At 41.5% G+C, this 72,089-nt stretch overlaps 1 pseudogene across 1 annotated transcript; it reads right to left on the reverse strand.

Annotated features, from left to right (window-relative positions):
• Positions 1-29,352: 29,352 nt before the first annotated feature.
• On the reverse strand, positions 29,353-47,590 carry LOC307106069 (nudC domain-containing protein 2-like; annotated as a pseudogene). Its single transcript has 2 exons — positions 47,516-47,590; positions 29,353-29,836 (listed from the first exon to the last, which is right to left on the reverse strand). The product of its transcript is annotated as a nudC domain-containing protein 2-like (transcript).
• Positions 47,591-72,089: the final 24,499 nt, after the last annotated feature.

The following is a 72,089-nucleotide window of genomic DNA, read 5'->3' on the forward strand; positions in this document are numbered from 1 at the left end:
AATAGCTAATAATCACACCTCCTAACAAGTCAACCATTCATTCATTATAACTAGTCTCCTAGAAGAATGCATAGTCCTTGCTTTGCTTTGTCATTTAATGGCTTGTGTTATACATACCACAGGTCAACTCATATAGAGGCATCTGCTTGTTTAGTTTTCATTTCAATTTCTTTTCACATCTTTCTTTTTTCTCCTCCAAAATAACCACCAATAGTTTGAGTTAATCTGTCTGCCCTTTTTCATATTTTCAATAGCTTAATGTCTCCGATTGTACAGATTTATCTTTTTATTTTATTAAAAATTGCCCAGGCTTCTCTAGCTAATATTTCGATATTTTAAGTAGTCAAAGATCTTCTTTTGCTCTTGCAGGAGTGTCATCACTGAGAGGTTGCAATCAGGCTCAGACTACATATCAATATTCTGGGTTTTTTTCCAATCTACATTTCACTTAAATTTGAAATGTATGTGCTTTTAATGCACATGTAGTAAGAGGCAAAATAAGCAGCCTTTACTTCTATCCTTTTTTAACCTGCATATTAATTAAGTGTAGAATTCTGGTCACAGAACATTACTACTAATAGTTATAATAAATACTAGAGGCCCAACGCACAAAACTTCATGCAAGAGTAGGCCTTCCTTCCCCCAGCTGCCATCATCGGATTCCCTCTGGCACCCGGGACCGGGCTGGCTTCCCCCAGGCCACCCACAGATACCCGGGACCCGGCTGGCTTCCCTTTGGCCCCGGCTTCGTCAGGAAGGACATCCGAAATGACATCCAGAAGACTTCCGGTCTAATTAGCATATCACCCTTTTATTATTATACACTAGAGGCCCAATGCATGAAGATTCATGCAAGAATGGGCCTTCCTTCCCCTGGCTGCTGGCACCACCTTCGCTCCAGCCAACTTTCTGCCTTCCCACGCTGCCCAGAGGCCCAGAGCGGCTGGTGCCTACATATGCAAATTAACCCGCCATCTTTGTTGGGTTAATTTGCATAGTCACTCCTGATTGGCTGGTGGGCATCATGAAGGTATAGTCCATTTGCATCTTACTCTTTTATTAGTGTAGATTAGTTCAGATCCAGACATTAGGAAATCAGAAATGGCACGAATAAGCATGGTTAGTGTTATACACATAAAATAGGGTTCTCAGTGGATGAGGCTGAAATTACTAGTAAGGATCCTTTGAACCCTAACTGGTTTGGCTCAGTGGATAGAGCATCGGAATGTGGCCTGAAGGGTCTCAGGTTCGATTCCAGTCAAGGGCATGTACCTTGGTTGCAGGTACATCCCCAGTAGGGAGTGTGTAGGAGGCATCTGATCAATGTTTCTCTCTCTTTGATGTTTCTAACTCTCTATCCCTCTCCCTTCCTCTCTGTAAAAAAATCAATAAAATATTGTTTTAAAAAAAGATCCTTTGAGAAAAAGAAGCACACATTTATGCATTTATTATTATTATGCAGTTTGTAAGGGGATGCCATCATTAAAGAAAGACATGGTCTTCATTAGCATATGAACAAAGGGGTAGACCCAATGTTGATAACCCCACCCTTTGCGGGGGGAAATAAATAAAGTAGAATCTGGGTAGTGCTTCCATATTAACCCCTTACCCAGAAAATTGGGAAATAAAGACAAAGGGCTACAGCCATGAGCTTTGTGACATCAGCATAAAAGCTCAGTTTTCTCATCAGAAAAAGGCAGACAATAATAGTACCTACCTCACAGGGCTACTGTGAAAATTTAAAGTGTTAAAGAAATCAGGCTCATGGGAAGATTCACTAAGTATTAGATACAATCATAAATGATTTGCAACAAAAGTTTCCAGTTTGTTCTTCATTCCCTCATTTCACATCCATCTTCCCTTTATGACTGCAGGCCCTGCCTTTAGGGTGCTGACTCAGAAGAAACATGACTGTTTAGCCAGTTCCTACAGTTCTATAAGGTCAAGATAGATGACAGATAGATGGTAGATAGATAGATGGATGGATGGATAGATATATAGATAGATAGATGATAGATAGAATTACTAGTGGTTCTGCTTCTACTCTCCTTAAATCCTAACTTTTTTCATGTCTTTTCAGTTTGTATGTTATTCTCCATTTTATCAAATTCAGCTAAGCTTTTTGTGGGCAGAAGGCTGCATATCCCATTGCTGACACCTATTAGCATAAAGCTTGGCACATAAACTCTGGACCAATGCTTCTTATTGTTAACCTTCAGATGCTTTTTTTTAATACATTTTTATTTACATATGCCAACCCCCAATAAGGTCCTCCTAATCTTCTGCAAAGTTTTACCCTTTAAAACATAGCAGTAGTAGTAGTAGTAGTAGTAGTAATTTGTACTTGTATGGCATTCAATAAATGCTAGACACTTACATGTATTAGCTAATGGAATCTTCACAACAACCAGGCAGGCCATCTTCCAAGTTTGTGTTCCTAACCACTGTGCTATCCTGCCTTCCAATGGCGTGGTCTATTACATATAGATTCTGCACAGTGTAAAATAATACTAACCAAAATTCCCAGTGAATGAAACCTCTATTCATAGGTCTCATCTTTATGAGAAATGTGTGTGTCAGTCACAGTTCCAACAGGAACCAGTGGGCACACTCAAAATAGGATAATTGTTGAAGATATATTTACATAAAGACTATTTACAGAATTGAAAGTATGGGGGGATTATGAGAAATGGTGCTATAACTGGTGCCCTACTAGCAGCTAAGTCATAATCACCCCCTGGATCTGTAGGGACTAGGGAAGGCCAGTTTCTGGAATCAGGAAGGGGGAACAATTGTGAAGTGAGCCACTGTGAGAGGTCAAGTGTCACATCCAGCTCGATGTGAATTTGAGGGAAGGAGCTAGAGGGAGAAATACCATGACTTCTCTTTCCCCTTTCCAATCTCCTCTTGGGGCTTCCATATTGGAAAGTCAGGCAGGTGGCAGGTAGCCATTGATGTGGCTGTAGAATCAGAGAGCAGGGTGGAAAAGGGTAAGGACTAGGGATGTGAGACAATGTTCTGGCACAAGTCCATTTTGAAATATGACCAAATGAAAAACATGTACAGCATACATGCTCATCATTGTCTTCTCTCCTGGGAGATAAAATATTTGCCTTTCAGAGAAAATAAATAAAAACCTATAAATTAGATAACAATATAGATTCTCTCTCTGCCAAGCAATTAAGCTGACTGTATCTAATATATGTAAACTTAATTTTATAATTTTCCTTGATTATAAATGAATTTCTACATGATTTCCAAGTACCTACCACATGCTTATGACTCAATTCTGTTCCAAGTTCATCCTGACAACAGCTGGCTTTTTCTAAGGTTTAACTGTGTCTTTAAAAGCAAATCTCTAGGTAATCATGTCACACAGAATAAAGAAAGCATTTCCTTCTCCCCATCATGCTGCAGCACTTTGCTTTCTGATATTGGACACATGCCATGCATTTTGCATTAGCTCTGTGGCAAATGTCTAGTGCTACAATCCAAGCACCAGTGCTCATTAGCCTTTTCAGGAGCTTGGAGACGAGAGTTGGAAAAGTACAACTTGGAGAAATAATTCTCAGTGAGTAAGTAGCAATTTGCCAAGCAGACAAAAAAACTGAGGAAAAAGGAGGAGGAAAGCCAGAGAAAGATGTCTGAGTTAATGAACCAAAGTCTGAGCCCATGACAGCAAAGGGGAAAAAATAAGGCAAAGAACGCCTGACACAAAACTTGCTACAAAGAATAAAAGGGAAAGGATAGGCAGGGTTCTGTGAGCTGTTTCCTGTAAGTTCACTGCTGCTTAGCACCCATGTTGAAAGAGAAAGGGCCAAGTGGCTGGGGAGTGAACCAGGACCATTCTGACAGATGAATGGAGAGAAGATCATCAGGGGGCCGTGTCATGTGGCAGGAGGGCCAGGCACCCAGTCCAAAAGCCAAAGTCTCCACCCAACCTGGGCAGAAATGACTCCAATTAAAAGGATATGACACAGCTAATGCCGCCCATACCTGCTCTATCCCCACCCTCACCCAACACACATCCATAGATTTATGAATGCCCCCAGGCACAGACACCTGGTCCCCTCTGGCTTTACTTACCCATTCTGTGCTTGCACAGCATTAAAAAAAAAAAAAAAAAGTTATATTTTAGCCCAAGCTGAATACCACAGAACATTGTGTGGATGACTGAACAATCAAACCCACCAGTTTCCCTGTTAATCTAGCATGATAGAGCCTGAGGAAGAGTTAAGGACAGTCTTCCCACTGGCCCACTACAGTTCTGGTCACCAACTTCAACGTGTGGGTGTTTTTTCTTCACACCACCAAGCACTTCTCAGACACCAACTGGGTGTCCTACAATTCAGCTACAGTCTGACACTAGCTACCTGGAGATAGTGTCAGATCCCACATGTTAAAGGCTCGGTTCTACAAAACTGCTTCCTCTCACTTCAGACACAAGTGGTAAGTAGAGGTTGTCACCTGTGTTTTGACCAACCCACTATAGATTTGGAGGTTCCAATGATCCCTATGTTGGGTTTGATTAATTTTCTAAAGTGACTCACAGAACTCAGAGAAACATTTACTTAATAGATTGCCCATTCATTATAAAAAGTGGAACAGCCAGACGGAAGAGATGTATAGGGCAATCTTCTACGCTACTCTCCCCAAAACTCTACAAGTTCCCCAATTTGGAAACTCTCCAAATCCCCTTCTTTTTGTGTATGTGTGTTTGGTTTTTTTATGGAGATTTCATTACATAGGCATGATTAATAAAATCATTTGCTATTGATGATTGAACTCAATATCCACCTCCTCCAGGGGGATGGGACTAAACTTCCAACCTTCTAATCACAAGGTTGGTTCCCCTGGTAACTAGTTTGCATCTTCAGGAGCTTAGTCACCTCATTAACATAACAAAAGACAAACTCCAAAGGTTTTAGGAGCTCTGTGCCAGAAACTGGAATGGAACAAAAGGCAAATATGTATTTCTTGTTATACATCATAATATCACATCCACAAAAGCAAGAAATGGCATCTTAATCATAGAGGGCTGTAGACATACTAGAAACTTGTCTTCTTCATTATTGGAGTTTTTTCTATTGAAAGAATACATAGTTCCAATGTTTGTCCAATCTGTTTAAAGTTGATATAAGCAGTAAACCAAATGAGTCTGTCAGTATGAAAAGCCCTTGTAACAGAGAGGAATTGTAATCCACTCCACCATTCTTTTTGACTTTTTTATGTAAATTCTGACTCTGACTAACATGTAGCTTTTAGATAAACAGCTTGTTTGTATAAGAATCCTGGGAACTAGTCACCTGACCCGGTGGACTTAGGACAGAGAGAGAGCCTTGCTAGCAGCTAACCACTCTCTGTCTTTGCTACTAATTTCATTCCCCATCCGTTGTTCTGTGCCCGCTGCTCCTCTGTGCCCACTGTTCAGCCATGAGCACCACCAGGATGATGTGTGGCAGGTGCTCCGCCGCCCAGCCTGACACAGCTGAGGTCCAGGCCATCGCCGACAAGGTGAAGTTCCCGCTGGAGGAGAAGGAAAACAAGAAGTACCCCACTTTCAAGGCCAGGGAGTTTAAGAGCCAGCTGGTCACAGAGACTACTTCATAAAGGTTCAAGTTGAAATGATGACTTTGTACACATTAGAGTCGCCCACATGAAAACAAGCCTTTGGCCTTGCACGCTTATCAGACCAAGACCAAGCATGATGAGCTGACCTATTTCTAGTTCTGGATTTTGAGCTGAACCTTCGTCCATGTGGTTCTCTGTCACGTGTTTGCATGTGGGGGTCATAAAAGAAGGCATCTCTATACTGGGCCACTTTCGATGGAGGGGCTGTTCTGCACCAATCTGGTGTCTCTGCTTCGGACTTTAATAGCGTGATTTTCCTCCCAATCAATGATCTTAACTAAATTGCTTTCAAAAAGAGGGCTTAGGTGATCGCTAAATACATACATTTTTAAGTCTTTGCAAAAAAAAAAAAAGAAGAATCCTAGGAACTAACTTCAGAAGGTACACACTCTGACCTTTAATCATCCCAGTTCCAGGAGATTTGCTGACCCTCAAATGTAGCACCAGATCAAGATGACAAAGATCAAGATGATGCACATCAGACCATCACTTGACCAGTTTCAAGATCCTTATCAGAATGGACTGTGCTGGTCTGCACCTGGAGAACTTTTAAATCTCCTCCTCTTGATTTATTTGTTCTGCTTTCCCTCTTCTTCCTAATAAAAAAACTCTTTCTGCACTGAGATGTTGAGATGGGCTCTGGACAAGAGTTCCCCCATCTTCTCAAGTGACTGGCACTTGAATAAACCTCTTTATTTTTTCTTACAAGTACCTGTCTTAGGAGTTTGGCTTTTGTGGCAGCAGGCAGTTGAAACTTGGTTCTGATTACATTATGGAAATTGTGTAAAAGAATTGTGGAAGTGGTGCCTTATAGCTCTATCATTAAGAACCTTCATTAAGAATATAGGTTTGTCCTTCCATTCCTCCTCCCAGGGGCAGGAAAAAGAAGTGGGAGAAGCCTCTAGTTCCTTGATAAAGAGAACTTATCAGGCTGCTACCATTATCTCCCCTATTTCCCTCTTATTGGATACCAGGAAGAATGGGGTCAAGATTTAACATGCAAACATTTTGTCAGTCCCAGAGAACACTGGAAAGTACTTGTTTTCATCATCTTGTCCTTGATGCCTGCCATTAGGAACTTCTGTTACATTATTATATCCCTGCCTTATCTAGGACCACACCACATTCTGAAAATTTCTCCAAATTACCAAAAATTTTCTGATCCAACCACCATTCCTAAGAGCTTTTCTTTCTGATAAACAATCTGATAAATAGATTTTGTGGAATGAAGTTGAAATATATACATTTAAACTCAGAATGGCAAAATATCTAAATTTTTTTTCAAAAACAAACTTTATCTTATTCTGAAATGACCATTACTATCTTTGGTGGCTTCAAACTGTGTCCTGTTAGTTAAGTGGGCATTGTGTTTGCCAGTAGACTTTGCCTATGTGGTTCTGGATTGTGGTTGGTCACAAGAGAAATATTCATAAGACTTAGAAGATAGAGGTGACATAGTAGCATGGTTTACACTTAAGACATCAGCTACTCGTGCCATCACTGATCTGTAGCTCACCTTGTTGGTAGGAGACAAGCCAGGCCTCAGCTCTTCCAACTCCTGCCACATAGTCTCCTCTGACTTTTCAAGCCCTAGGCTGGATGTGTGTGTATTTTTATGGTGAAGGTACCAGTGTTACCAAACTAAAGGGGTTTGTTTGCTTGCACATATCAAAGGCCAATAAAACTCGAACAGGAGTTTGCAACAAAGAAAGTAAAGATTTATTTAAGAAAATACCACCAAGCCTGGATACACGGGTAATTTAGCATCTAAGACCTGGCTCCCCCATAGCCTTTAGGGCAGTGGTCGGCAAACCGCAGCTCGCGAGCCACGTGCGGCTCTTTGGCCCCTTGAGTGTGGCTCTTCCACAAAATACCACGGCCTGGGCGAGTCTATTTTGAAGAGGTGGCGTTAGAAGAAGTTTAAGTTTAAAAAATTTGGCTCTCAAAAGAAATTTCAATCATTGTACTGTTGATATTTGGCTCTGTTGACTAATGAGTTTGCCGACCACTGCTCTAGGGGATAGATTATGTAGGGGGGAAATCATTAGTCATGGTGACTGAGGATGCTGGGGTCATGGGCTCCACTAATTAGTTGGGGCCAGGGTAGGGAGTAGTTGATCATTGCATCAGGTCCTAATGTCAACAATGCTTCATTCTGTCCAGTTTCCTGAGGGTAGGGGTCTTCCAATTTTATGGGCATGGAACTAAAACACAACTGTGGTCAACATGGTATCTTCAGTTTGATGGAACCTCTGACCCTTTGATCAACAGATCTGAGGCTTTATTCTTAAGACAGTTTGACACTGACTAGAACCTAAAGTCCTAAGGCCTTAATGATTACGAGAATGGAAGGGCAGTGTGTGCAAAAGTATAAGGATCTGATCAAAAGGAAGCAAATAAATCATGGTGCTATTAAACTGGACAAAACTAACTTGAATTAAGGAAAGTGTCATATTAAAGAAATGAAGTTCCTGTGCATCTGCACCAGATTCTCCTGTCACCACATCGTGAAGACTGGAGGTAGTGATCTTCAGATGTAACATCCACTTTGTCCTCATGGGTTCTAGTTGATTCTTGAAGATGGTAGTTTGTCCTTGCTCTTCCCAACTTCATTTTCTGGTCTCCTTCTCCATTGCCAGCCCAACTGATGCAGAGTTCCTTCATGCCCAACACCTGGCTTAAACTGCTCCCACAATTGCACAGGACTTGATAGGACCCTAACTGATGCACTGAAACACACTTAGAGTTGGCAATTAAAGGTATCTTGTTTCCTTCCAGTTTAAAAATAGACTCTGGGAGAATACTCATTAAAATGTCCCCTTAAAGTGAATCCTGAATGCAAGGATCAGATAATGTACCCACACTGACATCTTGTCGGTATGACCTTCTTTTTATTAGTGGAGAAAAGAATACTTCCACTTCATTATATTCTTCTCCTTCTCCTCTTATATTCTATAACTTCTATGAAAACTCTATTATCTAAGTCAGCCAGATCTGGTTCTTATTAGAAGAAGGATGCTTTTGTAATTTAGAAAACCCTCTTTTCTCTCAGTAAAGCCTTGCTCTGAAGACACTGTCTCTCTGGAACCTATAAAAATGCCAATTTGAAGCTAGAGTTGAACAATGACCTCTTTGTTCTAGGCTTCCCTAAAACAAATAATTACCTCTGAATTGATGTCCTTTAGCTCCTAGAGACAATTTCTAATAAAAATGTATGAATGTAATATCTCAATATTATTTTTGCATTATGCCTTCCAATATTTTAATTGGTATATGCAATCGGTTATAAAAATAATAGGTAGAAGTGAAATAACGAATTCTTATATCCATGGATGCTTAGAATTGAAAAGGACCATAAGGTTGGGTGGTTGACCACACATGTTTCTGACAGGAATTGCATTTGGCTGTTTGTGAGTGAGATTAGAAATGCAAAAGGCTGTAAAAAGTTGAAAGTGTATTTTTTCTTTCAGATTACAAACAAAAGAAAGTCAATGGTCCAGGCTGATAAGGCTATTGGGGACTGAGGCTGTTTCTGCCTTTCTGCTCCACCATACCAAGTATGTTTCTTTCACCCTGAAGGTCATGCCATCACCCTAAATACATCTGAAGCTACAGCCAATACATCTACATTTCAGGCATGAAGCCAGAAGAGGGGAAGGGCAAAAAGACTTCGCCAGAAGTTCCATCCAATGATTGCTCTTTATACCCCATTGCTTCTTATCTGCAAGGGAAGCAGGGAAATATAATTTATCATCTGAAACAGTAATTCCAGATCCCATTAATAAAATGGAAGAGGAGAATAGATACTGGATAAGTCTTGAGCTGCCATTACTATATCATACCTCTACCACATTGTCATCCAGTTTCTGGCTGATCATCTCAGTGACAAGGAAATCTGCCACAACCAAGAGAAAACCAATTCAATAGGAAACTGACTTTTCCTACGACTACCTGAAATCTGCCTTCATGGTACTTCTACTGAATCACTAGCTCTGCCCTATGCCATTGATGAGAACAAACAGTATTTCTCTTCAACACTTGCACTTCAAATTCCTGAAGACAAATGCATTTCCCCCAAACTTCCCCTTGTTGTCCCTGTTATTTTGTTTCATTGTATTTGTTCTATCAGACTTTGTTTGGACTAGTCTGGATCAGTTCTGTTCCGGATTCACCTCCCTTTGCAAATGTTCCTCTTAAGGCAGGGATCTCAAGATTGAACATGATATTCCAGGTATTGTCCCAGATCTAAGAAAGCGATTGAAGTGATCGAAGTGATCACTTTAGTCTTAGTCTGTCAGCACATTGAGTGAATATGTAACTAGTCTTTATGAAAACAGTGGTGTTAATCCAGAGAGTTTATAAGAAATTGTGATATGTTAGTGCTGTCTTTGCATTTTTAACTTAAATTGTGCCACAAGGTCATTTATTCTACCGAAATGCAGAGCGAGTGGTAAATACACAGGCACGTACAAGTGAACAATAGTCCACAGCTACAGCACAGTTATATTACTGGGAACATAAACTCATGGCTTAGAATGAGAATAACATAAATAGGAAGGCAAGAAAAAGACTCTCAGAGTATGTTTACGTCTAACTCTGAGCTGCTATAAGCGTGGACCAGACCCTTTTGTTGTCATACGCTGCCTGAAGTTGGAGCAGTATGCTTGTTTTCATCGACATGGGAAGAGCACTCAAGAGAAACTAAGTGCCTCTGACTTAAATGACTGGATGAGAATTAGGAGAGAAAGGATCCCCAGATGCAGAAGAAAGGCACACATGCAGTTCGGCTGTAATTGCTGGGAGGCTGGGCTTGCTGAGGACTGGAGATGCTGGTAATAGATTCCCACATTAACCAGGGTGCTGAACCTACCAATCTTTAGGTCCCACTGAGGAGGCAAAGTGAGGTAATATCCTTTACCACATGGCTGCCACTGATGGTCACCTTTCCAGAGAAACCTAGCCAATTCAAATTCAAGTCACCAGCAAGAACCGCAACTTCATCCATTTCAGGTGGCCAGGTTAGCATGGCTTGTCGACATTACAGGGAAGGTGAGGTGTTCATCAAACCACTCAGAGGCCAACCAAGCCACAAATCCATGTGTTCAAGGTGTCCATACATTTAGCCCAGGTGCTCTGAAGACATATGAGTATGCCTGTCAAGGAAATCTACCTATTGAAGCTATGAAGCATGGCTTGTCGACATTACAGGGAAGGTGAGGTGTTCATCAAACCACTCAGAGGCCAACCAAGCCACAAATCCATGTGTTCAAGGTGTCCATACATTTAGCCCAGGTGCTCTGAAGACATATGAGTATGCCTGTCAAGGAAATCTACCTATTGAAGCTATGATGCCTAATATGAGTTATCATTGATGTTCCTGATAGATTAATTCACATTATACTCGAGTAATTTATTTCTTGAATTGAACACAAACTATTCATTCAGTGCAAGCAATATGAACAACTTTTGTGTGCTAGAGTCTACACTAACCACTTGAAGTATAAAACTAAATGACATGGTTTCTGTCCTCAAGAAATTTACAATCTAGCAGCAGAAAATAAAATTTAAATATGATCATTTTATTTCAATTTCAAGTCAACAAACCAGTTTAAATAAAAGCAAACAGTGTGTGTTGGGAGGGGGCAGAACTTATTGGCAACAAAGCTAGATGCAGCCAGTTTCTGCCACAGAAAGTTGGATAAAGGAGCTTAAGCAATGTCATCAGGACTGTAGCCGTGTTTTGGATCCCTTTTCCTCTGTTTTGCCTTTATTTTGGGGCATGAAATCTTCTCAAGATGCTAGAATAGTCTCTTCACAGATCCAGGTAATATGGATCTTAGAACCCTCAGCCTTTCAAGGAGAAATGCTTCTTTACAAATGACTCCAACTAATGTCCCAGAAGAGGTTGTCATTAACCAGCTTAGTTCACAGGCTCTGAACACCTTCCACCAGGCATCCTCAAACCACGGCCCGCGGGCCACATGCGGGTGTTTTTGCCGTTTTGTTTTTTACTTCAAAATAAGATATGTGCAGTGTGCATAGAAATTTGTTCATAGTTGTTTTTTTTAAACTATATTCCGGCCCTCCAATGGTCTGAGGGACAGTGAACTGGCCCCCTGTTTAAAAAGTTTGAAGACCCCTGCCACACAAGGGTTTGGGAGAGATTGCTTCATCTGTACTACACGGTCTAAGAGAAGAGTCCCTAAAGGAGAAGAGCTAAACCAGAAGAAGAAATAACAGAGACCAAAGCAAGAGATAATCTTCACACATGCCATCACATGGAGTAAGAGTTATGCTGGATCAAAACACAATATTACAAGGAAAAACTAGAGTACAGAGAATATGATCCCTGGAATCACTGAGGCTGAATTCATGCTAGCAGTGCTCTGACTTTAAGAATGTTACTTCAACTCTAAGCTTCCGTTTTCTCTGCTATAGTATGAAGATAATAATCCTATCTGAATTGCAGAGTGGGTTGACATTTAAATTAGGCATTCTACATAAAATGCTTAGCTCATAGCTTACATAGAATAAGTGGTCAATAAGTTTATATCATCAGTATCATTGTCATTATCATCATCATCATTATGGTTCTTATTTTAATAGAGAGGGAGCGACTGATGGCAGGGGAGGGGGAAGTCAGAAAAAGGGGGAGTAAGGGTATAAGATAGGCTTAATATTTTCTGTTGATTAGAATTGGTGTAAGAATTAATGGATTGAGGCTGGAGTAGACTTGGTATTAGAATTATGGGACACTCTAAATCTCTGCCTGTGTTGTACTTCGATAACTTAGAGAACAGTGAGGCACTCCCAGTACAAAGAGATGCATTAGAAAAGGCTTCATTCAGTTCCTTGCCATGAGGCCAAAGGGCAGGGGCCTGTGGCCTAGTAGCTACTGGTACAAGCTGGTACCCTCACACAGCTGTCCACTTCTCACTCTATAACGTTCATGCTTTGGTTTAGCAGTGAGGAGCTGGGTTCTGCGTGTCATAGTAAACAATCTGCCACTCACCTCTACCTACCTACACACTATCATTGGCACTAAACGTAGTGGTCACTGTTGGATACCCTTTACCTATTCCATGTGTCCCTCACCAGTTTGGTGACTTTTTTCTTCCTACTTCCAATGTCTCTGACTCTTCAGAGCACTGCCCTCGCTACTAAAGCTGTTTTGTCCCCTGCTACCGAGAGCAGGAATCTTCTAGGGCAGCCTTTACACAAGGGGTAAAGACAGCTGTAACCACGGTCCCGAGTCTCCTGCAGGGGTCAGGCTGGAGCCACCCTTCCCAGGTGCCGGAAGCCACACCTTGCTTGACTCCAGTCTCAAAAACTAAATAAAATAATAAGATAATTATAAAAATAAAAAAATAAAAGGTATGTAGCCATTCAAAAATAAGAATTTGAAAAGGCATTGTACTGAAAAGTAAGCAGCTTTAAGCAACACTGCTCTACTCACAGATTATGTTCATGTAAAAATACTGTATATTTTAGTGAAAAACAACCTACTGATGCCCTATTTTTAAAGTGTGAGAAATTTGTTCATGGTATCTTGAAAATGAAACTGAGCATCAGGCAATTGTTATACCTGGTGTGGCAGCCATCATGGTGCTAGAAATATTAAACCTAACAAGCAGCCCGGCTAAAGCTGTACTCTATGACACGTCTGTCCTGTCCACTGCAGTACTGGGCAGGATAAACCTGTTCCTTATAACGTATTGGAAAAAGGACATAGTGCACGCGCGCACACAAACACACACACACACACACACACACACACACACACACACACATACTTGGCCAATTTTATGAGAACTCTAAGATTTTTCTTTAGGCTCTGGTGAACTCTTGGTGGTAAATAACAAAAACAAAAAAAACAAACAAAAAAATCAAACAGGCCTCAGCTAAAAAGAGTTTATTGTTTATAATGAAAAAGTGTTCAAACTAAGTCATATCAAATCTGTTTCTTGCTAACTTTCAGTTCTATCTTTGGCATTAACTTCTTTTTCAGAAAACCTCTCTCCAGGTATTAAGAAAGACTGACACAAGCCAATCAAGGTATATGGTCTACCACCTCAGCAACCCTATCAGAAAAACCACCTATTTCCTTAAGGTTCAAGCTGAAGCCCAGGCCGGCGTTCCCTGGGTGAAGACCCCATGCCCTGGCCCTAACCAATCACAGGCCTATGGTTGGGCAGGCTGGGGTCATGAGTCTGTCCTAGAGAAAGGGGGAAAGCAAAATTAGTCTTGAAAATGTAGGATTTTTTCCAAAATAACCAACATGACTCTGTTAGCAGAGTAAGGAATACAGGACATACCAAATTATCAGATGTGCACTACAACAAGGTAATAGAAGCTAAAATGAAAAATAAAGCCCTCGTTCTTCTAACCCAAAATGCTTAAGATACATCACAGGCCAAAATTCTGCAATTCTTTTAGCCATTGAGAGAGAGAGAGAGAGAGAGAGAGAGAGAGAGAGAGAGAGAGAATGTTTTATCAGTGAAAGTTTGAGAAAGAATGTTCTTTCCTCAACCATTAAGCCTAGATTTAATTCTGTATAAAGAATGAAAAGAAGGGGGTTGCTCATTCCCATCTAAATGTATTCTGGTGAATCATGATGAGTAGGAGTAGAGATATTAAAATTGTCAAATTCAAAATTTTAGATTCAACCCAGTTGTGTCATTCAACCTGTTTCTACTTGATACTTGGCTAAGCTGATGATCTGTGTTTATGCAGTAGCACATAAGCAGTCACAGGTTGGAAATACTGACTAGGTTTAGAATACTGTCAATCAACAAATAGGTTCTTAATGTTTGCTGTGGGGCAGGCACTATGCTGAATGCTCTGAGAGAAGCTATAAATTTCTTAAACATGATTCTTAGCTTTAAGGGCCTTACCATTAAGCTGCATAAATAAAACTACGATACATGAAACCAAACTAGATAATATTTAAGAATGGCAAAACATAAGTCTAAATATATTCCCAATGCTATGGAAACTCAGGGCAGAGTGATAACGTGAGAGTGAAGGACCCACCACTTTCTGCGCATACAAACTTAATCATGAGAAAGTAAATAAATAAGAAAGACTAAATTATTAAATTCTGACCAGGTTTTTCGCACTTTATTTTATAGCTGTTTATAAGAAATGCATAAACAAACATTTCTTTTTATTTTCTAATTGACTTTTAGAACGAGAGGAAGGGAGAGGGAGGGAGAGAGGGAAATATCTATGTGTGAGCATAAGCTAGATTTGTGTGAGCACAAGCTAGATCGGCTGCCTCCTGTATGCCCACTACCAGGGATCGAGCCCAAAACATGGGTATGTGCCCTGATCAGAATCGAACCGGCAACCTTTCAGTGAATGGAACGATGCTCAACCAACTGAGCCATGCCGACCAGGCCAACAAACTTTCCTTTGTTTTTAGACTATTTCTTCTGTGAGACTTGAACCTTTCAAAACACTTACTAATGCAAGATAAAATGACACTCAACGAATCAAGGACAAACAAACAACACAAATAAAACAAAACTCATGGACATAGACAACAGTGCTGTGATCGTCTGGGGTGTGGGGGAGGTAGAAGAGAGTATGAGGGTTTAGATAGAAGGAAAGTTGAGTTGGGGTGCTGAACACACAGTAGAGTGTACAGATGATGTGTTGTGGAATTGTGCACCTGAAACCCGTATAATTTTGTTAACCAGTGTTAAATAAATTCAATAAAAAGGTGAAAAAAGATAAGAGAAAATCTCAAGCAGATTGGAGAGATTATGCACACATCAAAAAAAAATTAGTATCGCTATCAAATCACTAATTTTCACTTTTAAAAAACCCAATCTTCTGCAATACCTGACATAAGAAAAGGTTTATTGCATAGAAACTAAGACAAAGCCTTTCTGTAAGAATTCACAACATTTATTAGAATTTGGTGTGTGTTTCCTATATGGCATCTCATTTCTTGGCTAAAGTATGGGTTTGTTTGAGCTGTTCCCAGGCAGGTGGTGTGTCTGGTCTCTGGAGCTGCAGAGGTCCTAACCTGATACTGATCCGTGTACTACACTGGTGTTCTCTCCTGGGAGTGGTGGGCTGGAAACCCCAGGGGGATGGAAATAATGTGCGATGCTTGGAAAGGTGATTTGCTAACCTAGCAAAGCTACAATGCTGCTTTAAAGATAGCAATTGTGAAAAATCACCATAAGAACTATGTTTTACCCTTAACTAGCTTTCTATCTGATTGCTGAAGGTGGAAAGGACTTTTAGAAGATGCTTGCAAATATATTATAGTTTTAATAAACTTATTCTGTAAAATATTTTTTTATTTTAATGAAACACTTTCAAATGTTTTTACTCTTTCTTTGTTACAGGTTAACCAAAATATGACTCTTAGCATTTAAAAAAATTAACCTTTGTTGAAACTTTTAAAAAGTCTTTTTTTAATTTATTATGTCAATAATAAATAAGGGTTGTTCAAGGTTAAAACAATTTTATGCTGATGGAAATCAGATACTTTCCATTGTTTAATATAGAGCTTAATATTTTACAGTACAATGGCTTGCACTTATTTCTATTTAAAACAACACTAAGTGACTAGTGATATCATATGATTTATATTTTCTTATGAAGAGTAGAAAACCTACAATTTTATATACTTAGGACTTAAGTATGGGTTACAAACTACAAATGTTCTCTGTTGAAAGTCAGATTATAGTAATACAATAAATATTTCTGTCTAATTCTTAGTTTAAAGATGCACATTAGTTTTTAATCCAATCTCTTGCCCAAAGAATTGATATGGTTTCATTTTTATTTAATAAGCAGTTTCTTTAAGAAATCCTATCATTATTTGAGTGCTCTGCTGTACTCTGGTAAACAGATATTTAAGCTTTGAGTATTACTTAGCCTGGCCTGCTGCCTTCCCATATCTTCTATTCATGGTTTCTTTACAAAAATCTGTAAAGAAATGTTCCTGTTGGATTTACAAATGCCAGCACCCAACACTCAGGTAAAAGAATGAAGTTGGCCTTTGTAGAATACTAATAGCTCTAACTTTCCTTTTGTATACTAGTGGTTTTCAAATATTTTTAACGTAATATATTTAAATTGGGCAATAACCAACTGGTCCAATTCCAAACTTATTTTCACAATGCAGTGGCAAAAGACCAATCTGAAAAAGAATTTGAGAAGACAATGTATAAATTATTTACCATTTACTTTTTAAAATAGGGGCCAGAATACTATGGTCTATAGGCCAAATTGGCTCACCAACTGCTTTTGTATAGAAAGTTTTTATTTTAACACAGCCATATTCATTTGTTTACATATTGTCTGTGGTGGCTTTTGTGCTACATCAAAGTTGAAGAATGGCAATAGATACCATATGGCTTGCAAAGCTTAACACATTTACTATCAAGCCCTTTACAAAACAAAAAAAGCCAATTTTTTGTTTTAAAAGAAATATCACAGGATAGACACTGATCTTATGTGAATAGCAATGCTCTATGAACTTAAAAGTAACTGATAAATTCTACAAGATTTATCTTAGTAGCTTGTTGCAAGGTAGTTCACAGCCAGTCCATTGCCAAGGAACTCACATAATAGATGCAAAGTATAGGAACATAGAAATTTGGTTATGTGAGCAGCAGAGCAAATATATCTTTAAATGTTGTCTAGTAAATATATAACATACATGCTGAAAGATTACATGTGAAAAATTGGTGATGATATAATGGTAATTTATACTTACAAAGTAAAATAGCCATTGAAAACCATCACTGAGGCAAGGCAAACTGATGATGTCGCACTAATTCTGAGAGGCCCTCCCACTTTCTGCACATATGAATGTGCCCATAGACTGCAACAATGCTTTGGACAAAGTCCTGGATTATGGGCCGCTGTAAATACTAACAATGCAGTAGCTTTAAATTGGGAGGAATTGTTGGCAGCTCTCACTAACATCTGGGTTGGTTACTGGTAGGTCATCTATGAAAGCAGAAGTCTTAAGAATTATGAGTTGGCTGCCTCTAAAGATCCAAAAGGACTTGTCCAAGGTCCCTAGGTGGTAAGTGGTGTACCAATACTTCAATCAAGGCAGTTTGACTTATTAGCCCTGAGCAGCAATTGACTACGCTCAGCAGTCTATTTGAGGAAGGACTTCATTAGATCATCCTTAGGATGAAGAAGGAAGGGACTGCTACTCCACACTCCTCCTCTGTGATTCCCAGTCAGCTCCTGTCCATTAAGCCAATGACTAAATAGAGCAAATAGTCCAAGACCTGGAATTCATCAAACCAACAATTGCAGTGTATTTTTTTTACATGTTTCTTTGTAGTGTGAACTCAGAAAAGGTAAGATCTCCACAAGCCCATTATGTAAAAGCTGTAAGGATGGTTGATCCCGTCCCAGTATCTTCCAGATGAGTCCTCTACCATGGAAATAAAAAGTGCCCGCCTCAACCACCGCTCTCCTGACTCAAGACTCCCTGCTCTTGCCAGGTCGTTCCGTGAACCAGGAGCCGTACTAGCTCTGAGTTTCAGCCCGGCCATCACACCCTCCCATTCACCATTGTTTTCTTCTCCCCATCTCATTAAATTCAGATTGCTCCAAAAAAATCCAATAAGCCTCAGTTTCTATGGGTCTTGCAGCAACTCAGCTACAATCTTCTCCTTTGATTTGGGACATTGTGGACTTTATATTTTATCTGCCTACTAAATTATACATATTCTTGGATTCATTTTTCTTTCAGCTCTCCGTCTAGAAGAGAATTTCTAAATGGGCATGCTTTTTACTTATTTGGTTTCAGTTCGTCTATGAAATGGATTCTTATTCTTAAATCCTTTGCTTGATGCTCCCATGGCAAAGGGGGTCTTGGTCTTGCACATTCTCTAATGAAGGCTCCCTGGAAGGGGCTGCATGCAGGCACTGTCTTCAAGTGAAGTGCTGCAGATGGAAGGAGGGCACATGGGGAGGACAGAAATGAGAAGCTGGATCACACTGTGTATTTCATTAGTATTTTGTATAAAGATTATGGTTCAGTGGTTGAAAATATTACATACATCTATTTTCCTAAATGGTGAATAAATGCAAAGCCTGTGCTTAAACTAACTTCAATTTTGAGGATATGATTTGAAAGCCTTCAATGCACACATGGCTGCCTGTACTTGCTCTGCCTTGGATTAAATACTAGTACATAAAGCTGTAGCTCGTGTGTGAGAGGCATGAGGTAGGGAACGTAACTCTGGCCTCAAAGGTAGGAAACCAGAGCTATAAACCAGGCCTGCACCCGCTGGCTTAGGGATTCTTGGCAAGCCACTTGTCTCAGCTTGGACTCAGTATCCCCATCTTTAAAATGAGAGCATTGAGCAAAAAGGATCACCACGGACTCTTTCCAGTGATAACATTATATGGATCTGTAAATTATCCAAAGTTTTTCTCCTGAAAAATAAAATTCAACTGGACCAAGACAAAACTACAGAGTGCCTGTTGGTAATATTCCCAGAATTGCTGAAATGACCCCAGAGAGTCTGAGGAGGTAATGAGGTTGGTTTCAGGCTAGTGCAAGTCAATTTAAAGTTACTGAGTAGGTTAGTATGATTGAGCAATCACCTTGGGAGTAGAGGCAGCCAATTAACTGAGAAGTGAAATCACTTTTGCTCAAAGCTTCTATTTCAAAAATCAGAAAATTATTTTAGTAACATGATCACCTGGGTTCCTACTATAATCTTAAGAATCTCGGTGCATTCTTAAGTCTGTGTCTCCATTCTCTCAGTTCCCTACTAGTGGAGGGTTATGAAGCACAGCTGGCATAGATGAGGTGACTGGTCAAACCAGTAAATAGCAAACACTCCATGAATATATGTTGATGGCTGACTAATGCCATCACTTTAGAATTTTTGCTACAATTATTAAAACTTTGATCAGCAGCTTTCAAATTTCATCCTTATTGTTTGGCTATGAGATGTCCCTAAGCTCCCGTGATGTTTTTCTATTATTAAAGAATCAGGTTACTGAAAGTTTACACGTTTACGTATCCATGTGTTCAAAACCATACTGTTTTATTGAAGTGTGTCAGCCTATTGTGTCTGATGAGACAAGCAGGAAAGTCTCTATTGTCCAGCAGGGCACATACATACATCATCAAATGACAGCAATGTTATCAGTGCTATAATAAAGACATACAAGATGCTGAGAAATCACTGAAGAGGATGCATCTGATTCTTCTTGGTGTAGGCAAGGTGGGCTTCACAGAGGAGGTGACACTTGAGTATTAGAGGAGGTCAAATATTCTACACAGAGGGGATAGCACTGACAGAGAGGCAAAGTGGGAGCTACAGTAGGTAATGCACCTAGAGAGCTGGACTGCACTTAGCATCACCAGAGCCCTGGACAGCTGTGAGAGATTAGCCTGGGCAGAACGAGTCCCATTCATGAAGGGGCTTAGAGCCTGTGCTAAAGAATTTGGACAACTTCTATCAGAAGGAAAGAAATATATATAACCCAATATGCAGTTTAGACAGCATGGGGAGGGGAAATGTAGAAAACAGATTGTGAGACAGAAGGCTTGAACGTACTGCAATCACCCCTTATATCCAAAGCTTCCCAATCCATGGATTCAACCAACAGCGGATGGAAATTACTTCTACTTTAGGTTTTTAAATTTATTTTATAGAGAGAGTGGAAAGAAGAGAGAGCGAGAGAGAAACATCAATTTGTTGTTTCACTTATTTATGCATTCATTGGTTGATTCTTGTATGTGCCCTGACCGGGGATCGAACCTGAAACCTTAGTATATTGAGACGATGCTCTAACCAACTGAGCTACCCGACCATGGCTGAAAAATAAAATGTTATGTTGTTGCTGACATGTCCTATGTAATTAGTCCTACAATAGTTGTCTCTTTGCTGAAAAATTACAGACCTTATTTTTTTATCATTATTCCCTAAACAATACAGTATAACATCTATTTACATAGCTTTACATTGTTAGGTATTAAAAGTAATCTATAGATTATTTAAAATATACGACAGAATGTACATAGGTTATATGCAAATACTATACCATTTTATATAAGGAACTTGAGCAGCTGAGAATTTTGTATTCACAGGGGTTCTGGAATCAATTCCCCAATGGACATCGAGGGACAACTATAGTTTATTTTATGCATATTCATATTCATGTTTCCAAATGACTGTCTCTTTCACTCTTTCTGCCTGAATAAAAATTACAGACACAGGATGGATTGAAGCCCACGTTTGTATTGATTGTACTCCTATCAGAATCTTTCCAGCCTCTTCATTGAAAAGGGTGGCCTGGGGGGTTAACGACTGCTGCATTGATCCAAGTCCCAGCTGCAACGAGGGAAGCAAGGGAACATGCTGCATTTTGCCCCTTGGAACTGAGATTCAGAAATAAAGAGAATAAATAAGAATCAACCAGTTAAAAAGGAATAAACTGTAACTGTCTCACACACTCAACCAGCAACAGCTGCTCTTTCCTCCTCCCCCTACTGGCCACATGACATTGGACATGATCCATGTAGTATTTTCTGTCTTCATTATCATAGATACTAGGGGCCTGGTGCACAAAATTTGTGCACTGGGTTGGGGGGGACAGTCCCTCGGCCCAGCCTGCCCCCTCTCACATACTGGGAGCCCTCAGGGGATGTCCTACTGACGGCAGGGAGCGGGCCTAAGCCTCAGTCTGGCCTCCCTTTGTGGGAGGCGACCAGGCTGATCAGGGGAAGGCACCAGCCCCATCACCCCGCTGCTGCAGCCACTGCCAGCCACCGCAGCCACCAAGGCGTTTTCATCAACACTGACTCCGGTCCCTTCACCATGAAAAAATGACAAGTTTCTTTAGGCATTTTCAAGATGTGTCTTTCATAGGATATGACATTTCTTTCTTTCTTCCTTTCTCTTTCTTTCTTTCTTTCTTTCTTTCTTTCTTTCTTTCTTTCTTTCTTTCTTTCTTTCTCCTCACCTGAGGTTGTTTCCATTGATTTTTAGAGTGTGGAAGAGAGAGGGAGAGACAGAGAGAAACATTAATGTGAGAGGGACATTTTAATTGGTTGCCTCATGCATGAGCCCTGACGTGGGCCCTGGCCAGGGAGGAGCCTGCAGCCTAAAGTTAACTGCTAAATTAGATACAGTCTGGCTAATGTCCTACAACCTAGGTAACATGCCCTTGATCAGAATTGAACCCAGACCCTGTGGTCGGCAGGCCTAGGCATTATCCACTGAGCCAAACCGGCTAGGGCAGGATATGACATTTCTTAGCCCTCCAGCAGCGGACCTTCATTTTTTTCTCCAGGAGTGTGGTGGAAAAACCCTAGATCACCTTTTTGGATTCTCATACCTAAGTTACTAAGAATATTACCAGTGGCATACAGGGAGCTTAGCCAATGAGCGGTCAGAAAAGGTGTTTCCTCTGTAGTTCACACCAATTGCCTCTCGCCTCTGATCGCTGGCTCCACCCCTGCCAAGACCTAAAGCCTCGGGGCCTGGGCAGGGGTCCCCCAGCTACCTCTGATCACTGGCTCCGCCCCTGCCAAGGAGCCCCCTGGCTCAGGCCCTTCCCAGGTTGCTCAGGGCCTACACGGGGCCTACCTTGGAGTGACCTGGGTGCTGAGAAAGTTCCCAGAACCCAGGCTGCTGGGTGCCTATGTATGCAAATTAACCACCATCTTTGTTGGGTTAATTTGCATACTCACTCTGATTGGCTGTGGGTGTAGAGGAGGTACAGTCAATTTACATGTTTGTCTATTATTAGGTAAGATACTCTCATGTTTGACTGTAAAAGTAGCTTTTTCTGAATTTAGAGATTTACCTTTGGTCTGTATGGTATAGAGTTCTGAACATAAAAATATGTTCCTTTGTAATGACATTTTTTATTATGGTAAAATATACATAATGTAAAATTTACCATTTTAATTATGTTTAAGAGGACAGATCAGTGGCATTAAGTACATTCATTAATATTACTAGAGGCCCAGTGCACAAAATTTGTGCACAGGGGGGGTCCCCTCAGCCCAGTCTGCACCCTTTCTAATCCGGGACCCCTCGGGGGAATGTCTGACTGCCGGTCTAGACTGGCAGTCAGACATCCCTCTCACAATCCTGGACCTCTGGCTCCTAATCACTCACCTGCCTGCCTGCCTGGTAGCCCCTAACTGCCCCCCACACACACACCTGATAGCTCCTCACTGCCTTTGTGTGCCAGCCTGATCACCCCTAACAGCCCCTCCCCCCTCAGCCGGCCTAGTCATCCCTAACTTGCCCCCCCTTCCGCCGGCCTGATCGCTCCACTGCCCCCCCTGCCAGCCTAATTGCCCCCAACTGACCCCCCTGCCAGCCTGGTTGCCGCCAACTGCATCCCCTGCCAGCCTGGTCACCCCTCACGGCCCCCTCGCCAGCCTGGTCGCCCCACACAGCCTGCTTGCTCAGTCCTTTGGTCATCCCTCAGGCCGACCCTGAGCAGCTGGGCAGCCGACATCTGAGGCTTGCCTGCACCCTGGGCAGCTAGGGGGCTGAGGGACTGAGGGACTTTGGAGGCAGGTGTGCCGATGGGACTGAGGGGACTGGGCACCACCATCTTGTGGCTGTGGGCACCGCCATCTTTGATGGTGTAGCAGTCAATTAGCATAATCCCTCCTTATTGGCTGTGGGCACCACCATCTTTGTAAGGGTGTGCCAGTCAATTAGCATAGTCCCTCTTTATTAGATAGGATTGTGCAACCATCATCACATCCCATCTCCAGAACTTTTTCATCTTCCTAAACTGTTACTCTCCTCTCCTTCAGCCCTGGCAACCACCATTCTATCATCTGTCTCTGTGAATTTAACTGCTCTAGGTGTCTTATACAAGTGAGAACATATAGTTTTTTTCCTTTTTGTACCTAGCTTATTTCACTCAGAATAATGTGTTCAAGGTTCATCCATGATGTACTTATGTGTTAGAATTTCATTCCTTTTAAGACTGAATATTTTTCTATTATTTGTGCTCCCAAGATAGCCACATTTGGTTATCCATTCATTAGTTGATGGACACTTGGGTTGTTTACACCTTTTAGCTACTGTGAATATTGGTGTAAATTACTATCCAAGTCTCTGCTTTCTTTTATTTTTAATTCAATAAATCTTTATTGTTCAGATTATTACAATAGTTTCTCCTCCCCCCCCTCCATAGCTCCCCTCCACCCAGTTCCCACCCCACCCTCTGCCCTTACCTCCCCCACACTGTCCTCATCCATAGGTATACAATTTTTGTCCAGTCTCTTCCTGCACCCCCCATACCCCTTTCCCCCTGAGAATTATCAGTCCACTCCCTTTCTATGCCCCTGATTCTATTATATTCACCAGTTTATTCTGTTCATCAGATTTTTAATTCACTTGATTTTTGGATTCACTTGTTGATAGATACGTATTTGTTGTTCATAATTTTTATCTTTATTTTTTTCTTCTTCCTCTTCTTAAAGAATACCTTTCAGCATTTCATATAATATTGGTTTGGTGGTGATGAACTCCTTTAGCTTTTTCTTATCTGTGAAGCTCTTTATCTGATCTTCCATTCTGAATGATAACTTTGCTGGGTAGAGCAATCTTGGTTGTAGATTCTTGCTATTCATCACTTTGAATATTTCTTGCCACTCCAGTCTGGCCTGCATAGTTTCTGTTGAGAAATCAGCTGACAATCATATGGGTGCTCCCTTGTAGGTAACTGTTTTTCTCTTGCTGCTTTTAATATTCTCTCTTTGTCTTTTGCTCTTGGCATTTTAATTATGATGTGTCTTGGTGTGGTCCTCTTTGGATTCCTTTTGTTTGGGGTTCTGTGTGCTTCCTGGACTTGTAAGTCTATTTCTTTGACCAGGTGGGGGAAGTTTTCAGTCATTATTTCTTCAAATAGGTTTTCAGTGTCTTGTTCTCTCTCTTCTTCTGGCACCCCCATAATTCTGCTGTTGGTATGCTTGAAGTTGTCCCAGAGGGTCCTTACACTATCTTCATATTTTTGAATTGTTTTTCCTTTTTTTTTTCTGGTTGAGTGTTTTTTGCTTCTTTGTATTTCAAATCTTTGACTTGATTTTTGTGTTCCTCTAGTCTGCTGTTGGGTCTCTGTATAATATTTTTTATTTCAGTCAGTGTATGTTTAATTTCTAGTTGGTCCTTTTTCATATCCTCAAGGGTCTGGCTAAATGTATCGGCCTTTTCTAGGAAATTCTTGAAAAACCTTATAACCGTGGTTTTGAATTCTATATCTAGTCGTTTATTTTCCTCCATTTCTTTCATTTGTGATCTGTTACTTTGTCTCCACATTTTCACTGCTTCCCTGAGTTGGTAGGGTAGCTTTGTGTGCTAGGTTTCCTATATGGCCCAGTGGGTCAGCCTCCCCAGTCACCTGAGATGGACACTCTTGGTGCACCCCTTTGTGGTCTGTGTGTACAGCCTTGTTGTAGTTAAGTCTTGATTATTGTTGGTATCACTGGGAGGAATTGACCTCCAGGCCAATTGGCTATGTGTATCAGCTGTGTCTATGCTGGGAGAACTGTGCTGGAGACAGCCTTATAGGACCAGACTTGCAAAATTGCAAAATCCTCTGTGCTCAGCTTGGATGGGGCAGAGTCTCAGGGCTGAGCAGACAGTCTTGGCTTCCCGTCAGCCCTGCCCTTGCGCTCTTGCCTCCAGACCTCTGCCTTCCGCAGCTCCTCTGAGTTTCCGCCTGACAGTCCAGATTCCCCCAGGCTCACCCAGAACTGGGGTTCAGTGCAGTCAGAACTGGGGTTCAGTGCAGTCAGGAACTTCCGACTCCTTTCCGCTAGGGAGAGCTAACGGCAACCTCAGCAGTCAGTCTTCTCTGCACGCACTCGCACGTGCGCGTCTCCAGACCCCTGCCCACCGTGGCTTCCCCGAGTCTCCGAGTCTCCATTTGCCTTTCTCTCACCATCTGACAGTCCAGATTTCCCCCGTATGAGCCTGGGTCCATGGCATTTCGCCCGGAACTGGGGTTCAGTGCAGTCAGAACTGGGGTTCAGTGCAGTCGGGGGCTTCCTTCCCTCTCACGCCAGAGAATGCCAGCCAGGCACTCAGTTGCCCTTCCTCGCTGCGCGCGTGTCTCCGTACCTCAGTCCTTTGCAGCTCCTCTGATTCTCCATATGCTTTCCTCTTTCCTTCTAGTTGTAGAATTTCCACTCAGCCAGCTTTCCTGTGGTTCTGGATGATGTTCGTTCTGTCTTTTAGTTGTAGTTTTGAAATTGTTGTGTGAGGCAGCAGTTTAGGTGTTTGCCTATGCTGCCATCTTGGTTTCTCCGAGTCTCTGCTTTCTATTCTTCAATGCTTACTAATTTGCTGAAATGGAATTTCTGGGTCATGTGGTAATTCAATGTTTAATTCTTTAAGGAATCATCTTATTATTTTTCATGGTGGATATACAAGTTGACATTCTAAGATTTGAAAATCTTAGATGGCATGTACTTTTAAATGACACCTAAGTTGAGGAAAATATGAGTAGAACAACAATATTGCTTTTGCTTAATTTATATACCCTCAGGAATGCAGAATACTATTGCTAGAAAGGGTAAAAGAGAGGATGGAATAATGAGAAGAATACTACTTGAAAATGTTGTTTGTCAAAAGATGTAATGTGCTCCAATGGAAAGAGGGATAAAGTTCATATCAGAAGAACAATGTTGTTGCCTCACACAGCTGCACCTCGTTCTATTAATTATCAGTTTTTCCACTGGCAATGATTATTTTCTTGTGTCTCATTTTCCTGATCTCTAAAATGGGGTTGTTTATTATTCCATAGGATCAAATAGAGGTGTTTGTTACTAGATATTCTGAAAAAATACACCACCCCCCATTGATATTATCATTGTTGTTGATTCATTGGAGGTTTATATGACTTATGTTATTTCTTTCATTATGCTTGTTGCCTTATTTATAAGTCAAAGACCATAATGGTACTCTCTAAGTACTATGTGCAAGGTAACTGCCTCTTAAACAAATACCAAAATACCTCTTTCATATGTGACTTGAAGAATATCTACTCTCACTCAATTTCAACTGCACTAACATTAACTGAAAATCTACACTAAATACATTACCTGGAAGAGGTTCAAAGTTGAAAAAGACAAAATATCACATGCAGTACAATCTCTAAGAATAAAAAACTGTTATTGCCTTATTTATTATAGAAATAAATACCTTCAATATCTTCAAGTTTTGTAAAGGAAATAATTATGTATATTCATAATTAATGCATTTATAATTTATTTCAAACTTTTGTACAGTTTGTTCATTTGGATATTTTTATGTTCATAGCTTTTAAAAAAAGGATATCTGCAAATAAAAACTAGCTGTTTGTTCCTTTTTTCTGATAAAACATAAGGTAAAGTGATTCCTCTATTTTATATTAGAAATATGTGAATGTATTCTGTAAACTTACATGATTTTTTAAAGTTTGAATTAATTACAATGAAAGCTTATTTTCACTTACCTATACAGAATTGGCTTTTCTTTAAAATAGACCATGGGAGGGAAGATTTTTTTCCTGGGGTTTACTCTGAAATCAGTCAACAGGGGTAGAAAATTTAATGCTCTAACCGGAGAACAGCATGACTACTGCCAGCTGAACTGTATTTATCCAAATAATACAGAGTCGATAGTGTCTGTCTCTTGAAACTTGGAAAATTGGTCTTGAACCTGGAAATTCTCTCTAAATATCTATGACTAGCACCGATTGTTCTAGCAGCCTAGGAATGGACATGAACACATGGTATTGTTTATTACTTGTAATATCCTCCACCCATCTGACTGCCTTCTCTAGTCCAGGTTCTGTTCTTGAGAAGTCTTCCTTTACCTACAATAACAGCCTTCACCTGAAGGCCAACTATTTAATCTTTCTATACTTCTTTCACATTTATGCATTCTTATACCTTTGCTTTCATTTCTTTATGTCCTTTTCCCCTGTTAGACCAGAATCTTGTAGTTATTTTTTGTAGCCCCTGGCACAAAGTAGGCACTTGATTTGCCCCCCAATGGTCCTTTCATTCCAGGAGGCACCAAATGAGATACAAGGAGGAAAGGTAATGCAAAGAGTAGCAACACAGTATGCAGATATAAGCATAGGTTCATTCAAGTGATGTTGATTTTTTCTTTCTATTTTTTTGTTTTTGTTTTTGTTTTTTAGTCATACCTGTTCAAGACATTTGAAATATGTCAGGGAGTGCTGGCTGGTATGGCTCAGTCATCCCATACACTGAGAGGTCACTTGTTCGATTCCTGGTCAGGGAACATGCTCAGGTTTCGCACTCGATCCCCAGTAGGGTCGTGCAGGAGACAGCCAATCAATGTTTCTCTCTCATCGATGTTTCTCTCTCTCTCTTCCCCTACCTCTCATTCTAAAATCAATGACATATTTTTAAAAAAAGAAAGAAAGAAATACGTCAGGAAACAAAAATAACAAAATTTCAGCTCCCATGAGTTTACATTTTAGTGGAAAGAGATAGACTACAAAACATACATATATTATGTACGTGCACAGACACTTTTCAAGTGCAGGTAAGTACTAGAAAGAGATCTATAGTGAGGAAATCTTGTCATGGGTTATTTTTATACGGAAGACTACGTAGGAGACACTGCCTCATGAGGCTATCATCCAATAGGATGGATTAGACTAGAGCACTGGAGGTGGTGAGAAATGGTCATATTATGCATTCACTATGAAGTTAACCTCAACAGATTTGTTTATTGGATGTAAGAATATAAGAATAAAAGAAAAGTCAGGCTTGACCCTAAAATTTTTGGGGTGAGCAAATAAAAGGATGGAATTCTACTAATTAAGATAGTGAAGCTTAGGAAAGGAGCTAGTGTGGGGAAGAAAGAGGAAGAATTCTGGAGTTATAGATAAAAATCATATATTGAAACCCTAATTCCTCATACCTCTTAGAATGTAACTGTATTTGGAGACAGGTACTGGTTTTTTTCTCCTACTTAGAAAAGTTTATTGAAAGAAAAAACTAAATTTTCCCTGAAGTCACCCTGTCATTTCATCATGATCTATATTAAAATTTAAATTAATACCCTATATTAAAAATGAAATTATCAAAATGCACCACATAAAACTTCATGCTGAGCAAAACCAAGTCCAAAAAAAGTAACCATGTATTAATAGTTCACACTGTATTTAAGAGGTGTTCTATGTAAATCATATTTGAATGCAATTTTTAGAACCATATTTAAAGACTTTGCAATTTGTTAACTGCATCCACATTTTTCTTTCCCCACATTGTTAGAATGAACTACCCTTAATCTCCTCTGCTTGGACATGTTTTCTGAAATATATATTGTTCAAGCCCTTTCCCAGGGCTCAGAACAGACGCTGGCTCCTGCAGAAGCAAGGTAAGATGAATCCCCTTCGCTTGACTGACCTCCACACTCTCCTACCTTGATTCCTTGACCCACTCATGCCTCCCCTCCGCTTGACCAATTCTTGCACCCACACCCTGACCCTATATTGCATACTTCCACCTTATATAAGAGGATCTAACCATGCCCTTAGCGCTGTCACCAACACACTGGCCTCAGCTGTTGTGAGAGAATGGAATAGAATTTCTTAAAACTCACAAAGTCTCTTGGTCTGGCTCCTTTGGGGGCGGACCTAACACACATAATCTGTTCCTTTGATCAAGTTGGCAACATTTGCTGGGGTCCGCAGAATTCAGCCAAAAAATAGCAGTTATTTCTCCAGATTTGAGAAATCTGGTCCACCTTTAGTATTGTTTCCTGATATTTCTGCTCCACTGAAGTCAGAACAAGGATTTTCTTTCTGGAATCTTTCTAATGTAATTTTTCTCTGGATTTGGTCTTGCACCCAAGTATCAGCTGCATATTCAGATTCTAGAAGTTCAATAATTTACTGCATCTCTCTTTGTCTTTGTAAGAAAAATACAAACCATTGTTCTATTCTCCAAAGTTTATGTTCCCTCATCAGCTATTGTAAAATCAAAGAGTGTGCCCTTGAAAATTTCATGGCCACCCACCACCAGCACCACATGCCAGCTCTGCAGGTCTCACTGAATATCCTGGGTGTAAATGCCTGGCAGCACCTGAACTTCAATTAACACCTCCTCCAAGATCTGGTATCACTGGCTCCACAGAGTGCCACACAGAACCCCACTGCGCCCCTCAAATGGGCCCAGTGCCTCCTGGCTGCAGCTGCACTGTGGAGACAGGTACTTTTAAGAAGCAATTGAAGTTTAATGGAGTCATAGAATGGGGCCCTAATCTAATTTGACTGGTGTCCTTATAAGAAGAGGAAGAGACACCAGAGCTGAACATGCACAAAGTAAAGGCCATGTGAAGACACAACAAGAAGATGGCTATCTACAAGTCAAGAAGAGAGGCCTGGGGAAAAACAAAACCTGCCAAGACCTTGATCTTCAACTTTCAGCCTTCAGAACTGTGAGAAAATAAAATTCTATTGTGCAAGTCACCCAGTCCATGGAATTTTGTTTTGGCGGGCCTAGAAGACTAAGGCATCTCAATATATTAACTCTAGTAACTATTTACAGTCAATTAGAGGCTGAATGAATTTTGATGTTTCCCTATTTGTTCACATGTGCTTGCCACCACACCCAGGACATCCTGAGGAGAGGGTGCACAGATACAAAAGCTTCATCTTCTCAAGGTGTCTTTCTCATTAGATAACTCGTATTTTCTCTCTTCCTTTTGAATGATATGGCTTTGATTTCTTTTTTAAGGTTTTATTAAATTGATTAAGTTGATATTGGTAAGCCTTGATTTCTTGATCCTCAAATTGGTAATCACTTGGCTTTATCTTCACCAGGTATAGTTTTACAAGAGCATACATTTTTCCCCTAGCATTCTTTCATTTAGATTTCAGATAAAGTCTTAACACCGAATTCCGGGCATTAATACAAACACTTGGTAAACTCATATATCCCTGATTAAATGAAGGCTATTGTTGCTGGCCAGAATGTCTCAGTTGGTTGAGCATCATCCCATGCACCAAAAGGTTGCTGGTTCAATTCCCAGTCAGGGCACATACATAGGTTTCAAGTCCCATCCATGGTCAGGCACATACAGAAGGCAACCAATCAATGTCTTTCTCTCTCTCTCTCTTTCTCTCTCTTCTTTCTCTAAGCATGTCCTCAGGTGAGGATTAAAAAAAACACACACACAAAAAAAACACAGGCTATTGCTTGCCTATTGCATTCTTCAGTTATCTTCTGATAAACACACACAGACACATACACACACGTGTTTCCTTTCTTCTCTGACTCTCTCAGGCCACAATTTGAACTGACATTGGCATCAATATTTCTGGCCCTGCAGGAGTGTAGCTTTTCTCAGAAGTTGAATGATCAATATAGACAAAGGAGGCAGGAGAGTGTGGACAGTGTTAATTTTCCACCAAAATAATTCAATTCGCCACCCCACTTAGCTGGTATAGACCTGGCTTGAAGAGTGGACCTGGATTTTAGCAGCCCTGTCAAGGCCATTTCTAGATATTAGAGCATTTGCTAACCAAGAAGTAATGGCTTCATCCCATGAGCCTCTTTTCAGTATTGCATTTCAGAGGATGCATAATTGCTTTGGTGAAATATTACAAAATGATTTCATACTGCGATTAAAATATTTTCACAACTGTCATCAAGGGAACAGTGGAAATAGATTTTTTAGTGTGATCAACTAGATAACCCTGAAGCTTAATGATGTGTTCCTCCTGGCTTAGAGCAGGTTAGCATGAAATTTAATTTGTGGTAATCTGCCTCAGACCATTGGAGGACAAACTCACCTCTAGCTGGAATTTACCCAGCTTTCAGCGCGCAATAACTCACGGTGGCACGTCTCTAGAATGATGCCTCCCTGGGCAAGGAGGCAGGAAAGGTTATGTCTCCCCATAAGAAATCACTCACCACATCCTGTCAATTCCTTCTTTGTTATAACTCTCCCATTCACAACTGTCCTTTCCCAGTCCCATCACCCTACCTTTGTCACTTTAATTTGGATGAGGAAGTAGAGTGCCTATTGGTTTATCTACCTCACTCCTCAATTGCACCTAGATTTCCTATTATTACCAGATGAATCTCCCTAAAGCATGTATTTTATCATGAGATATTCTACTAAAAAACATTCAGAGGCATCTTTAACCATGCATTGGAAAACAACTACCTTTCTAGATTAAGCCTCAATGAGTCATGTTTATAACTCTTTTACTCTATCCTAAGTGTTTTACTCATTGTCTACCCAAAGCACAAGGATTTTAACTGCTTTTATGGCCTTTCTCCTGGTCTCACACTTGCCTTCAATTTCCTTTTCTTATTACCCAGTCTTGGACAGTTAAAATTATGCCTTAAAGCCTTTCTTATCCCAGCCTTGCCCTAAAGTAAATTTGTCCTGGCCTTACTGTGTAAATCCATTTTGTAAGTATTCAGGTCATAAAGTGGCATTTCTTCTAGCTGCAACTTTAGAAAATACAAATATTTTAAGAGATTGGTCTTTATAAACTTTGCAGAATACCAGTCATTTGTTATCTGGAGTGGGTAAAATAGGTGATGAATATAAAGGTTGCTGTGTTGAAGCCAGAGGTTCAGTTAATGTTATTTAAATAAAATTTGAAACACTCTGGTGGGAAATGCCAAGGGCCACACTGCCATACTTTGTCTCCGGGACAATTATTTAATTGACCTGCCCAGAAGAATAAAATCTAGAGATTTCTGATTTGAAGATTCTCCATTGAAAGATGTTGGTTAAGAGAGAACCAAGATGGCAGCACAGGTAAACGCCAATACTCGCCGCCTCCACATCAAAAGTACAACTAAAATACAGAACAACCATCATTCAGAACCACCTGAAATCTGGCTGAATGGAAGTCCTGCAACTAGAGAAGTAAAGACGAAAGTACATCAAGACTAGTAGGAGGGGTGGAGGCACAGAACTGGCTAGTTATTTTTATAATTGGGAGGAGTATCTCCATTGCAGGAGCCTCCCATAAGAAGCAAAGGGTCCCAGCCCACACCAGACCCTCAGCCCAGGGTTCCAGAGCTGGGAAGAGAAGTCCCCGTAACTTTGGGCCGTAAAAAGCAGCAGGGAGCCCTGGCCAGTTTGGCTCAATGGATAGAGTGACTGAAGGATCCCAGGTTCGATTCTAGTCAAGGGCATGAACCTTGGTTGTTGGCACATCCCCAGTGGGGAGTGTGCAGGAGGCAGCTGATCGATGTTTCTCTCTCATTGATGTTTTTAACTCTCTATTCCTCTCCCTTCTTCTCTGTAAAAAAATCAATAAAATATATTTAAAAGAAAAAAATAGCAGCAGGGGTTATGGCTAAGTGACAGGGAGGCTGCTGGAGACCCAGGAATTTCCTCTTAATGGGCCAACACATGAAATTATTGGACTCACTCCCTCTGGGCTCTAGCACTGGAGCAGCTTTGTTGTGGGGGGGAGGGGTGTTGAGGGACATATGAGGAGGAACTGGATTATCTGGCATCAGAGCAAGAGCTTGGGGGAAACTTTCTCCCAGACAGGGATGCTCATAGGGGGCATTGTTCCTATGCTGAGACCTCCCTTGTTTGGAGCTAATAGGCAACCATATCTGAGTTTTCATCAGCCTGGCTCACACTGTTTGCTCTGTCCTGGTGACTCCTTGAGTCCCCACCCCATCCAATTTTGCAGCCCCACCCACCCAAGCTGTGTGCAGGGGCTTTTCCATATAAATGACCTGTCCTGGCTCAGGCTTCACACTTTGCTAAAATCTCTTAAATAAGCAGTAGCTGGTACCAGTGTGCTCCAAACCTATCAAGAAAAGGCCCAAGACCCAGCACTAATGCCAGCCTGCCTTGCTTCACAGCTGAGCCTTGTCTGGGCACATCACAAGCCCAATAAAAGTAGCAGCCATCTGCAGATCACTCTATAGCTCTTGCCAGGTGGCCCCAGGCAGTGACTGATTTTGCACCTCCCAGGAGGCCCCAGAGCCAGTGTACCCAGTGGACAGCTTCAGGCCATACCAGATTACAACTCTATAAATCCATGATCAACACACTCAAGGGGCAGACTTAGTGAACACCAAAGCCCCAATGAAGCAAGTTCTGCTCCATAGGGTTGTCTCCTGTACAGCAGCTCTTCCATTGTAGTCATGGAAATAAGCAAACTACTAGATAGAGTTTAAAACATAAGGTTATTCAAGGATCTTAATGAGAGCTTCAAGGGACTTAGTGAAACTTTCAAGAACCTTGCCGAGAACATCAAAGACATAAAAAAGGACCTGTCAGAAATTAAGCATATACTAACTGAAATAAATAATAATTTACAGGGAATCAACAGTAAAGTAGAGGATTCCAAGAATCAAATCAATGATTTGGAATATGAGGAAGCAAAACAACAACAACAACAAAAAAAAAACACACACACCCAATCAGAAGAGCAAAAAGAAAAACAAATCTAAAAATATGAAAATAGTGTAAGGACCTTCTGGGACAACTTTTAACATACCAACATTTGCATTATGGGGGTGCCAGAATGAGAAGAGAGACAGAATATATTGAATAAACCTATTTGAATAAATGATAGAAAACTTTCCCTACTTGATGAAAGAAATAGACTTACATGTCAAGGAAGTCCAGAGAGTCCCAAATAAGTGAAACCCAAAGAGGCCCATACCAAGACACATCATAATTAAAATGCCATGGGTTAAATACAAAGAGAGTATCTTAAAAGCAGCAAGAGAAAATCAATTGGTTACCTACAAGGGAGCTCCCATACAAATGTCAGCTGATTTCTCAACAGAAACTTTGCAAGCCAGAAGAGTGTGGCAATAAATATGATGAATAGCAAGGACCTACAACCAAGATGACTCTACCCAACAAAGCTATCATTTAGAATATTCAGTGGGATATTTGCATTTTTGTTTGATTCTTGATATTTTACCTACCAAACCAGCAAAAATTAAAAAATATATATTCAAAATTAAAGTGAGTTATGAAGGCTATATTTCTATATTTTATAGTTTAGAATATATCAACAATACAGCAATGTAACTATGATATAAAGAATATATTGGATAAAGAAGATGCGGTACATATATATTGTAGAATATTACTCAGCCATAAGAAGGGATGAAATAGTGGCATTTGTAACAATGTGGATGGTCTTCAGGCAAAGGCTATTATTATGGGCCAAGGAAGACTTCTCAAAAATAGAACCTAGACTGGAAAAGGAAGTCAGATGGGTGGAGGATATTACAAGTAATAAAAAATGCCATTTGCCACAACATGGATGGACCTTGAGAATATTATGCTAAGCCAAATGTCAGTCAGAAAAAGCTAAGAACCATATTATTTCATTCACATGTGGGATATAAAACTGAAACTCACAGACACAGACAACAGTATGGTGGCTACCAGAGAGAAGGGGTGGGGGATAGTAAAGGGTAAAGGGGACCAAATATATGGTGGCAGAAGGTTATTTGACTTTGGGTGGTGGACACACAATGTAATATACAGATCATGTATCATTGAAACTTATATGACCCTACTAACCAATGTCACCCCAATGTTCTTGTCACAATAACTTCCATTTTGGGAAAGCTATCCTTAGCTAGTTACTTGACATGTACAGAGAACAAAACTAAAAGAAAAGTATATTATTGCATAATTATTTATACTGGCAATATTTTGGAATAACTTAAGAGTCCTACAATATAAATATAGATGATAACCTTGGTACACCAACCTAATGAATATTATGTAGTGATATAAAATATATTTATAGATAATTTCTAATATGGAAATATTTTTGCTTCAATGACAAATAAAAAACAGGATACAAATCATATAGAGAAATCACAATTACAATTATGTGATACAAATGAAAATCTATGCCAGGGAAACTAAGACTAGAAACAAAACCACCAAAATATCAACAATGTTTAGATAGCTAGATGATTGAACTACCAGCAAATAATTTTCTTTTTCTGACTTTTCTTTATTTCCAAATTTATATGATAATTGTCATTTCTGTTCATTAAAGAATGAGTACAGCCTTTCTCACCTTACCTTGATTATCATATAATCAAGCAGACATCACCTTGGCAAATGAAAAGAGATCATTTTATCTAATCACTTCACTGGGGGAAAGGGGGGGAGAGAATCCAAATAAAGATATTTGGACACTTAACCTAATGGGAAGTAGAGTGTCTTTCTCTAAATTGGGCCTAAACTAAAAAGTGGCCTTTTAATGCTGAACTATAAAGTAATTGAACAAAACTCCAGGCATTTGTTAAAAGTTCAGAGACTCAGGAATAGGAGACAGATGGGCTCTAAATCATCACAACACTATTTCATAGGTTGAGAGCAAGTCGTAAATAATTCTGGAGTGTGAACATTTTGCTGCTTTATAGACCTTAGCTGTAATTTCAGTAGAACTTAGATATGTTTCTCCTGAAAGTTCAGACTCTAAAATGTTTATGAATATTTTTCAATTCAATTCAAGAAGCATTTATTAGATAGCGTTAAGACTTTTTGTAAACTTGATGTGCTAGACATAAGTGAGAAATATATTATAAACTCTGCACTGTGCGCATAGCTGTGCCCAAGCAACCAAGGCAGGCAAGAGAGACAGGAGTATCCCCAGTAGCACTGTGTCCCCATAACTCAGTTCTGCCAAAAGATGACAATGGGGTGTTTTCACCCCTCTGAGGAAAGGGAGAAGAAATAGTATAAGGTTAATGTGTTATACATTTAGTTGTGAAAACCAATGTATTTGGCCATATCCCAAAAGAAAGTGGTATTTCCTGCTTAAAGAAGAGAAACAGAGATGTAGTCCCATGATTGGATAACAAGGATTAAAACTTTACTTGTTTGCTTTGGCACCTTAAAATGAAGTAAAGCTAGGCATTCTGCAATTTCCCATCTCATTTTTCAAAATGTTTTTATTTATTTCAGAGAGAAAGGGAGAGGGAGAGAGAGATAGAAACATCAATGATAAGAGAGAACCATTGATCGACTATCTCCAGCACGCTCCAAACCGGGAATCAAGTCCGCAACCCAGGCATGTGCCCTGATGGGGAATCGAACAGGTGACCTACTGGTTCATAGGTTGACACTCAACCACCAAGCCAAGCTGGTCGGGCCCCATCTCATTTTTGTGATGAAAAATTATTAGTTAAATGATCACACATGGCCTCTTGGTAGGAGATGTTCCAGATCTTGGAGTAGGCATTTAATTGCTGTACTTGTCAATGTTGGAGTGTGTTTGGGGGGTATTTATGGCCATTGTCCAAAGGGACAGAGTCTCATTCATTCCCACAGAGCAGAGTTGATGTTATACATATTGCACCTAAGACTCTATAATTTGTGAGCGGCAGTAGACAATGAAAATGTGGGGCCATTTCCTCGTTCAAAAAAAACATTAGGAATTTCAAGATGGTGAGAAGAGCATTAATCCAAGCATGGGGCCCTTCTGAGTCAGGGTTCTATGCAGACTTCTTAAGAAGTTGGCCCTGATACACTTACCCTTCCAGGCTCGCATCCCATATTCCTTCTTGGTTGAATCCTCCAGTGAGACTCTCAGTCTATACCCATACCTTAGGCAGGTCCACAGTACATTTATAACCAGTGTCTTCTGAGTCCAGCTCTCTTCTCCCCCTTGAACTCCTTCCCACAACTCCCAGAAGCTGGTTATTCTCTGCTATTACCTGATTGTTTGGAATCTTCCTTCCTTTGTGATATCCCTCACAGGCCAGAATCTCCAGAGAAGATCCCTACTTAATATAACTTTTTCTTTAAAACTTGGCCAGATTGTACTCCATTTGTTCACATTGGGGGGGGCGGGGGGAGTTGATAATGCCAATGAGGATGTCTCCCAGAATAAATGAATTTACCCAAGATCATAGAAAGTAAGATGGCAGAATTGCCACTTCTCCCAAAGTTCAACTGGGAGGATTCTTTATGGATAATAAAGAACATTATAAACTTGAACAAAAAGATAGATACAGAGACAGTAAAGCATCAAACAGACTGTCAAATTACAGGGGGAAGGTTAGGGAGAGGTGGGGGAGATAAGAGATCAATCAGAGGACTTGTATGCATGCATATAAGCATAACCAATGGATGCAAAACTCTGGGGGGTGAGGGCATATATGGGAGTGGGGTGGGGGGGTGCAATGGTAAGATATGTACACATATAATACCTTAATAAAAAAATTGAAGAAAAAAAAAAAGAAACAAAAGGTTGGATTACACCAAATTGCGCCCCCTGTCTATAGCCATGAATAACCACATTTAACCATGCCACTATGGTCTTTTATCTTAAATGATCTGCTAAAAGCACAAATGGAGATTAGCAAAGAGAATACTTGAGTGACATCCAGCAACAAAATAATGGGCCTTTTTGTTGTAAAGCGGATTTATTCCAAGAGAACTGAATAGTCAACACATATTCGTTGCATACCTATTTTTCACACTAAAATATGCACAGGATTAGATTCAGCCCAAATATTATGTAGACATGGCCGGCCATACTATTTGTCTCAGGTCAGGTTCCTTGAGAAAGTAGACTGGTGGGTTGAATTAAACAGGCAGGTTATGCACTAGGAAGGCCATTGAGTTCATGCTTATGGAATAAAGGGGAAGGAAGCAGGATTGAGCAGAGGGAATAACAAAGGGAGCTGCAATCCAGGCCAAATGACAATGTTATCTAATCCCATTGGATCTCTGGAACTAGAATGACCACCCACCATGATCCCAATAGGAGTGAAAAGGCCAGACTTTTTTTTTTCTTTTTTCTTTTTTTTAAATATATATATTTATTGATTTTAGAGAGGAAGGGAGAGGTAGAGAGAAATAGAAACATCCATGATGAGAGAGAATCATGGATCGGCTGCCCCCTGCAGTCCCCCACTGGGGATCAAGCCCGCTACCTGGGCATGTGCCCTCCCTGGGAATTGAACCATGTGACCTTCCGGTTCATAGGTCAATAGGTCCCTAAGTCCATGTTCAACCAATAAGCCACACTGGCCAGGCGAAAAGGCCAGACATTTAAACATCAGCATCCATCAGTCATTGAGAACAGAGAATTCCAGAAAGTCTTGGTTCTTTTCTACTGAGACTAGCCCTGAAGAGGCTAACAGAGCATCTACCACACCAGTTGTTCAAATATAGAAATGTTCTTACTTTGTCTAGTATAGCTAGGCACTGCCCTGCTGCCTGGATCTCCCCAGCATTTGGGACCTCCAAAAATTATCTAATCTTATGACTAGATTTCTGGTTCATCAATGCCCATGCTATTCCAATTGTTAAGTACTTTAATATCACTCTGGACCACTAAGAATATCAGTCAAGATGGAAAGGTAGGGCCATGTTAAGGGAAGCTAAGATTCATATTTAGGGCCAGTTGACAAATCTTAAGAGCTTCAATTTGGTCTGATTGTTTATAAGGAGTTGAAAGGAATCCTATGAAAGAATGCCACTAACTAAAGGTAAGGTTTATTAGAAATTGGTATTCTGGATAAATTAGAGAAGAGAATCTGAGAGACAAATTAGAAATATAAAATAAGCAGGGAGGCGAGTAGACCTGGAAATAAAGAAGGTCTGAATCCAAATACAGTAAATTCAAATTGTGGGGATCCAAGTTTACCAGTTCAATTTAAAATGATGAGCTTTAAACTTAATTGTCCCTTTTCCGTTCCAATTCATTGATTTCCTGAAGTGTGCTTTATTTATTTGTCTTAATTAGAAAGGACACTTAATTTAATTTGTGCCTGCTGACCAAAAGATTTCTGATGGGTGTTTAAACTCAAAATGCATAGTGACAACCAGGTTATGGGGATATTCTCTAGAGCATTACAGGATGACTTCATTAAAGAACATTCAAAACATTTCATTAAGCAAGAATTTCTGAATCACAACTAATTTTAAAATTTACATAACATATCTCAGAAGACTTACAAGCTCAAGTATACATTTCATAATTAACTCTAGAGCTGAAGTTAGAAACCAGATATTACTATGGGGTTGCTATAATCCCATGAAAGAACATTTAGGAAGAAGAGCAGGCTTGAGACAAGCCCAGACAAAAAGCTGTAAACGCTTTACTGTTTCATTGACTGATCCCATCACCTCCAACTTCGTTCATTCTCATGTTCAACACAGAAGCCCTCCTTAATAATGAAGAAATATGGAGCCTGGTGCTTCACTGAACTCTAGGAATTATGGGAGATGCTAAGGGTAGTTACAGGGGAGCAACCTGTGAGAAAGGGGGAGGGCTCCAGGCCCCTCCTTCAAGGAGGTCTTTACTTCAAGTAGACCTTTATTTATTTTTGTACAGAGTCCTTTTACAAATTATTTACATAAAATTAAATTAAATAATCCCATGATTTAAAAAAAAAAGTTTGCAGACTATGGTAGCTCAAATAAGACCTAAATGTAGGTAAGACCTAACTATAAGTAAGACCTAAATATAGGTAAGTTGGATGAATTGAGAAATCATAAATTAATAATTTATAATAATTTAGACCTAAGTCATGAGCACATTGACCTTTTCACTGTGTATGGGTGGGGAGCTGGGCGCAAATAGGTAAGCAAGAAAAAGAACTTAGTTGTCAAGAGGCAGGTTTAAGACAGTGACCCAATTTCAAGCTAACTGCCTACAGTTTGATATTCATAAGTGATTCTGATTAAATCAAGTGAAAAGAGCCCTTATTTATTATTAGTAAGCATATTTAGTTGGCTTATATAAAATTATACAATATGTCAATATGCTTAATACAGGATGTTTTTTAATTACTGAAAGTAACTTTATTTCAATTAGGTCTGAATTAATTATACCTAAGTATGGGCTAAATTAGATAATAGGAAAAAAAATAGCTAACTATAATATAATCATATAGACATAATCAGAACTGCCTGATATTAGTGACCATAATAAGAAGCCTGAAACTGAGGGATGGAAAAAAAATGACCATAATCATGTTTGTTTTATTTGGAAAATATATGTTGACTATGAAACAGAATATTAAATCTAACAGCAAAGTTGAACTGCATGGACCTAAAATTTCAAACTGAGAATTGAGGTGCTTACCCTTTCCTTCAAAGTATTTTTCTTTAACATTGAGTTAAGAAGGTGTTATTGGCAAAGACATTTTTACATAAGAAAAAAAGGTTAAATTTATTCTTATAGAATGATTTTAATTCCTTAAACCCAAAAATCATTCCACTCCAACCTAAATCAGATCAGGCCTTCAGTTCTCACAATCAGCTTGCAGGATAAACAACCCACAGAGAAATATGACACCACAGAGATGCGGAGATACAGGTAGCAAAATGCAGGATGTGGGAAATGCTGTTGAACCTGGATTTTTCTGAAAATTAACTGCAAGGAAAAACAAAGAGGAAGAGGACTGTGTAGATTAAAAGGGATTTAAGAAACACAGTTATGAATTACAATGTGTATTTCTTATACTAAACCTTGCTTGAAAAACCTGTACAAAATTTAGACTTTGGAGAAATCTAAATTCAGACTGGGTAAAGAGCCTTAAATTTTAGAAATACATACTAAACTATTTATGAAAAATGAAAAGAGTTTATAAATTTGCTTCAAAATTATCTTGGGGAAAAATGTGTATTGCTGCTGAAATAAGAAACAAGATAGGCCATGGGTCATGAATTAACAATAGTTGATACTGAGTGATGGGCACATGGGTTTCATCTTCCCTCATTTGTGTTTGTTTGAAATTTTTCATAGAATCTTAAAAAGTTAAAAATAGCCTAGCTGATGTGGCTCAGTGGTAGAGTGTCGACCTATGAACCAGGGGCTCATGGCTTGATTCCCAATTGGGGCACATGCCTGGGCAGCGTGCTCCATCCCCAGTGTGGGGCCCTCAAGAGGCAGCCGATCAATGATTTTCTCCCATCACTGATGTTTCTATCTCTCTCTCCCTCTCCTTTCCTCTCTCTGAAACCAATAAAAGTATATATTTTTAAAAGTTAAAAATAAAATAAGAAGTCAAGTATTATTCGCCTATGTAAACATAAAGTTACTGAAATTTGTATGTAGTAGAAAAGATTTTACCTGTCTTATAAGCAGGAGAACCAGGTTTACCTGCCTTGATTTCCACTGGTCAGCTGTCCATCAGCTTCAAATCCTATGACTTGTCTTACTAAAGCTGACAAGTGAGTTGGAATGGGAAATTGCCATCAGACCTGGATCTCCCCATGAATGAAGTAAGCAGTTGAAGGCATGTTACAGACAGACACACAATGTTTCCTGAGAGTTCTCTGAATTGGCCTGCCCAGGGGCCCCACTGCTTACACTGGAATTCCCAAATCATTTCATGATTCGTTTCACTTTTTTTCTTGTCTCAGCTCTGTTACCGCTCATCCTATCCCCAATTACCCAAATTTCCTGTGGAGAAGTGTCTAGCCCAACATTATCAAAATACCTTTAAAAACTGCAATATCAGGTATAGAAAAAAAAATGCCTCCCCAACATCCATTTCCCTTTCTTCTTTCCAAGCAGAACTTCAATATGCTTAATTTAAAATCCTCACCTTTCCAGACTCTCTCATGCCGCAGGGTTGTCCATACAACATAGTCCTGGCCAATGAAATGTAAGTGAAAGGTTTTGAAAAAGGATACCAGCAGTACTTTTTCAAAGAACCAACTCATTTTGGTCTTTCCTTTCTCCTTTTCCTGTATGTTCTGCTGCATGATACCTAGTGCTGTAACTACCATGTTGCAACCATGGGGACAAAAGCCACAAGCTACAGATGACAGAGCAGGAAAAGAAAAGGAGCCTCATTCCTTAAATAGCTGACAAGCTGTGAACTGCCTACGCCCCAGTCCTATCACGTGAGAAAAATGGGTCCCTATTTTAATAAGCTATTGTGATGAGATTTTTGCTGTATAGAGCTAAAAGCAATCCCTGATATATCAGCCTATTTAATGCCCAAAATAAGAAAAAATGTGACCCTTATTATTAAATTCCTAGGAAAAAATATTATAGCCCTCCAATTAAATCTACATTGTTTTCTAAGTATGAATCCAAGATAGTAAAGTAAAAATGTTATCCTAAAAATTTCTCTTGGTTTGATCTCAGGAGAGTGAGATCACTTTGAAGGTCCTCAACCAGATGCCTAGGCATCACAAATGTCTGCTCTACCATTAATAGTCTATGTGCCTATTAATATTATTGAATCACTGCAATAATATTTTATTGAGAACATAGTATATGCCCAACTTTTACTGGTGCTGGAAGAAAGATGTGTAACATAAACTTCTAATATGACAAGCTTACACTTTTATTGGAAAAATAAACATGCAAACATATAGGATGGGGCAAAAGTCAGTTAACAGTTGTTCACTTAGAAAATAATACAGTAATCTACACTAATAAAAGAGAAAGATGCAAACTGACCGTACCTCCATGATGCCCACCAGCCAATCAGAAGTGGGTATGCAAATTATCGCAACAAAGATGGTGGGTTTATTTGAATACACAGGTGCCAAGCGGCCTGGGTCTCGGGGATGAGTGCCAAGCCCGCAGCCTCCCGGAACCATTGCCGCCCCCGGGAGGCGAGGGCGGTGGCGCCAAGCCACACCCACAGGCTCCAGGGACCATCGCCAACCCCAGGAGTCCAGGGCAGCCCCGCCAAAGCAGCCTTCCCAGGACCATCGCCGGCCTCACCAAAGCAGCCTTCCCGGGACCATCACCGGCCCCTGGAGGCCAGGGTGGCCCTGCCAAGCAGCCTGGGAGCACAGGCCATGGCCCAGCACAGGCCCGGAGTAAAACGTTGACAGCAAGTCTTTTCAGTATAATTGGGTGTTTAAAGGCCCACAGAATGATCATTTCCTTTTCTATGGAACACATAACTCTGACACACTATTTACAATTAAATAAGTTCCATATATTTTGACATTTTACAGCCCTGGAAAGTTACATATAATGATCAGCAAAGTGAGAAGATGAAAATAATTTTCAGGCTTTTAAAGATGTAACTAATTTCTGTCTAGAAGACACACCAATTCAAAAAGTGATGGTTTTATTGTCCTATAGGACATTAGCCAGATTGTATCTAATTTAGCAGTTTTACTTTAGGCTGCAGGCTCCTCCTTGGCCAGGGCCCAGGTCAGGGCTCCTGCAGGAGGCAACCAATCAAAGTGTCCCTCTCACATTGATGTTTCTATCTTTCCCTCTCTCTTCCACGCTCTCTAAAAATCAATGGAAAATATCCTCAGGTGAGGATAAAAAAAAAAGAAAGAAATGTCATATCCTATGAAAGAGACATCTTGAAAATGCCTAAAGAAGGTTGTCATTTTTTTTGTGGTGAAGGGACTGGAGTCTGTATTGATGAAAACACCTTGGCGGCTGCGGTGGCCAGCAGTGGCAGCAGCGGCATGATGGGGCAGCACCTTCCCTGATCAGCCAGATTGCCTCCAGCAGAGAGAGGCCTACTGACAGCTTAGGTCCGCTGAGAGTGGGCCTACGCCGTCACTAGGACATCCTCTGAGGGCTCCCGAACTGTGAGAGGGGGCAGGGTGGGCTGAGGAACCCCTGCCAGTGCATGAATTTTGCTTCTAGTTAATAATAATAATACAAGAATAACCTTTTTCCATACTCACAACTATAAACATATTTTGCTGCACCTCTATTAATTTAAAATAAGCAATGTATTATAACATCCCAAAATCCACACTATCCTATCTAATAAAGAGGGAATATGCAAATTGACCATCACACCATAACAAAAATGGCTGTGCCCACAGCAGAGGCAGGGATTCCGTAACACAAGATGGCTACACCCCCGGCAGAGGCGGGGATCCCATAACAGAAGATGGCTGCGTCCACAGCAGAGGCCGAGTTCCCGTAATGAGCCTTAACGAGCAAACAGCAGGGACCTGAGGCTGTGTGGCACTAGGCCGGGGCAGGGCACCTGAGGCTGTGCCCCCCGCCTAGTGGGGCTTGACAGGGGACCTGAGGCCATGCCCGCCACCCTGGTGCCAGGCCGGGGGATCTGAGGCCATGCCCCCACCACGCGGGGCTTGACAGGGGACCTCAGGCCACACCTCCTATCCACAGGGCTTGACGGGGGACCTCAAGGCATGGCTCCTGCCCCAGCCCAGGCCGGGGGACCTCAGGCCATGCCCCCCACCTGGCGGGGCTTGACAGGGACCTCAAGGCATGGCCCCTGCCCTGGCCCAGGCCGGGGGACTTCAGCACCGGGCTGGGGGACCTGAGGCTGGGCCCCCTGCCTTGCGGGGCTTGATGGGGAAACTCAGGCCATGCCCCCTGCCTGGCGGGGCTTGACAGGGACCTCAAGGCATGGCCCCTGCCCTGGCCCAGGCCGGGGGACTTCAGCACCGGGCTGGGGGACCTGAGGCTGGGCCCCCTGCCTTGCGGGGCTTGATGGGGAAACTCAGGCCATGCCCCCTGCCTGGCAGGGTTTGACAGGGACTTCAAGGTGTGCCCCCCGCCCCAGCGCCGAGCCCGGCAACCTGAGGCCACGCCCACCACCCTGGTGCCATGCCCCCTGCCCACAGGCCTTGACGGGGGACCTCAAGGCATGGCACCTGCCCCAGCCCAGGTCAGGGGACTTCAGGCCATGCACCCCACCCCAGCACCAGGCTGGGGGACCTGAGGCTGCGCCCCCTGCCTCGCGGGGCTTGATGGGGGAACTCAGGCCACGCCCCTCACCCAGGCACTGGGCCAGGGGACCTGAGGGCACGCCCACTGCCCAGTGGGACTTGACGGTGGACCTCAGGCCACGCCCCCTGCCCCAGTGCCAGGACAGGGGAGCTCAGGCCATGCCCCCTGCCCGGCGGGGCTTGACAGGGACCTCAAGGTGCACCCCCGCCCCAGCACCAGGCCAGGCGACCTGTGGCCGTGCCCCCACCTGGCAGGGCTTGACGGGGTGGGGCCAGCCGGGTCTGGATCTAGCCCAATGGGTGTGGGGCCGGCCAGGTCTGGATCTAGCCCAATGGGTGTGGGGCCGGCCAGGTCTGGATCTAGCCCAATGGGTGTGGGGCCGGCCAGGTCTGGGTCTCACATGATTTTGAGGTGTCCATGGGTGGGCGGGGATTGACTCTGGGTCCCGCAGCATGCCCCTGACTCTGACAGGAGGAAGATTTTCATATAAATTTTACTAATTTTCTTTCATCTCTGACACTTCTATTATAGAGAAAGGGCAAATAGCAATATTAAAATATTTCCTCTAATTAATTCCCTTTTAATGTGCATGAATTTCATGCACCAGGTCACTAGTAAGTACTATAAAACACAGAATAAGGCAGCCCCATTGATAACCGATATTCTGTCTTTTCGCAATTAGAAAAGTGTGCCTTATCCACAAAACATCTTATTGTTATCTTCCACCGAACGTTTACTGCTGTTTATATATACATAAAATAATAATATAAATAAAATATATATAAAGACCACAATGCAGAGTATCATCTACAAACACACATGATGTAACTAGCATCCCTAGAGGCCTGCAATACACAGCCTGCACCAGGTCTTCCCTGTCTGGAATAAGGAGACATCTTCAGCTGTGGGCTGAAGAAGTCAGAGATGTCACACATGGGAACAGTTTTGAGTTGATACTTCAATATACTCCTTAGGCAAACCAGAGGAAGAATAAAATTGTGTGCCTTATGGATTTTAGCTTAGTTTTCATTATTTTAAGAAGAGTATCTATCCCCAGAAAACAGTAAACCTTGCCTCCAGTTACTGATCACCATCTCCTGCCGGCTTCACAAAGGTAAAGAGCTTTTTAATCTTGCTATTACAAACCCACCGATGCCCACTCTCCCATGCCATAAAGAAACTCCCTCGCAGAGTGGCAGTAAACTCGATTTCAGAAGAGCTTTTTATGGCCTCGAGAATCACACATTTGCAGGGGAATGAACATATGCAGGGAAGCAGAGGAGCGATTTCCCGGCCCACGATGCCTGCGTGCAGCTGTGAATGTCTGCATGCCACGTGTGAGTCTGCAGCTCTCCTGGCTGAGACACCCAAGCCAGGGATTTTATTGGGGTGGGGGGGGCGGGGAATCTTGCCTTTAACCCCTCCTGAACCAGACTATAACAAAGCAGAAAGATTTAATGTGATGCCACTTTCTAGTAAAATGTTCAGTCAGTGCTCTGAAAATTATCCTCTGAAGATATTTATGGTTCCTTTCAGATTAAAAATGGAAGGATCTTATCCTTGGTTGGGATCAGGTGAAAACTAATTTTTAGGTAGTTAAAATCAAGAGTACTTAACCTGATAGGACGTCAGTCACCTGAGAAGTTTTCAAAATAGAGGAATTCTCAGCCTACCTCCAACCTTTCATCCCAGTATGGTAGCAAAAGTCTGTCATTTTTTGTTTAAATATGTTTTTATTGATTTCAGAGAGAGGAAGGGAGAGGGAGAGAGAGATGGAAACACCAATGATGAGAGAGAACCACTGATCGGCTGCCTCCTGCACAACCCACACTGGGGATTGAGCTGCAACCCAGGCATGTGCCCCGACCGAGAATCGAACTGTGACCTCTTGGTTCATAGGTCGATGCTCAACCACTGAGCCAAGCCCAGTCTGGCAAGTCTCTCTTTTTTAATAAGTTACCCAAATGATTCAGATATCAGCCAGTGCGGCACTGGGCTGACAGACGGACTTTTTAAAAAATATGTTTTTATTGATTTTTAGAGAGAGAGGAAGGAAAAGAGAGAGAGAGAGAGAGATAGAAACACCAATGATGAGAGAGAACCATTGATCGGCTGCCTCCTGCACACCCCCCACTGGGGATTGAGCCTGCATATGCCCTGACCCAAAATCAAACAGGCCACCTCTTGGTTCCTGGGTCAATGTTCAACCACTGAGCCACACCAGCTGGGTCAGACTGACCTCTTTAAAAAGTAATGATCCCAGGTCACATTTATTTTTCCATAGGATGGTATTTCCCAGTTCTTCTTGGACCATGTCGCCCACTGAAAATAATCATATTTATAAAGCACATTGAGTAATTGGATGAGGTTGATCACAGCAAAAGGTAAGAGATCTGGGGATCTTGCCACTGTCATCTCTGACCAGCCCCCCAACGGCCGAGAGAACTTTAGGAGCCTGGATCACCTATAATGCATTCAAGGAAAAGGAGGAAATCTCGTGACAGGTATTTGCAATTCAGAAGAAGAAAGAAGCCAAACATGGAAATTAAATCAGTTTTTATTTCCGCCTCAATCCCCAAAATGCCTTTAGTCCTTCTTAAGCAGTAAGGGGGGTGGGGGGGCAGGGGGAGGGAGAAGTGTGACTGATGTTCCTTCCTACACTATGATGTCTAGAAAATATTCAAGTTCCATTCCCTCTGGCTTGGTTTTTAGTATATAAGCTCCAGCTCCCCTCAAAACTTGGCTACTGAAAATCAAAATCATTAATTGTAGACTATTATCTGCCTATGAATGTTAAAACTTTAAAAACTCTACTGTGAAACGCAAAGACTAAGGAGACTGCTTTGTTCTGTGTAGAATCCATCTTCCACGTCCGTGGACCATACATTTCAGCTCGAAGGCAAATGGGTTAACAGAAAGAATACAGTGGGGAAATTTATTACTTATTTTATTATTTACTCATTTATTAGGTATAGAAGTGATATTTCAATGAGATAGAAATACACAAATACAATGAACCTTGAGACAAATCAGACTTTACATGTACTTTAGAAAATGAATATGCAAAGAGTTCTTGGAGGTCTTTAATTGAAGTGATTATTCTAAGAGAAAAGACAAGAAATATCTGTGAAGATATTAACCTATTTACGTGAAAATATTCCTTTAAGCACATTATTTTTTACTTCAGCAATTGGTTCTGTCCACACAAGATACAGTAATGCTTTATTAATTTAATCATTGTCACTGAACAAGAGTTCTGGCACATGAATATTCAAGATAACTGTGGCCTACTTCCTTCCTAAAGACCTGCTTCTAATTTTCTTCTTTTTTATTTAACTTAGAATTTTTTTTTTAACAAATATAAAAGCAAGGCATTCTCACTGTGAGAAAAAAAGTTAAATCATAAACAAAATGTAAAAGAAAAAAATCATAAAATCTCATTACCTAAGTATTAATAACACTTTAAACATATACAGACATTTTTACACACATGGATATTTTTATTTTAACCATCATGTAATGGACATTGAAAAATTATTTTTTAAAGTTGCCCTGTTATTTAAACAATTGTATTGATTATAGATTAATTTTTAGTTTTTCATATAATTAATTATCTGGCTATGAATATGTGTGTACATAGGCTTCAGCACATGCCTCAGGTCCTATAGAATTCAGATTTCTACAAGTGGGATCTCCGGAGCAAATTGTGTGTAGTATATTTAATAATTTGATACATGTCACCTAAGTGACTCCCAGACAGGTTCTGTCACCATGTGAATGAAATGACAATACCCCAACACAGCCACTAATCCAACTCTTCCTATTTTGCCAGTCTATAAAAGGTTATTTGATTACCAGTGGATTTAAATATTCTTTTATGCTAATCAAAGTACCTCGATTTCTTCTTTTAAAAAATTTCCAGTTGATATGTATATATTCTTTTTGTTCATTAGAATTTTACAGATTACTGATAATAACTCTTTGTTATCTGTGTGGTAAACTTTGTTTCTGACTCATAAAGTTATTATATAGTAACACCTATAAAGATTCTTCTTGTTTTAATATCAGTGTCATGCTTAGAAGGTTCTTCCTAACCCCAAGGTTATAAAAAAAATTACATAATGTATAATAAAAATGAAAAACTCATATAGCTTTCAAAAAATTTTTAAACCATTTTGTTTTATGTACGGAAAACTGTGAGACAGAGAAACAATTTTTTTCCAAATGCTTTGTCAGTTGTGCCAATTCCATTGAATGGCAAACTCAATCTGTCTCCACTGATTTGAAAGGCCTCTTTTATCATATACTAACCTCCTCCACATATTTCTGCAGCACTGTTCCATATCTTATCTAATAATAGACAAATATGCAAATTGACCATACCTCCGATACACCCAGAAGCCATGCCCACAAGCCACGCCCACCATCCAATCAGAGCGAGTATGTAAATTAACCCAAACCAAGATGGCTACAGCCACAGAGATCAAGGTTTCCTAGGTAACAGAGGAAGCCAAGCTTTCTGCCAGTCTTTGCAGGCCTAAGCCTCCACTCAAGCTACAAAGTTTCAATTATAGAAGGTAAACAAATTCAAACAAATGGCGGCAGAATGGAGCTTGAGAGAGCAGGCCAGGGTTGCCGCTGGCAACAGGGGAAGCAAAGCTTTCCGCACACCCTGGCCGGGCCCACCCGCTTAAGGCAACAAAGTTTCAATTATAACCCCAACACAAATGGCTGCCGGCCACGGAGGGAGCCCCAGGCTTGGCTCCACTCCAGGCTACAAAGTTTCAATTGTAGAAGGAAAATAAATTCCAGATACCAGGGCCTCCACTTGGGTTGCCAGGGGGCATGGCCGGCCTGCAAACCACCACAGGCCTCTCGCTCAGGCTGCCCCACACCCCAAGGGAACCCCCACCTGATCCGGGACGCCCTTCAGGGCAAACCAGCTGGCCCCCACCCCTGTACCAGGCCTCTATCCTATCTAATAAAAGAGTACTATGCAGATTGATCATCACTGCAACACACAATATAGCTGCCCCCATGTGGTCAAAGATCCTGCCCCCATGTGGACACAAGATGGCCACCACAAGATGGCCAGCAGGAGAGGGCAGTTGGGAGGCACCCGGCCTGCAAGGGAGGGCAGTTGGAGGTGATCAACCCTGCAGGAGAGGGCAGTTAGGGGTGACCAGGCCAGCAGAGGAGGGAAGTTGGGGGCAAACAGGCTGGCAGCAGAGTGGTTAGGGGGCGATCAGGCTGGCAGGCAGAAGCGGTTAGGGGCAATCAGGAAGGCAGGCAGGCAAGCAATTGGGAGCCAGCAGTCCTGGATTGTGAGAGGGATGTCCCACTGCCCGTTTAGGCCCTATCCCAGGGATCGGGCCTAAACGGGCAGTCAGACATCCCTTGAGGGGTTCCAGATTGGAGAGGGTACAGGCTGGGCTGAGGGACAACCCCCCTCCGTGCACGAATTTCGTGCACCAGGCCTCTAGTATTTATATAAATGTTAACACACATAATATGCATATATGTATGTATATATGTAGACATATTTAGTTTATATATGTATATTTATATATTTAACTTATATTTAGATATAGCCGTCTTTTCCTGAATTAAAATTGGAATTTTGATTAAGGTTATATGGGATATTGATTCATTTGTAGAAAATTAATATTTACGTTCTTTATTTTTTCCACCCAAACACATAAAATGTATGATGTTAAGTAGTTTTCATATATAGTTCTTACAAATATCATATTAACTATATTAATATACATGTAATATATTATTTTCTAAAAATCAAGAAAGCTCTTGATTTTAGGACAGTTAGCTTGGAGAAAATCACTTTACTGGAGTCTCATATTATGTACAATGGTTTCAGCAGATTCTCCTGCTTTTTTAGGTCAAGGATCACACCACTTTAATGATAATTTTGTCTCCAACTTTATAAAAATTTTGCTTCATTAATTTTTTCTATTGTTGAAATTACTCAACTGTGAAAGAGTTTTCTTAAGATTGAGTATAAATTAACCTTTGGGGGAGGAATGACAATACCTTTTAAATGTGTCCCATTTTTAGAGGGTCACATTAATGAATAAATGAGAATACATGTGGGGTTTGTGCTAAATTTGATAATCTGATTTTGAGTTTTCTAATTATCTATTTTGCTAAATTCAATCTGCTGTCCAACAGCTTTTACTTTTGGTTACTGTATTTTTTCATTTATAGAAGTTCTCTTTGTTTTTTGTGGGTGCTTTTTTCCCCAAAAAAATTTCTAAGTTGCCTTAAAAATATTGTTAATTCTCATCAACTTTTCCTTAGGCATCTACGTATGATAATTCCAACATTTGGATTATGCTTCAGACTTTTTCTAAAACCTATTGTTTTTGCTGGCTCTTTTTCCTTTTTCTAGCTTTACTGAGATATAATTGACATATAGCATTGTGTAAAGTTAAGGTGTACAATGTAGTGATTTGACACACATGTATATTGCAATACGTTTACCACAATTAGGTTAATTAACACATCCTTCCACTCACATGATTACCATTTTGTTCTTATTGTTATGGTGAGAATATTAAACTCCACTGCCCTAGCAACTTTCAAGTGTACAATACAATGTTGTTAACTACAGTCACAATGATGGGCATCAGATTTTCGGAAGCTATTGATCATGTAACTGAAAGTTTGTACTCGTTTACCAAGAACTCCTCACTGCCCCTATCAATCAGCCCCTGGCAATCACTATTCCACTCTCTGTTTCTATTAGTTCAAAGTTTTTAGATTCCACATATAAGTAAGATCATAGAATCCTTGTCTTGTCCATACTTATCCTGATGGTCCCCCCTTGGGCGGGCCTCAAGCCTTGACTTTTCTCCCTTGTGCCCAGCAGGCTGCATAGAGAGCCTAAGCACACAGCACAGACAAAGGACTCAAGAAAAAAGGCTTTGGTGATGGGTATTCCACTTACAAACTGATTCCGCTTGTCTTCCTATACTACTCTGGCAGCCAGCCACTGCCTTTTTACCTTATCAACTTTTAACTTGTTTTTTAATCCTCACCTGATGATAGATTTTTATTGATTTTTAGAGAGAGAAAGAGAGAGAGAGAGAGAGAGAGAGAGAGAGAGAGAGAGAGAGAGACATCAATTGATGGAGAAACATCAATAGGTTGCCTCATGTTCTGGCCTGACCTGGGTTCAAACCCACGACCTTTTGGTGTAAGGTAAGATGCTCCAACCAACTGAGCCACCTGGCTAGTACTAACTTAACAATTTTTTTTTAAAAAATGGGTGTTGTTTTGTTGGTAAAATGGTAGTGGCTTTAACCAGCGTGTTGTTACTGTTTAAGCAGGAAGATTGACCTGAGTAACCTAGTCTGATTGCCCTGGAAGTGGTGGGGACCATTTTCAGTCACTGTGGACTGAAGAGGGTGTCCTCTAAGCAATGTGCTTATTAAGGGTGTGAACGGGGAGCCACTCTGCAATCGGCACATCCTTACCTGCAGGTATTTTCTCATGCTTTAGGTGCTAGTAAACTGAGCATGTAAAACTGGAGCTTTCATCCCAGCCAGAATAAATTACTCCTTCCTCAGGACTCTCAAAGCTATTTGTACTCTAACATGGCACTAAACCTTCTCTCAGATTATAAATTTGTGTATACATACACGTCTGCCTTTCTTTTTTATTCAAAGCTTCTTGACAGCATGGTTTTGTGTTCTCACCTTCTGAGTCCAAACAGCCCTTGGTAAGGTAATGGCTGATATGCTTTCGGCACTCAAAATATGTGCTAAATTATAGAGAATGAAAGGAAACTGGTAAAGATTGTATTCAAAGCCAAAAGTACTATACTTTTTAACATTTTTAAAAAAAAAAATAGAGAGAGATGCATATAGACAAAGCCAGGTTAAATGCAGTATCCTATATAATAAAAGGCTAGCATGCAAATTGACCAAACGGTGGAATGACAGGTTGCTATCATGTGCACTGACCACCAGGGGGCAGACACTCAACTCAGGAGCTGCCCCCTGGTGGTCAGTGTGCTCCCACAGTGGGAACGCCACTCAGCCAGAAGTCAGGCTCATGGCTGGCTAGCGCAGCAGCGGTGGCAGGAGCCTCTCCAGCCTCCTAAGGATGTCCAACTGCTGGGGAGTGAGCCTAAGTCAGCAGTCGGACATCCCCCGAGGGCTGCCAGAATGCGAGAAGGCGCAGGCCGGGCTGAGAGACCCCCCGCCCCCGCCGCAAGAGTATGTGTGTGGCCAGATTATTATGATCTCTGAATGCATAATAATCTGGCCACACAGTGTATATCCTATATAATAAAAGGCTAATTGTCCCCTTGACCAGGAGTTCAACCAGCAGGCAGGCCGGCCAACCACCCATGTCCCCTCCCCCTGGCCAGGCTGACCGGCCCCCACCCACGCATGAATTCATGCACTGGGCCTCTTGCATGCACCTTGGGCTGTGAGGCTGTGGTGGGCACAGGGGTGGGTCTTGGCCCATCCTCCATACCCCTGCCCAGCCCCTCCCGCCACAGCCCCCTGTCCCCTCTCTACCAGCAGCCCTGCTCCTGCTGCCTCGGCTCCCATACACTGACGGCACCAGCCCTGCTTGCACCCACTGACAGCACAGAGTGATTGGGGCCAATGCCAGCAGCAGGTGTAAGCGGGGCTGGCGCTGTCAGTGGGTGCAAGTGGCAGCTGCTGCCCCAATCACCCCTCAGGAGCAGGGGGAGGTAGAGAAGCCCTCAAGGGCTATTGGGGCCGGCAGTCTCCACTTATACCTGCTAACAGCACCAAGCAATTGGGGCTGGCGCTGAGCACTGGCAGTGGGTATGAGCAGTGGCTCTGGTGCCGGCAGCAGGTGTGAGCGGCGGCTCCAGTGCTGGCAGCAGGTGCGAGCACCAGGCGGGACCATGGCACATGGGAGCAAAGAATTTTCAGTAACCACCAGAGGCTCACCCTGATGACAGCAACCAGTGCCCTGCCTTGGTCTGGCACCCCTGCTCACCTGCTCCACCATCCTGCCATGGCTGATGCCCACCATGTTAAGCACGTGACCCTGGTGGTCAGCACATGTCATAGCAACTGGTTGTTTGGTTGTTCAGTTGTTCCCCTGTTTGGTCTATTTACATATTAAGGATATATATATATATATATATGTATATATATATATATATATATATATATATATATATACACATACATATATATATATACACATACTGAGTGGCCAGATGATTATGATCTCTGAACGCATAATAATCTGGTCACTCAGTGTATATCCTATATAATAAAAGGCTAATATGCAAATTGTCCCCTTGACCAGGAGTTCGACCAGCAGGCAGGCTGGCCAACTGCCCATGTCCTCTCCCCCTGGCCAGGTTGGCCGGACCCCACCCATGCACGAATTCATGCACCGAGCCTCTAATATATATATACTGAGTGGCCAGATTATTATGCGTTCAGAGATCATAATAATCTGGCCACTCAGTGTATATATATGAAGGGGAGCCGAGCTGTTATATGCTATTAACACTTCATTTTTCATTTTGAATCAATTTGTCAGTACCCTGAAGGAATGACACACAGAGCAGATATACGTTAATAAGGACAGAGTAACGGGTGATTTTTGGAGCCTAGGGACCACATAAGCTGCTGGAGAGCCACGGTGTGGGACCTTAGGAAGCCCAGCACTGCAAAAGAGGGATGGGCTAGGAAGCAAGAGGAAGCAACATACATGGGTGTATAGAATCAGAAAGAGGAACTTGAGAGAAAATAACGTTTCTATTTTCAGTTGCATCTACATTGTGTAACCATCCTCCATCCGACTTTATAACACTGGCTGGGTAAGAACAGGTGTGGGAGTGGTGATAAGGGCTGGGGTCCCAGGAGCTAGATCCGAACCTTCTTCAGCTTATCTCCTCATGATTAGGAATTTGGGTCCTGAGGAGCTATTTGCTCATTCATCTGTAAATCCCCCTGTGCTAACAGCAGTCTCTCTCCCCTTTCTGTATCCCTGCCTTGAGGAGGGCAATGTGAATGGAAGCTCCTGCTTTAGGGCCTCAGAGACATATAGAGCAACAAAGTGAAAGAGGATTAGTGCCATTAATGGGCATTACGAGCAGTGCCCAGAGCAGAGCAAACAATCATGATCTGATTTGTCATCTTGCACCCGGCAGGGGAGGCAGGGTGGCACCACATGAGCCCAGATAGAAGAGAGCAGGTTGTGTTGGCTGAAGGGTTTCATTTTGGGAAAATGTATGAACACACAGTCCTGTGGCTGTTGTGTGTTTGGCCAGTGTTTGAAGTACTGTCAGGTGACAGGTGTACTCCTTGCCTTAGAAGGTGTGATGATTAACTTTAAGTGTCACCTTGACTAGGCTACAGGGAACCCAGATGTTTGGTCAAATATTATTCTGGGTGTTTCTGTCAGAACATTTTTGGATGAGATCACCATTTAAATCAGTGGAATTTGAGGAAAACCAATTGCCTGCCATAATAGGTGGCCTTATTAAAACAAAAAGACCACCTCCTGGAGCAAGAGAGAACTCTCCAGCAGATGGCCTTCAGACTTTATCTGTAGCATCAGCCCTTCCTGCTCTGTCTCAGACTGCCTCCAGCTGAAACCAGAATGTCACGTTCCTGGGTCTCTAGTTTGCCAGCCCACCCTGCAGATTTTGGACTTGTCAGCTTCCATAATTGAATATAAATTACTAGCCAACATCATATTGGTTCTGTTTCTCTGGAGACTCCTGACTAATAGAAAGGGAATGCTTACAGAGAAGATACCTGATCAGCAAAACATAAAACTGGCTCCACCCTGGACCCAAGAGAAAAACATGTAATATTATAAAATAATTGTCCAATTTCTCCATTTCCTACTGGCCGTGACTCCTAAATTTTATCATAACTTCTATTTTTAAAGAATTTATTGACAAGCACAATATTGGTGAGTTCATTAGACACATAAGGTCCATTTCAAAGGAATCCAGTCTCTTGTCAAGATTGACTCAAAGAGAATTTCAAGTTTTACCACCAGAGAAGGCAAACAGTTCCAAAAACATACTACTCTTTGACTACTCCATCAGACTTATAGTCTTACTAGTAAACTAAAAATTGTTTTCAGAAAATCTGTTCAGGTTGCGGGGGAGGCGGGGAAGGACCCCACCCTCCTTACTGGCCACATCTGTAAGGAACAGGAAGTGTTGGAGAGATGTGAGCATGATGGAGGTGTGTTAGCACACCCTTTAATAAGACCTTGTAGTTCATGTCCCACCTCAAAAATCCCTAATTTTAAAAGTCATATATCAGAGAGGGAAACAGTCTTTTCTCACTTATCTTACTATACTCAAGTTTACAGAGGGCTGTACCTGAACCCCAGATCTCTACAGAAGTTAATCATCTAAACATGGAGAGGACAAAAGAAAGTCATGAGACAGACACAAGTCCATGCAAAGGTATTGCCTAGAAGGCCATTGGAAGTGACAGAGGCGGGAGGATACCCTATAAGTACTATTTCATGTCTAGCTCAGGACTTAGGAAATGCTCAGTAAATGCTATTCATTATTAGAATTATTATTATTCAGAGGAAGTTTATGTAAATCAACAGTCTCTGAACAAAAGCTTAGATAGACAATAAGCTACAGAAATAAGAGTCCTGTATGAAGTAGCTGTGAGTTGAGAAGACTTGCTTAGCATTCCTTTATCTCCATCCCCCTACATCTTCACAAAAAACACACACATCTTTTGTAAACTTTTATACTTGATACTACTAGTATAAGGAGCCTGGTCTATCTGTGAACAGCTGCAGGCTTTGCTTCAAAATGTGGAGAAACATTAGGGGTCATTCAAACCCTGAGTTCTACTGACTTCAACTTCAAAAAAGTCAGGTAAATAAACTTCTGACCAAATAGGAGCAAGCTCTGGCTGGAAATATTCTATAAATTGATTTATCAAAGCTGGTCTGAGGCATTGCTTCATAGCTTCTTTATTGAGTTTTTCACAACTATAGAAAACTTTTCTTATTGAGATAATTCACAAATGCATTAGTATTTTAGTTGGTATAAATGGATCATTACTTACCCATGGGCTAGTGTAAATAGCAAAAATTGTATGAAGTGGGCTTGATTTTTACCACATCTGAAAGAATTGAGTTATCACAGCAGCTTTATTCATAATATCTCCAAACTGGATACAACCCAAATGTCTATCAGCAGGTAAATGGATAAACAAATTGTGGCACATCTATATGTCCTGCTGACATACTATTCAGCAATAAGAACCACATACTGAAAATACATGCAACATGAATAATTCTTCGATTGCTATGTAGTGTGAAAGAAACCAGGCTCAAAAGAGTATATAGTGTTACATTTATTTGAAACTCTCAAAAAGGCAAATCTAATCTATAATGGTTGCTTTGGAGCTGAGATGTGAAGGGAGTTGACTGGGAAAGGTCAAAGACATCCTTTGTGGTAATCAAGATGTTCTGTATTTTTATTGTATTGGTGTTATAGGTTATACTAGAGGCCCGGTGCACGAAATTCGTGCACGGGGGCAGCGGGGAGTGTGTCCCTCAGCCTGGCCTGCACCCTTTCCAATCTGGGACCCCTCATGGGATAACCAGCAGTTGGACATCCCTCTCACAATTCAGAACTGCTGGCTCCTAACCGCTCACCTGCCTGCCTGATTGCCCCTAACTGCTTCTGCCTACCAGCCTGATTGTCCCTAACTGCTCCCCTGCTGGCTTGATTGCCCCTAACTACCTCTGCCTCGGCCCACACCTGGTACCCAGGATTCCCTCCTCCAGCTGACCACAGGCACCCAGGATCCGGGCTTCCCTCCCTCTGGTCAGCCATAGGCGCCCAGGCTGGTTGCAGCCTTAGGGGATGGTGGACAGGGGGCTTCGCCTGTGCTGCAGCTGCAAGTGCTGGAGCCCAGGACTGCAGGGTGGGCGGCTTCTCTGTCTCCCAGGCCACAGCCAGCCACAGGTGCTGGTGCCCAGGACTGCAGGGTGGGCGGATTCTCCATCTACCATGCTGTAGCCAGCTGCAGGTGCTGGCATCTGGACCACAGGGTGAGCGGCTTCTCTGTCTCCCAGGCCACAGCCAGCCACAGTTACTGGTGCCCAGGTCCGCAGGGTGGGTGGCTTCTCTGTCTCCCAGGCCACAGCCAGCCACAGGTACTGGTGCCCAGGACCGCAGGGTGGGCGGCTTCTCCATCTCCCGGGCTGCAGCCAGCTGCAGGTACTGGGGCCCGGTTTCTCCATCTCCCCCAGGACGTGGGGCGGGTGGACATGGGGTGGGCAGCTTCTCCAGCTGGCTGTAGCCTGGGATCATAGGGCAAGTGGCTTCTTCGTCTCCCAGATCGCATCCACCCTCAGGTGCTGGCACCCGGTTTCTTGTCTCCCCCAGGACGTGGGGAGGGCGGCTTCTCCAGCTGGCTGCGGCTTGGGATCATGGGGCAGGCGGCTTCTTCATCTCCCAGGTCGCAGCCAGCCTCAGGCGCTGAGGCCCGTTTTCTAATTCTCCCCCAGGAGGTGGGGCAGGCGGACCTGAGGTTTCTGCTGCTGGCTGAAGCCTGGGTTCACAGGGCAGGCGGCTTCTTCATCTCCTGGGCTGCAGCACCTGGTTTCTTGTCTCCCCCAGGAGGTGGGGTGAACCACTTCTCCAGCTGGCTGAGGCCTGAGATCACGGGGCAGGCAGCTTCTTGGTCTCCGTGGCTGCAGCCAGCCTCAGGTGCTGGGGCCCGGTTTCTCCATCTCCCCAGGACGTGGGGCGGGCGGACCTGAGGCTTCTGAGGCTGGCGGCAGCCTGGGATCATGGGGCAGGGGGCTTCTTGGTCTCTGTGGCTGCAGCCAGCCTCAGGCGCTGGCGCCTGACTTCTCCAACTCCCAGAGACCTGGAGAGGCTGGGGGGCGGGGCTGCCGCCATGTTTTCAGTTTAATTAGATACTCACTCAGATTGGATGGTGGGTGTGGCTGGGGCGTGGCTGGTGGGCGTGGCTTGTGAGTGTAGCAGAGTGATGATTTGCATACTACTCTATTATTAGATAGATACCTTTTTCAAAGATCATTAAACTAAAGTTGACCCTTGAAAAACACTGGTTTGAACTGGGTCCACTTATACATGGATTTTTTTTAAGACAGTAAATGTATTTTCCATTCCTTATAATTTTTTTAAAATATTTTATTGATTTCAGAGATGAAGGGAAAGGGAGAAATAGAGACATCAATGATGAGAGAGAATTATTGATTGGCTGTCTCCTGCATACCCCCCACTGGGGACCAAGTGCTATGACCGGTCTGATCGGGGAAGGCAACACTCCCCTCACACAGCTGCTGCTGCCACTGCCAGCCGCCTGAGCCTCTGCCTGGCCCTTGCAGCAGCCGCTGTGGCTTTGTCCAGAAGGATGTCTGGAAGACGTTCAGTCTAATTAGCATATTACCCTTTTATTAGTATAGATGACTTTGGTATGAGTGACTGTATGAATGTTCTTTCTCTCCCTCCTTTCTACCTGCCTTCCTGCCTCACTTCTTTCTTCTTCCTCTCTGTTCCTCTCTCTCTCTCTCTCTCTCTCTCTCTCTCTCTCTCTCTCTCTCTCTCCCTCTCTAGTTCTCTTTCTCTCTTTATTCCTTTATCTTTTGAATATTCAAAGCACACATAAGTATGAATTCATTTGCATTTGTAGAATATTTCTGTTTATTTTCCACTTATTTATATGTTTCTTTTTATTGTTTCTCTGCCATTTTGCTTGCCATGTGTTTGTTTTTTTTCTTTGACCTCTTATAAGTACTTGGAGAACAGAACTGACAAATTCTTTTTGTCAATCTTTTCCCTTTTCCACCTGTGTCACAGTTCAATTAACAAATATATGTAAAATTTTGTAAAAGATTCTGCTCAAGATTGGTTCTCAATAAATTCTTTCTTTTTTTAATTTTTTAATTTTTTTTCATTTCTCAATTAATTCTTATTCCCTACATGAGGGATATTAAATAAACCAAATAGAATTACACTTATATCAAATTATTAAATGTATTAAAATAGTTGCATTAAAAAGAAACAACTATTTTTCAAATGGAAGTGAATTGTCTAGACATAGATTTTCATGTATCTTTTTTTTTTAAAGTTCACTTTGCATGGAGAGTTTTTTCTAATTCTGTAAAATAACTGAATGTTCACAGGATTAATTTAGTGGATTCAGTGCATTGCATTAACAGTGAAATGACATTCACTTGATGTTGCACGTCCCTCATGAATCATATTAAAATCCTTAGTCTAAAATTGTGTTTCATGTAATTTTGAGAAATTCAGAAATATCTATTTATTCTATATTTGCAGCTTTCAAGGCTTGAGAAGATCAAAGAGATTTGTTCAACTGTGAAAACCTTCTTAAGAGCTTTCTAAGACTCTACACATCATTCATATTCCACATATAAGACAAGATTTAGAATTTAGGCCACAGTGGTATAAATGTCAGATTCATTTGCTTACAACATAAATACTGCAAACATTCTTCTGTATCAGTAATGATCATATTCTCCCTTTTGATGTTATACAGAAACAAATGGACCACTCAGGGTGATTAAAACTAAATAAGTATTTTAATATCACTAACTTAGAAAAAGAAGGAAGGAAGGAAGGAAGGAAGGAAGGAAGGAAGGAAGGAAGGAAGGAAGGAAGGAAGGAAGGAAGGAAGGAAAGTGAGAAGCTGAGAGGGAGGAAAAAACACAGAGAGATTCCATTAAATAGTACTTATAATTAGAGTAGCTGATGATGATCTGTCCCAACCAAATTAATTTGTCAGTAGGGAAACTGAGGCCAAGAGTTTGCTATTTTACTTATATTTCTACTGACTATTAGACTACTACCTGTCTCATTAAATATACATACTACCATATCCTCAAAACCAATAAATCTATCATCTTCTAGAAGAAAGAGAAAACTCTTTTCATTTTACTAAAATTGCAAGTTAAGCCGAAACCGGTTTGGCTCAGTGGATAGAGGTTCGGCCTGCGGACTCAAGGGTCCCAGGTTCGATTCCGGTCAAGGGCATGTACCTTGGTTGCAGGCACATCCCAAGTAGCGGGTGTGCAAGAGGCAGCTGATCGATGTTTCTCTCTCATCGATGTTTCTAACTCTCTATCCCTCTCTCTTCCTCTCTGTAAGCAAGTTAAAATAATTTTATTCTCAATAAAACTAAAAACAAAACTAGGCATACTTAATAAATAAGGTAAAATGATGAGCCTAAATGAACCTCTATATCTCTAATTAACATAAAAGTATTAAACAAGTATATTTAACTAAATATATTAAATGGAAACCATGGATACATACTGAATACTTCCTTAGGCAGGAATTCAAAGAGACAGGATAAATAAATGGAAAATAAATAAAATGAAATTTTTAAAAATAATGATAATAATAATTTGAATTCCTCATCATTTAATCCCTGATGCTTATGTGTATTGGAGCAAAAAACCTAACAAACTTCCTTGGTTTCTCTCATCCTTAAAATGACTGTAATAATGTCTGTGTTATGTAATTGTAGTGCAGATTTTTGGAAATACATTAAAAAGACAGTACAGCCCTTGCCAGTTTGGCTCAGTGGATAGAGCATTGGCCTGAGTACTGAAGGGTCCCAGGTTCGATTCTGGTCAAGGGCACATGCTCGGGTTGTGGGCTCAATCCCCAGTAGGGAGTGTGCAGGAGGCAGCTAATCAATGATTCTCATCATTGATATTTCTATCTCTCTCTCCCTCTCTCTTCCACTCTGAATCAATTATATACATAACACATACAATATATATATACTATATAATTATATATATACTATATATATATATACACAATATATATATATCTGAATCAATAATATATATATGTATATATACATATACTCCACTGGTGCATGATTCGGGCCAGGGAGGGCTCCAGGGCATGTCCAGCCCATCTCGCCCAGTCCTGATTGGCTGGACCCCAGCAGCAAGCTAACCTACTGGTGGGAGCATCTTCCCACTGGTGGTCAGTGCACGTCATAGCTACTGGTGGATCAGTCTCCAGTCGAATGGTCAAATGGTCGAATGGTCGCTTAGGCTTTTATATATAGAGATTTTGGATATCAGTGTTAATCACAATATTATTGGTCCACCTTTGGAAAATCACCTAGTTCTCAGCCTGATCCTCATCTTTGGAGAAAGTTCTAAAATGTAGCTGTTTCACACTATCCAAACTAACAAGTGATAGGTTTAAATATTAGAATGTTAACCTTTTAAATAAAATAGAAATTGGCTATATAAAGAGGACAACAATGTGCTTAGACAAAAATTATATATCAATGCATGTTTAAATGTCATTAAAAATTAGTTTAAAGTTAGTAATAACAGCAAATATCAATTGGATGATTGCTATGTATGAAGGTGTTTTCTCATGTATCATTTGATCTTATATAAAGCCTGTAAATTAGGCATTACACTACCCTTATCTCCATTTCACAAATAAGATAATTTGAGGCTCAGAGAGATTTAGTACTTTGCTGAACTTTAGAGATCAAACAAGTGATAGAGCTGAAATTGATTATGTCTTTTCTACCTCATTAATCTTTATACAATTCTACCTTCCTAGGCCCTAGTATCTATTTTCAGTAAGATCAGATACACTCATGAAAAATTATCTGCATGTATTAGTTTGAATATTTACTATAACAGAGAGCAGAGAAATTCAAAATCATGGTGGTTCTTCAAAGTTATTTGACTCCTCAGTTATGCAAAAGTCCAGGGAGGTGGTCTAGGGCTGAAATGGCAGCCCATATGCATCAGGAATGCAGGCCCCTTCTCTCTTGTTGCTATAGCACCTTTTTTTGTGTAAAAATCCATACACCTTTCTCTCTATATACACCTTTTATGTAATAATACAAGATGGCTGTTCCAACTCCCACCATCACGCCTGCATTTCTGCTCTTGGGAAGAGGGGAATAATACAAGAGTTAGATGGGTCACCCTGCTTTTAAATGTTTGTCCCAGAATTTTCCCACACTTCTGTCCTGTCCCATTGCCCAACACTTGGACACATAGCACAACTAGCTGCAAAGATGCTTAAAAAATATATATTTTGGTGCAGATGGCATGTACTAAGCCAGCGATTTTCAACCGGTGTGCCGAGACACACTCGTTTGTCACAAGAATTTTTAAAATATGCAATACCTATTCAGTCAGGGGCACTGACCTCTTTCTCTTAGATTATCAAATAAAATAAAAATGGCAATAGCCAACATAACAATAGCCATCCAGTGTAAATGAATCAAAAGTATACCTATTTTTGCCCTGGCCAGTTTGGCTCAGTGGAGAGCATTGGCCTGTGGACTGTAGGGTCCCCGGTTCGATTCCAGTCAAGGACATCTGGCTCAATTGTAAGCACAATCCCTGGCCCTGTCTCTCCCACTCTCTTCCATTATCACTAAAAATCAATGGAAAAATATCCTTGGGTGAGTATTAACAAAGAAAAAGAATAAAAAGAAGAAGGAGGAGGAGGAGGAGGAAGAAGAGGAAGAAAGAAAAAGAGGAAGAAAGAAGAAGAAGAAAGAGAAGAAATGTGCTGGAACTCACCAAGAGAAATAAGAAAAATATATAACTGAGAGCACAAAATTTAAAAAAAAAAGAAATAAAAAATTATTTTTAAAAAGTATACCTATTTTTGTCAGATTGGCAAAAAAAAATACATTTTTGGCGTGCCACAGGATTTTAGTAATTAGTTTATGTATTCTAAAGAAAAAAAAAAAGGTTGAAAATCACTGTGGTGATCTAACCTTATAATAATATGAAGGAAAGGGAAAGTCACCAGTCTATTAGACATCATCCTATTCCTGTCTAATCCAGGATCTAGATTTAGAATATCCTCTCCCTTGGACATCATTATAAATACACTGACAAGCTGCATAGTTTGCACTTGCAGACAACCCACCACAAGTGAGTTTGCATTTTTATTAATATTTTTCCTCCCAGTGATTTGTTATAATATCCATGATTATAAATCATTTTGCATTATCATAATTTAAAGCGAGCCTTTCTTTCATCTAATGTGGGATATGCTTTTATCTCATGTGAAGAGCATTGTCCTTTTTAGGCCCAAGTGTCTCCCACCTAATTTCCCTGGATCAAAGATGATCTCCTTGTGTTCTTCACAAGATATTTGCTAGTCTTGGGCAGATCAGACTTGAATAGAAACAGAAATCACCAGTATGAGAGTTTCCAAGAACAAAAACTTCAAAAATTGCTTATAAAAATCCCGTTGCTTATATAGGCTAGGGATAGGTGATCTGGCTCTCTTTTGGTAGCTATCTTTGGTTCTCCACTGGCCAGCAACTACTTGATGAGGGACTTATAGAGTTAGCTAGATGGATAGATAGACAGACAGATATTAGATAGACAGATAGAAATTGGTCCCATGGCTATGGAGACTGGCAAGCTGTAGGCCCAGGAGAGCTGATGTATAGTTCTAGTCCAAGTCCAAAGGCCCAGATCCAGGACAGCCAATGGTATACGTTCTAGTCTGAGTGCAGGAGAAGATCAATGTCCCAGCTCAAAAATAGGCAGGGAGATAAAATTCTTCCTTATTCTACCTTTTGTTCTATTCAGCCTTCCAAGGGATTAGGTGAGGCCCACCCACATTGGAGAGGGCAATCTGCTTTACTCAGTCCACTGATTCAAATGTTAGTCTCATCCAGGAATCCTATCACAGTTATAGGCAGAATAATGTTTAACTGAATATCTGGAAAGCTCGTGTCCCAGTTAAGTTGACACATAAAGTTAAACATGACAGGACTGGAGGTAGTACAGGAAAAAATATAGAGTCCTGATGAGGGAAAAGCTAGCTTTCGCTAAGCTGGTATGTGACCAAACACCAATCACCTAAACTGCATTGGAGGAGCAACTATCCAGTGAACTGAGTCTTAATAGATAACCACCTTTTAACATTTAGGACAAATGGGGTTATTCCCTTAAAAAAAAAAATAAGTGAATAAACAAAAACACTATAAAACACTATTTTGCTCTGCTTGCATCATTCTTTTTTTATTATTATTCTCTTAGGCAATGTCTTCACAAATGGATAAAGTCATGGCCTAACCTCCTCTTGACCTTAGACTTTGTGGACAAGCTACCTGGTGTACTTTAAGTTCTGGAAACTCAGGTAATATAGCACCACATCAACAGGGTCAAGTATGTTCCTTCAAGGGACTTCAAATGTCAAAACATGATGGCTGTTCAAGTAGCAAAATTTATTTAGACAGTAACTCCACTTTATTTTTCCTCTCTGAGTCAGAAAACACCCCAACCAACTCACGTCAATAAATATCTAAAATTCAAATAGCAAACAGACTAATATTAGAATGAGCTTTGGAATTAAGTGGAAGGGTTTCTGGGCCTCACTGTTCCCCAAGTTTCAAATGTCCCTGTCATGCTCTTCAAGAGCAGAAGTAAACGTTGCTCTGAAACTCTCAATGTACATTCAGTTCCCAGTGGCAGTGCACACAGAAGCTGAACGAGAAGTGACACTCAGACAGACTCAGCTTGATCAGAAACCTTAAAACACACACCTGGGCCATGACCCCAGTGGATGGCCCTGCTGCCCTGAGTACCAAGACACAAATCTTCCAGAAGGATAAAGCTTATCTTTTGGCAGCTTACCACACTGACTCTGATTAAGATAGCTGATTGCACTGGTTAAATATAACACATGGAGCTGTGTTTTTTTGGTGTACTGTAGATTTTCAAAGGTCCGAATGCTGTCTCAAATGACATCTCTACCTCAAATAGTAAAGATTCTCCATGACAGATGATGGACCCAGGAGAAAGGCACCACAGAGAAGTGAAGACACAAGTAGTTCTTGCTGGAAGCTGACAGCAACCTAACGCTTGTTTGTCAACTGAGGCTGAGATATTGTTTTATTGAGACTGGGAAGAGTAGCTGCTTAACAATTGTGAAAACCAAATTACCCAGAGAATGGGATGCTTCGGTTCATTGGATTTTTGGTTATCTCAAAACCCTTGATTTTTCAACACTTCTCATTGCAATTCTTTGAACTTGGAAGAGTCTATTTCCCATCTCAGTATATATTTAGGAGTGCAATGAACATAACCGAACTAGTGAACAGGATTTTGGCACAGACACTTGAATTGTTAATAGATATGGATGAGGAGCTTATTATTTATACTGATTCCTGGACATACACTAAAAGACCATTTATTTATTTAAAATATAATTATTAGGAGAAACCAAGATGGAGGCACAGGTAAACACCTGAATTTGCTGCATCGCACAACAACTTGAAAACTACAACTACAAGACAAGACGCACATCACCCAGAAACACAGGAAGGCTGGCTAAGTGGAAATTCTACAGCTAGAAGGGAAGAGAAAAGGACACTGAGACTCAGAGGAGCTGCAGAAGTAAAGTGCAGAAGTACGGAGGCGCGCACGCAGAGAGGGCTGGCAACTGAGTATATGGCTGGTTTTTTCAATCCGGAGGGAGACACAAGCTCCTGACTGCTCTGACCTCCAGTTCCAGGCGAGACTCTGGGGACCCAGACTCATACTGAGATAAACTGGACTGTCTGGCATCGGGTGGAACTCGAGGGCGGCTTTCTCTCAGAGGTGCTTGCAGCGATTACCAAGGGACACTGAGAACCAGGGGCATCTTAAGGCAGGGCTGATGGGAAGCTATTGCTGTTTGCTCTGCCCTGAGACTCCGCCCTATCCAAGCTGTGTGCAGAGGCTTTCGCATATGAATGGCCTGGTCCTTTGAAATCTAAACTTACCTCACAAACTGCAGCTGAGTCAGAGAGACCCAGAACATCCAAAAGAAGGCCCAAGGCCCCACATCAGCTTGCATTGCTTCACAGCTGGGCCTCATCTGGGCACCTCCAAAACCCAAACAAAGAAGAGGAATCTGCAGATCTCTCTGTAGCTCCTGCTGGGTGGCCTCAGGCAGAGGTTAAATTAGCACCTCCTTGGAGATCCAAGAGCCAGTGTACCCAGGGGTCAGAGTAGGACCATCCAGATTACAATTCCTCAGATCCATAAGGGACACACTCAGGGGGCAGACTCAGTGAGCACCAAAGCCCCACTGAAGCAAGTCTTGCCTCATAATGGTATCTCCAGCACAGATGTTCTCCCATCGTAGACACAGCTAATCCTCACAGCCAATTGGCCTGGAGGTCAATTCCTCCCAGTGATACCAACAACAATCAAGGCTTAACTACAACAAGATTGTGCACACAAAGGGGTGCACCAAGAGTGTCCACCTCAGGTAATTGGGGAGGCTGAGCCACAGGGCCCTATAGGACACCTAGCACACATAGCCACTCTATCAACACAGGGAAACAGCCAAAATGCAGAGACAAAGAAACAGGTCACAAATAAAAGAAATGGAGGAAAGCAAAGTACTGGATATAGAGTTCAAAACCATGGTTATAAGGTTTTTCAAGAATTTTCTAGAAAAGGCTGATAAATTTAGTGAGACCCTCGAGAATCTGAAAAGGGACCAACTAGAAATTAAGCATACACTGACTGAAATAAAAATAATATATAGAGATCTAACAGCAAATTAGAGGATCCCAAGAATCAAATCAGAGATCTGAAATACAAAGAAGCAAAAAACACCGAACCAGAAAAGCAAAAAGAAAAAAGAATCCAAAAATATGAAGATAGTGTAAGGAGCCTCTGGGACAACTTCAAGCATACCAACATCCAAATTATGGGGGTGCCAGAAGAAGAGAGAGAGCAAGATACTGAAAACCTATTTGAAGAAATAATGACAGAAAACTTCCCCCACCTGGTTAAAGAAATAGACTTATAAGTCCAGAAAGTGCAGAGAACCCCAAACAAAAGAAATCCAAAGAGGACCACACCAAGACACACCATAATTAAAATGCCAAGGGCAAAAGACAAAGAGATAATATTAAAAGCAGCAAGAGAAAAACAGTTAGTTACCTACAAGGGAGCACCCATAGGATTGTCAGATGATTTCTCAACAGAAACTATGCAGGCCAGACAGGAGTGGTAAGAAATATTCAAAGTGATGAATAGCAAGAACCTACAACCAAGATTACTTTACTCAGCAAAGCTATCATTCAGAATTGAAGGTCAGATAAAGAGCTTCACAGATAAGAAAAAGCTAAAGGAGTTCATCAGCACCAAACCAAAATTATATGAAATGCTGAAAGGTATACTTTAAGACGAGGAAGAAGAAAAAGGTAAAGATAAAAATTATGAACAACAAATACCTATCTATCAACAAGTGAATCTAAAAACCAAAGGAATAAAAAATCAGATGAACAGAATAAACTGGTGAATATAATAGAAACAGGGGCATAGAAAAGGAGTGGACTGACAATTTTCTGGGGGAAAGGGGTGTGGGGGTGCAGGAAGAGACTCGACAAAAATCGTACACCTATGGATGAGGACAGTGGGGGGGGCGGTAAGGGCAGAGGGTGTGGTGGGAACCAGGTGGAGGAGAGCTATGGGGGGCAAAAAGAGGAACAATTGTAATAATCTGAACAATAAAGATTTATCCTATCTAATAATAGACAAATATGCAAATTGACCATACCTCCGACACACCCACAAGCCATGCCCACCATCCAATCAGAGCGAACATGCAAATTAACCCAAACCAAGATGGCTACAGCCACAGAGAGCAAGGTTTCCTAGGTAACAGAGGAAGCCAAGCTTCCCGCCTGCCCTTGCCAGGCCTAAGCCTCCACTCAAGCTACAAAGTTTCAATTATAGAAGGTAAACAAATTCAAAGAAATGGCGGCAGAATGGAGCTTGAGAGAGCAGGCCAGGGTTGCCGCCGGCAACAGGGGAAGCAAAGCTTTCCGCACACCCTGGCGGGGCCCACCTGCTTAAGGCAACAAAGTTTCAATTATAACCCCAGCACAAATGGCTACCGGCCTCGAAGGGAGCCCCAGGCTTGGCTCCGCTCCAGGCTACAAAGTTTCAATTGTAGAAGGAAAATAAATTCCAGATACCAGGGCCTCCGCTTGCGTTGCCAGAGGGCGTGGCCGGCCTGCAAACCACCACAGGCCCCTCGCTCAGGCCGCCCCATACCCCAAGGGAACCCCCACCTGATCCGGGACGCCCTTCAGGGCAAACCAGCTGGCCCCCACCCCTGTAGCAGGCCTCTATCCTATCTAATAAAAGAGTAATATGCAGATTGATCATCACTGCAACACACAATATTGCTGCCCCCATGTGGTCAAAGATCTTGCCCCCATGTGGACACAAGATGGCCACCACAAGATGGCCAGCAGGAGAGGGCAGTTGGGAGGCACCCGGCCTGCAAGGGAGGGCAGTTGGAGGTGATCAACCCTGCAGGAGAGGGCAGTTAGGGGTGACCAGACTGGCAGAGGAGGGAAGTTGGGGGCAAACAGGCTGGCAGCAGAGTGGTTAGGGGGTGATCAGGCTGGCAGGCAGAAGCGGTTAGGGGCAATCAGGAAGGCAGGCAGGCAAGCAGTTGGGAGCCAGCAGTCCTGGATTGTGAGAGGGATCCCAGATTGGAGAGGGTACAGGCTGGGCTGAGGGACAACCCCCCTCCGTGCACGAATTTCATGCACCGGGCCTCTAGTTTTAAAATAAATAAATATAATAAAATAAAATACAATGATTAAATATTGAGTTTTTGCCAGGCATGAAAAACAAATATGCCTGAGAGAAGGAAAATTTGACAAAATACTGTATAAATAAATATTTAATTACAGACAGCTGTCTTCAATGCTATAAAAGCAGTTAGCAACTGGCATATTCTGAAAAGAGGCCCATTATTTGCTGGCAGTTAAGAAAAGCTTACTTGGAAAGCTGATATTTAGCTTAATACTGTGGATGAAAGGGGCCACATGCTAACCTGACAGGCTCAGGGAAGGCCTGCATGGCAGTCTGGTCTTGCAAACTCAAATACCTAAAGTAACCACCAAGGATGGTCTAAAATTAAAAGTTTAACTAAAAACAGTATTGGAGGGTAGTCATGACCTATGCCGGCATCTTCCCTGACAAGGTCAATCTTTACCTTAACTGAGCCTATCTGTCTTTTTGCATCTATGATAACATACCCTTGAAATGTCAGGGTAACTTGTAACTTCCCTTTTTTCCAGACCCCCAGTGGCAGGACAGATTACTTCACTGTTATCATGGTAATTGTTGGTTGTTAACTATCCTGGACCACTTAAGTAAAAGAAGCATCCACCATTTTACTTTTTATCCAATCCCAGAGGTTTCTCCGCTTTGCTTTCTCCCGCCTCTCTAATCTATCACCAATGAATTTCATGTAACCAATTCACATCTCCTCCCTTGATTGTAATGTATAAAACAAGGTGAAGAACTGCCATTCTCTAGAGCATTATCCCAATCTGTTGAGATTTTGCTTCCCAGCAATTGTCAACAGTTTGGCTCAAATAAACTCACAAAAATTCCTTACATGTTTGAATGTTTTTACATTAACAATGCCAAGGAGAAAAAATAACACTTACAATTATTTTTAAGCCATATATCTATTTAATTTTTAAATATAAACTGCGAAAAATACAATAACAATATGTTCCATAGTCAAATATTGCATCCAGATTGCATACGTTATTAGTAAAAATATTTGCAATAGGTTATTTTTATCTGCACTTCTGATTAATTGGGAGACCAAGCATCTTTTCAATATTCTATTCATATTTTTCATTTACTTTTTTTAAAACATATTTTTATTGATTTCAGAGAGAGAGGAAGGGAGAAGGTTAGAGGGAAACATCTATATACATAAAAGTCTAAGCGACCGTTATGACCGAATGACTAGAATGACCGGTCAACCAGTCGCTATGATGTGCACTGACCACCAGGGGGCAGTCACTTAACGCAGGAGCTGCCCCCTGGTGGTCAGTGCATTCCCACAGGGGGAGCACCGCTCAGCCAGAAACCAGGCTCACAGGTGATGAGTGCAGCTGTGGCGGCGGGAGCCTCTCCCAACTCCACAGCAGGCAGCACTACCAAGTAGCGGCGGCAGGCACAGCGGGCTGGGATGAGTGTGAGCAGCACAGCAGCTGGCCCCAGCTTGGGCTCCTCCCTGGCTGCCTGCCACTTGGTGCACTGCTATATCCCTCGGGGGATGTCTAACTGCCGGTTTATGCCAGATCCCTAAACCGTCAGTTGGACATCCCCTGAGGGGTCCCAGATTGCAAGAGGATGCAGGCCAGACTGAGGGACTCCCCCAACCCCCCCACCCCCATGCACAAATCCATACACTGGGCCTCTAGTCAATAATAAGAGAGAATCATTGATTGGCTGCCTCCTGCACGCCCCCCACTGGGAATCGAGCCCACAACTAGAGCATGTGCACTGACTGGGAATCAAACCATGATCTCCTGGTTCAGAGGTTGATGCTCAACCACTGAGCCAATAGGGCCATTTTTTTTTTAACTTTGTCTTTTTTATATTGATTTGGAGGAATTTGCCTGTTATAGACATGAGCACTTTGTTTATATGCTGCAAATCTCTCTGTTTCTGCAGTTATCAGTTTGATTATGGTCTTTTATCTTGTGTAGAGATTTTAATATTAACATGGGCAAAATTAATAATCTTCTTAAAGTTATGTATGTTTTACTTAAGATACCATTGCTTACTATAAGGTTGTAAAAGTATTCTGTATTTTTTAAATAAAATTCAGAGGTTTGCTGTTCACATGTACTCCACATTCAATTTGCTGTTAGGTATGAATAAGGCAGATTCTTTTATTTTAGTTTTTGCCAGTTAACCAATCGCCGCAGCATCATTTTTGGAAAACATCA

Source organism: Cnephaeus nilssonii (genome assembly GCF_951640355.1).
Source record: "Cnephaeus nilssonii genome assembly, chromosome: 10".
Lineage (NCBI taxonomy): Eukaryota > Metazoa > Chordata > Mammalia > Chiroptera > Vespertilionidae > Cnephaeus > Cnephaeus nilssonii.